Below are 72,089 nucleotides of genomic sequence, written 5' to 3'. Positions count from 1 at the left end.
CTTAAGATGGTCTTGAACTACATCCTCTCCCTCAGTGGGCCCACGGTCTTCTTTCTCAGAGTCCCTGTGTCTGCCTTCCAAGTCTTGGGTGGTGCAGTCAGAGCCTTTGCCAGTGAAGACCAGGCAAATAAGTCATTCAGAACCTCAGCTTTCTCCAAATCCTTATGTTCTTCCATTTAACTACAGATGAATCATTTTTTACACTGGCCCAAAGTTATTATATTTTTTTTTTTTTTTTGGCTAAGGACATCTCTCTTACATTTCTTAACACATCTTGCAAGATCTCATTAGGCACATCTATTTCATGAAATATACTAATGCTTTTAGGAGCATATTAAGATTAGAGCATGTAGTAGTTTACCTTAAAGAAAAAAAAATATTGTTTTTTTCATAAATAAAAATGTGCTGTCATATAAAGTATATTACTTATATGAAAAACTATGTGCAACTACAGCTCTGAATTATTTAACCTTTAACATTTTAAAAGTTAAACATTGGCACTTGTGGTCAAGTATAGCAGAATGTACATAAAAGTCAGAAATTAGCTGAGGGAATCAGCAGAATAAGATAGGGGAACAGTTAAATTTGTAAGGCTGCTTTGCTGTAGATATCATTAGTCAGGCTTTTAAATTCCCTGTTTTTTCTTCCTCATGTTAAGATGTGATCATGGAACTCTCCTACAGTTTTAGTCTGCAGAAAAAAGCAACAGCACACTGGATTTTATTTGCTTCCTGTGGAATCTACCAGGCAATGAGATTGAATGAGAAGAAGACATCCTCCAGAGGAAGAAATTGCTAATTACAGAAGAAAATTTAACTCTGATAATGCTTTAACAAAGGGGAAAAAACAACAAAGTGTAAGGATAAATACCACCTCAAAAGTCTACCCTCCAGAATGTCATCAGAATTGGGCAGGTGGATGAGCAAGAAACTTATCAGAACGCTATTTGCAGAAAAGTATAATTATAAAATGATTTCCTCTGCTCTTAGGATATTATCTGTGTAAATTTTTTCAATCATCTTGAACAGTAGTTCAAAGGATCTCTCCAAAGAAATACAACACAAGTTAAAGAAGTAATGAAAACTAATCTAATTTCAAATCCATGATGAAAGTATCATTATTAGGAATTTCTAAGTAATCATAGAGGGTTAAATGCCTGTTGAACTGCATGAAGCTTTGGTCACTGTTGAACTCCATGAGAGCTTTGCAATTGTCTTTCAGGGCACTGAGGATTTCACTCACTAGTTTGATTCCTTGTTAATAGACTACAGGATATGAACAAAGGGAAATGTTAACAAATTTGTTACGGTGCTCAAGGAAAGCTGAGAATATAAGGCTATAGCCACTTGAGTAAGTCTCCTACTTTAGCAGTTTCTACAGGTTTATTAGACTGGAGAGTGATGCTTCCTTTGAGACTGAATCACTTCAAAAGCACTTTCTAACTAAAAAGATCCCAGTTTCAGTAGTCCAATAATTAAACAAGTTTCAGTCTGGCTGGTTGAATGAGAAATTATTGAGGGACTTTCAAAAAACTATGAAGCATTTTGGTTCATCTAGTTTTCTTTCAGAATTAAACAGTAAAGGACAGAATAATTTTTACAATTGTAAATGACTGGCATATTTATATATATATTAATAGCAACAAGCAATCAGACTACATTTGGCGTGAAAAGTAAACATAAGATGTTCAAGTCATACTTCATAAGATTGTTTAAAGCTCCTCTTTTACTCCACTAATTCTGTTGCGTACTGCTGCTTAGCTCACGGCGGCCTTAACACTGCTAAAACTCAGTAGGATTTGCTTTGAATTATACTCTGTCTGTGAAAAATTGAAGGCACTGCCAAAGATTGACATGTAACAATGAAAGCAGTGTGGTTTTTAGTATTATCTTGGCAACAAGGAAAATATGAGAAATAACACCTTCTTTTTAAACTTGATGATTGTCTTAATGTGACAAAACCTGTCTCCTGTAAGATGAAGTACTAAAACATGGTTATATTGCCAGGCTGAACCTTCCTGAAAAATTCTGTATGTTTAAGTATTTGTCTCACACAGCTTAAGTTCTATTTAGACATGCTGCAAGTGATAATAGCACACTGCAAATGAAATAAATAGGTACCTTATTTGTGGCTGAGAGTCAGTTTCTTTAACACAAGCTATTTGGGAAGATCTAGTCTCCAGATGCTACTTGAGAACTGCATATGTCACCTCTTCACCTAGCGTCCTGTCTATCAACCCCTGGGCAGTGTCTCAGGGACTATAGGTTATGAGAAATATTTCTTAGTGATGATGGTTAGATGACTGGCTCCTGCCCCCTGAGACCTAGGTGTAAAGGTGGGATACAGACAGTCCATTGTCCAAGTTCCTTTCATCAATGGGACAGATTTTTTTCGAAGCCCTCTTCTGGGCAGACAGGAATCTCCTTGCAGCCCGTACACTATGTATTCATGACATCTGTTCAAATCATTTTTCCTTAGCATACATACACGAAACATGGAAGGAAAGCTAACTCACAGCTTGTTAGCACTTACAACTCTGAATTTGTCTGCATTGAGGATGAAGGCTGAGGCCTGAGACAATGACTGGGAGAGCCTGGCTGTCACAGCTTTTTCTAGCAAGCAGATAGAAGAAGCATAAGCAGATTTTCCTCAGGAGCAGCTGCTACCTGCCCTGGATTTTCAGGTCTGTGGCATAAACTAAGGACACCTTAAAATCGCACCTACAGGGCACTGTAACACTGTGTATGTAACTGCTTTTCTTTTGAACAGAGCCAGTCAAGGATCAGAAAAATAAACAGGGTGCTGACACAATATTAGAAATCTGCTAACAGCAATAGTTTTGTTCACATATTTAATTTGAGAAAAATTAATTTTAACCTTTTATATTGATGATTCCTGATGACTCCTAATAAGAATGATTCCTAATAGTAACTATATCTAGGTCAAACTGTATATGACTTGTTATTTTAGATCAGGATTCAATAGAAAAGGTGTTCTCCATGGCGTGTTTAAAAGAAACATTTTAAAATAAAAAGCCTCCCTGCCAGTATAATTGCTTTTAAACAATGTACCACATTATAACACAGGTGTTATTCCCTGACACTGAAAAGCGCAAGGGTTTCAAGATTCAGAGTTGAGCTGCACAGCTCTGCTTCAGGTTTCCACTTCCATACTACATCCAAGTTCTGCCATGTGAAATGTTAGGGTACTGAAAGGACTCAATTTCTGATCTGAGGACATGTGTCACTGAGTGTATCTCCAAGAGATCATAAGTCACATGCCAAAGGCAGGAGGCCCTTTGTCTTACCACCACATACCACCCTTTCATCCTGCCACTCATAGACTCCTTTCACTCCCATTCTCTCAAGACTTAAAGTGGACAGTGAGAGTGGTGGTAGAAGAGTGGAAAATTAACACTCTATATCGAAGGAGAAAAATTAGCATTTTTGAAAAACTGTGAAATAATTTTAAATTAAACAAAAAGAAATAAAAAGTTGTAATAAGCAGTTCACTGTTCAATAATGTCCAATATATCTCATAACACCAAGTCTGAGTCAATGATGGCTATGTCTCACGCTTTTAGAAAGATGTAAATGTTCCTGGTGGTACAAAAGAAAAACTTTTAGGCAAGCTATTGCAAGTATATTACTTAGCATGGGAAAAGATTTCTTCTCTGACCGTGGGAAGTAGCCATTGTATATAATAAAATCATTAAATTAGATTCTCATAGCTTCTGCCATAAAATCATATAAACCTTTTTAAAATTTACCTATCCAATGAGTCAAGTACTTGCTAACAAAAGTGCTACATTCTTTTTTGTGTCACATGAAATGGACAGCATTTTTTAAATTTTATTTTAGCTTAAAATTTTCTTCCCCTGTAAGTCCTATACAAGTAAAAACATAGATTAAATCCACGTGATCTGATGACATAAAAGCTTGATATGAAAGATCATCCTCTTATCCTTTAAAATCTTCAACTACTACCCCATCAAATAAACCTCTGCATTTTAAAGTTTTGTCTGAAGTAGCATCACAGTGTTAGTTGGTTACCATACAGTCAGTCATACAACACATGCATTTAGGTAAAATAGAATACAATTAAGGGCATAAGTTACCATTGTGCTCTAAATGGGGATCAAGCAGCATGTAGCAATCTAGTTACCTTTTAATGCACACCAAATGCTTCTGCTAGTCTACATCTAAGCATTTTTACTGTTTAAAAAGCAGTTAAGGTAATCTAATAGAATTTGCTTTTCATTTGCATCTGTTTTGAGCAGATGATGCAGAAGATAAATGCTGGCTTTTACAGATTTATTTTATAAGAACATTATGGAACTTAGAAGAAAATCACCACATAATCATGAAATCTGTGATATAAACATTTGCAGACCTCAGATAAGTGCATAAAACCTAAATATGCTGGGTTTTTAGAAAATGCAAGGATTTTGATGGTCATCAGTGTAAATCTTTTTTTTTTTTTAAGACCTACAGTTTCCATTAAGCTTAAGGTTTTACATATAAGTTAGAACACCAGACTGTTACTGTGTGATATTTTCACTTTATATTATGTTTAGTGAGAAATTAATTTCATAGCTGATTATTTCTTTGAAAATCTGTCAGATGCTGTATTTGCTCATTGCTTATCTGTTTGCATTAAAGGAACTCAAAGTGCCAAAATATTCACAAAACATAATTTTCAAAAGTAGACTGGGAAAATCATTTACAGTAATTAGGTTTCACTGGATCACTTCTGTACAGGTGGTACAAACACGTTTCCTCACCATACATTCTTTTTATCAGTTATTCTTATATTCACTTGGTTCTAGTATCCACTGTACATCTTCTACACTCTATGAAACAGGCTGTAATGCAATTATTGTAACCTCAGCTGATTGCAGGAAAAAAAAGGCAAAGAAGTAGACTAATATGACTTATTTAAAATCCTTATTTTTGGAATGGCTTTGTTTCTGAAGTCCTGGATTTCTGTTATAAAGGGTAAGACAAGATTTAATGAATTTTACTTGGGGTTTCTCAGAGCTGCCCTTTTGCAAGGAAAGAAGGGTTAAGGCTACAGTGGCTGTACTAATTTAGAAATCATTATTTATCTCACTAGCAAATGTATAGTACCTTATCTCAATAACATTGAAGACAATAGTATAGAGATGTTATAAGATAAGAAGTGTATTACAAATAAGAAAGGGAGGAAGGGAAAGACAAAATTGCACATAGTCTTTTAAGGGATTTAATTTTATATTTTTGTGAGGGAAATAAAAGCTAACAGCATTTTGGTGGGATAATAAAACTCATCAAGAACTCTACTGTGAAAAAATATAGGCATATATATACGTGTATACATTTTTATATATTCACATATGTGAACCAAAAGAATAGTTCATAAGATTTTTGAAATTACCCTTTCATTGAATGCGCACATGATCAGATGCACACGTCTTTCAGACATGCTGAGCTGAAGCTCAGTTTTAAAAGGGTGCATATATAAAAACCAAGACCTTCCAAGGGCCTGGTATTTCAATCATTATCCGTGACAAACACTTTTTGCTGGCATGGAAAAAATCTATTCCTCATTTGCAGAGCTGCCAGACTACAAGTCTCCTGTGTACTTTTAAATGAACTGATGAGTGAAAAATTAAAGAGAACAGCATTTAACTATTTGCATGTGCTATGCTCAGTGTGCAGCAACAGAACTTGAAGATGAAATGGTGCAACACTCTACAAAAGCTTTTGCTTGTGTTCAAAGGTTGCAGGTTATATTGTATCTTTATTCATTAAGTAGTGCACACGTGACACAGAACACTAATGGCATCTGTTATTTGCCCAATGTCAGTTGTGTTAATGCCTTGGAGAAAGATAAAAATTCCACTGAGGATTTGACAGAGCTGTTTGTATGGATCATTAGTCCATACTGACACTAAACAATTCTTCAGAACCTCAGCTGTAGGTGGAGTAACATCAACCTAGTGTTTCCAGTTCAGATGCTGTTTGAAAGCACTTGGTGAATTTTCATTTGATAAAACAATAATTCAAGGTGACTGAACATGTCTGATGAAGACAGATCAAATATTCTGCTTATCTCTCAGGTAATCTTTCTGACAGAAAAGTACAATATTTATACTGAATCAATTTTTTTTTATTTTATGTTAATACAATCTGGAAAATACCATTATTTATTCTTATTCCATGAACTTAATCTTCTGTATTACTCTTGCTTATTACTCTATATTTGTCTGGTTTTCCTTTGTGTTTTTGAGATATGTATGCTTGTGAATGTCTGACTTTGACTTTCTAAATGCCTTCCTTAAAAAGAAAATACAACTATTCAAGTCACCTTTCAGGTGAGATAATCCACAGTACTGACCTCCTTTATTAAACATGAGAGTGCTCTGTCAAATACCAGTCTAGCTCATCAAAGCACATACAAAGCACACGTTCATTCACCTTCTTAAACTTATATCAGTACTATTCTTCTGACAACAATTTACTGTCTTCTAGCTAGTAGCTAAGAGGAAAAGACTGGAGTGTCTACAATTAATCTGGGGCTACAGATGATATGGAGGAGAGGGCTAAAAAAGTCTCTAAATCATCTTCTCTGCAGCAGAAAGGAAATCCACATGGAGCTGAGGAGGTGAGAATTGCTTTTCTAAGCTTTTCCCAGAAATATCTAGAACTTTTTTCTAAAATTGACAGAAGGTTCATAATCTCACATATATTTTTCAATCTTTCCATTTCTAACCTGGAGACTGATTCAATACAATGAAGAAGTTGAAGCATGTTTTTTTTAATTTAATATATAATCTAGTTTTACTATGTGCCTTATTCTTACATGTATTTCCAAGAGTGAACCGCAACCCCTCAAAAAAAAAACAATCCAAACCAAAACCAAAACGCAAACAAAACAAACAAACAAAAGAACAACAAAAAATAACCTGTGAGAAAAACAGATTCAGAGAAACATGAAAAGGCTCCTAATGTCTGGTGATAATAAAAATGACACTAATGCTAAATGCTCAACGCTAAATGCTTTTAAGCTTGAAAGAGCTTTCCTCCTTGAAAAGGACTGCCTTCATAAGTATGGTCAAAGATTCAAGAACACTATCAAGAATCAGCTAATGTGAGAGAAACATAAATGTTTCAATGAAGTTTACCTTTAAAAGTACTGAAATAATATATCCACACCTCTTCCCAACCTTCATATTCAATTAGAAATTCAAATAAACTTAAATATTTAAAAAGGAAAATAGATATAAACCAAACCATATGTTTGGTTAAATAAACCCCTCTCACTTCTAATGAGAAAGAAAAAAATTGAAGTGTTTTATAGTGGGTGTGTCTTCAAATTACAAGGAAATCTCTGCAAAGGAAATAATTCAAAATTGATTAAAAATGTGTTTTTCTGTTTATACAGAGTGACCTGTACTTTCATGGGAAAATGAGTAGAAAAATATTCTCTCAGAGACACAGCTTTTGCTAAATGAATACCTTGGGCTGGACTTCTTGGCTTTTATTTCTCCTTGGCTTGGTCTTTTCCTTCCTGTTCACTCGGTTTCATTAATCTCTCTGGCTACTGAGGCTTTCACAGTGTTTGCATCATCTGAGCCAACTTATCTTTGGCCTTCAAACAGAGACACCACAGTCCTGGAGATGTAGCATGAAACTGGCAGTCAGGAGAAGAGGGCTGTACTTCATCCTTCTTTTATTTCTTAAGACAACTCAATCTATCAGATCCCTTTTTCTTTAGGTGTAGTGAAGGAATGGAGTTGATTTATTATGAGAAAACACATTCTCACTGAAATGTTTAAGAAGTAAAGTTACGAGCAATATTCTTATTGCCAATTCTATTTAATTTATACTTTTCTTTCGGTTTTATTTTTTCCTGTGTTGTCCTTACCCATAATGATTTCAGTCCTTTGTCTTTTCCTTGTTTTGGGAGAATTTATCTTTTGACAATAACATACAACAGCTATAAAATATTCTCAAAGCATTCAAAAGTCAACAGCTGCCACTTAAAAGTGAACAGACGACATGAAGTGCTGTAGTTATTTGCGCAAGTATGAGGTATATTTCATTTGTCATGAAGTACTAAATGCTGGCATCTCTTGACTCTTTAATGCAGAACAGCATACAGTTCATATTCAAATACATCATGCAGCAGGCAGAAGAAGCTAGGTACTCCACTCACACTTGATCTCCTAAGCTATTAGCACTCAGGTGGGCTGTCTGAGCAGAGACTGAATGGCTCTGGAGACTGAATTATCCTTTCCATTTATGAGCTGGTTTACATAACAATCTGCTATTAAAGCTGTTGATCACAGTGGAAAGGAGCTGACTTATCTGACATGGTGCTCCCTAAGACTTCTAGCAGAGCGTAAACTTAGAAAAATCATGCTTGACATTACATAAAGCAACTACTAGTTGAAAGGATAACCATATTGTGTTTTATTAATGATGGGTTGATGGGAAAATAAACATAATTCACTTCATTGTTCTGACCTCAAAATCTAGTCAAAGTATTCAATAGTAATCGACGTTATTTCAAAATAACCTGTGTAATAGAGATAAACCTTTGTTGGTCCAAGCGAGGGATAAATGCCATTAGGAGAATAAAGTTTTCCACCAGTAGTGTGTTTGATCTATGAACTCTAAATTGCAATATCATTATCTAGTGTTATTCTTTTCTACAATAACTTAAATATTTTTAGAAAAATTGCTGCCTGCCAATTTATTATTTTTAAAAAGTAGTTGATGTGTACAAAAGCAATCTTCTAAAGTCTAACAAACATTGGACAAGAAAAATAAGATAAAAGTAATTTTAAAGTGTCCATGATTATTCTTTTTAAAGAAAAAAAAAAGACTTTATTCCTACCTAACCAATAAATAGATCACCAATTTCAGACAATGATTGAATAGATTTATTTGACTATATTCAGCCGCATTCCATGCTGAGATGAACGTTACATGGTGGAATAACCAATGACACCCAGTGGCCATATTGACTCAAGACCTGTTTGTGCTGTTGGATTTTCTCAGCTCAGCTATTTCTGTTGCATAGGCTACTTAATGTTTCTATTGCTTTGGCTTGGGTTTGCTTTTTTCTTTTTGTTTGGAATTTTTGTCCCTACAATACTAAAGACACAATAGTTAAGTTTTCTTTGGAGCCAAATGATGTAGGAGGTTTGACACACTGAACTCCATTCCTCTAGCAAGAGAAATGATGACCAGTGTATCAATGGCAAGAGTCACACATATAGATCTATACAAACCGTACTTATTGAAGAAACTGAGTGTTGAAAAAAGTTGGAACACAAGATGTACTAGATTATCATGACAAGGACAGATAGTGGATATTCATGCCGGTTTTTCAGAGGATGAAAGCTCTTGGATTATTGTATGTTATTATGCTAACCTCAGGGAAAACAAAAACACAACAGAAAAAAAAAATCCCCAAAACAAACAACACAAAGTGGTGCCTATATAAAGTATAAAAAGGGTTTTATTGAGTTATGGTTTATCAGGAGATAGGGGATATCTGATTCCAACAGAAACCAAAGCACAAGCCAAGAGCAGCTGACTCTAATAAAATTGTCTAGAAGATGCAGATTTGGAATGTGTTTTCTGGTTCTAACTTGCATTCTACGAAACCACACATTTATTACTTCTGGCTTCTGCAGTGCATCAGTCACTGAATGACTCTTGGAACAAAGCTAGTACTCATGTCTGATCTTATTATAGAGTTTCTCATTGATCTAGAAATAATGAAGTAATATTTTGAATAAAATATGTCTCATAAAATACTAATTTTCTGAATGATACAATTGTAAATTGGGATTTCCTCTTTTTCAGCCCTTATTTCCTGCTGTGCCTGAAACCACCATCTAGGCATCCTAGGGCAGTGAAGCTACAAGATGAATATGAAAATCATCTAATTTTCCACCTTGGTGCTGAGGAAAAACAATGCTCCTAATGCTTTTAATGATAAATGTAAGCTAAACTCATGGCAAATAGGCCATGTTAAAAAGGCTTCAGTAAGAACTAAACAACTTCATGTTGAATTGTTGGCAAAAGGTTCAGCTTCAGATAGGATGATGAAGTTCCAAGGCATTTTACAAGCAATAAAAAAACTTCATGCCTGAGGAGCAAAAAGATTAAAGTGGCTGCTACAAATGGGAAAGTAAAGATCTCTTTCAACAGGTGGTAGGTGGGAAAAAAGCAAGATAGCGGAACTAGCAATTCCTAAGAAGGAACGAAAAATTGTTCACAGGCAGAGCCTATTACATTAGAAGAGCATTATTAGAAGAGCAACTGGCAAAGAATATAGCTCGTCTTTGCAGCTAATCCCCAATGAACAATGCATGAGTCCTCCTCTAAATACAATAAAAGCAAGTGAAAAAAATGACTGTATGAAAAGGTAACTAGCTAGGAAGGGACCAGTAGTAGTTGTGGGTGTTCCTATTATAAATAATAAATTAATATTAGCCAGTAAAACTTTAAAACTTTATTATAATACTTTTCCTCTCAACTACTTTGTACCTATATCTCAAAGTCTGTTTTCAGAGTGACGCTTATCTTACCAAATTAATCTAGGTAATTTCAATACCATTCTCTGTTTGGCAATTTCTAAGTGTTTCATGCAATTTCTATTGACTGCCAAATTTTACTAGAAATAGAGCATCCAAAATGTCCTGCATCATGTCTGTTGCTGAGCCACCAGCCTAGAGACTACTGTGTTTTATAAAAAAGCCCATTACATTCCAAGTACCTTCCAACATAATTGTTACTTATTGAAAATGGTGAAAAAGGAGAAAGAGTAAGATTTCCACTTCATGCTGAGAAGCTATTCTAGTGAGCTGATTCCTGTGTCCTAATGAATATCTGTAAACACATTACTAATTATGTCTGCTGAAAAAGCTCTGGTGATATTTCTATTGAGAAATATGTTCACAGAACCATTCAAGTTGTGAAGTGGCCTCAGAAAAAAGGTCTCCAGTACAAACCCGCTACCCAAAGCAGGGCCAGCTCTGAGGTCAAACCAGGCTGCTCAGGGCTTGGACAGGTTGGAGCTTGAAATCCTGCAGGAACAGAGATGGTGCAGGCTCTCAGCATGGCCTGCTCCACTGCCTCACTGTCCTCATGGGGAAATAGTATCTCTTTCTACACTAAAACTCTCTCACTTCGGGTTATACCTGCATTCCAAATAGTACCTTTGGCTAACAAAAGAAATATATGCTCCAACTCAAATCATTGAAAGTTTTGTGGCTGGTTCCATAAGAATGTGATATTTCCCTTCTGCTGGCTTTCATTAATTTGATTGCCTGTTCCATACTGAGAGCAGGTCTCCATGGCCATAGTCTTCCTCAGAGGCAAAATTAATCAATTGAGTTTCTGAATTCATATGCCATTGTCTTTGTTTATTCTGCTTTCTTTACAGCCTATTTCTACAAATTAGACATGAAATATTTGTGACAGTAAAGACCAGGGGATTTCAGATCTTCAGATTCATTAAACTATATCTCCTGTGGAATACATTGGGCAAGCTTTCATTTAGAAGGCAAGTGAAATCAAACTGTCAGTTCTGTTCAATAAGAACCACATGAAGAACAGCAACAATAACAACAAAATTAATCTTAACACCAAGAGCAATTGTTTTACCATGGGTACTCATGAGACACTGCACTGAGTGTCTCATGACTAGGGAAATAAAAAAAAATAAAAAAAATAAAGAAAACAAAACAAACAAAAAACCCAAACCAAAATGAAGACTAGAAATAAGTCATACATGAAAGATCCCTTATTTCCCTCCCAAATTGCTTAAGGGATTTGTGAAACTTACTGCTGCTACAGCTGTCACCCACATTTACCTTTTCTTAGGAAGCACAGCTGAGATGCTCATCCCTCTATAAGGCCCTTCCAGTCATGCTGTGTGTTGATTTAATTATGGTTTCACACTGATGTGTCTTGAGAAAATGCTCTGCAAATGGGAATGATGGCGTTCACTCTAGGAGTAGCAGAAAATTTATTGTTTACTTTTTAATAGACTGCAACTGCAATAAAAGTCATAGTTTATTGATTTCACAGAAACTCATATGATCCCACATTTAATATGCATTTTAGTACATATTCTCACAGTTTTATTTTATTCATTTGAAAAAGCATAAAGATGGAAATATCATCACTGAGTTTTCTCTTTTTTTCTTATTCCATTTTCTGATTCCTTTTTCTCATTGTCTAAACTCCCCTTCTCCCCAAACATCTTCTGGCCACCACTTCTGCTAGCATAAGGGAAAAATCTGAGGTTGAAAAGAAAAAGCCATTTTTCATGAGATATTGTGAGGACTAAACAAAAGAAGCAGAAGCTTGCAAGTAAGTTACACAGGCTTCTTTGCAAAGGCTGTACTGTACTCAGGGATTTTAATAAAAGCATTAAGATATGAGAGCAGCATGAACAGAATTGTGCGTCTGTCATCACTCCTAACTATCCTTCAGCAAAATTAAACCTAGGAAGTACATGTTTTGGTTTTAACAGTGAGTCATATGATAGAGATTATTTTCTTATTACATAAAATTGGGAGGCTGTGAAGATATAGCATAAAGTAGAGATAGTAATTTTCTTTGCTTGCTGTAAAGGAATGTCACATTTTTTGATAAAATTTCTTCTCAGAAATACAAATCTCGATGTTATCAAACTTCAGAAAATGCAGCAATAATTAGGATGTGAATTTTAATGCTACCTGGAATATTACTTTTTACTGGGATTTGGGTGTTGTTTTTATTTTTTTGTTTTTTTTTGTTTGTGTCGTGGTTTAAGCACAGCCAGTAATTCAGTACCACGCAGCCATTCACCCACTCACTACCCTCTTTCTTCCCCCACCCTGCTCCCAGAGGGATGGGAAGGAGAATTGAAAGAATGTTAACTCACACAGGTTGAGATAAGAGCACCACAGTAACTAAGGTATAACACAAATCACTGCTGCTACCACCAATAATAATAATGATAAGGGAAATAACAAGGGAAGAGAATACAACCGTTTACCACCCACTGACCAATACCCAGCCTGACCCAAGCAATTACCTAACCCTTCCAGGTAACAACCCCAGTTTATATAGTGGCCATGACGTATGGAATATCTCTTTGGTTAGTTTGGGTCAGGTGTCCTGTCGCTGCTTCTTCCCAGCTTCCCCTCCTCCCTGGCAGAGCATGAGACTCACAAAGTCCTTGGTCAGAGTAAACATTACTGAACAAAAACTAAAAATATTGGTGTTATAACGCTGTTCCCAGGCTGAAAGTCAAACCCACAGCACTGCACCAGCTACTAAGAAGGAGAAAAATGACTGCTACTGCTGATCCCAGGACAGTTTGTTTTTCTGTGGTGGTCACCATTTTTCTCTTCATTGGCAAAATTAGTGTATATAAGATGTGGTATATGCGCTTCAACCTATCCAGAACAATTCTTATATTGCAGACTCTAATATATGACAAAAGCTTACACAATCTTCAGATGTATCACCACCGCTTCTTCTTTTAAATAAGAAAATTCTAAGATTATTTTTCCCTCCAATAGTTTAATCTATTTCTTTTCATCATGTTTTGCATTTTAAAAAGACCTAAAAGATTAGGTCATCTTATAGTAGCTGAGCCTGAAATTCATACCATATTGAATTCTAATATTGTTTTACTGCTAATTCTTTAACTATGATTATAAAAGATATATTGATCTATTTCTCAAATATATTAATTAATTTAATTTTAAAAAAAGTTTTGGATACCAAGCATGAGGATCTGAAGTTTCTCAAGACTTTAACTATGGAAAATCATCTCTTTTAAACCAGACCAGGATCTGATAGCTCAAAAAATTAAGCATACAGATAAGGTATTATTCTGCAAAATGTAGACTATAACCATTCTCAATCAGTAAAACGTAGATAATGATTTTTGTCATGCTACAAGGATGATGTGAAAATTGATCTATTAACCAGGACAAGATAAGGATTTTGTCAATTAAGCATTATGAAGCATTGATATTTTGCCTGCAAATCTTTTCAGTAAGATTCTTATTCATTATCCTGAGATGGAAGACCAGAGTTTTTGAGATAACAAATTTAGGAGAAACCTCTAGTGTTTCATTGGACTTTTTCATCATAATGCCTGCCCTCTTGCCTAGGAAGGACTGCATTATCTTTAAAATGTTAAGGTAAACTTTTCAAAAAGTCGTGCCAAGCAAACTTTAGTCCCAATTTGACCAGTAAATATATTTGTTCCACCATCTGTAAATGTAGAAGATGAAGAATAAACACTTCTGGAAATCCCACTCAGACAAGTATTCTGCCTGATTTAAAAAATAATGAAATCCATTGGTTAATTTTTATTTGGTTTCCCTTCCCCCCAGGCTAAATACAGGCACAAGTATCTGTATGTGCAAACGTGTATATAAGTTTTCATGGCAATGTGTGGACAGATCTGTGGTTGTACCCATGCATATACATACATTTACACTTACATGCTAGGTATGTTCTCTGTCTCTCCTCAGTCCTGCTTTTAGATATTCACTGTGGCAATGATGGAGTAGAAATGGTGCAATAGTTCATCTGAGAGAAATAAGGTCAAGTTTTTGGTCCTTGCTATACATGAGGTAAAATTCTTAAGTTTTGAAACAGACACTAACACTCTTCTTAAGCCCAGCAAATACCATAACCTCTATGTGCCAGAGTGTCTGCAGATCAATGGACATGTGAGAGCTGTGAATCTAAAGCCATCTCAGAGACAGTGACAAACAGGACACACGTTTCCTGTATGTCAACCACATGAAGTAAAGACTAGGACAGGGATTTTTTTCTGGAACTCTTATGCAGCCACGTTAAGTTTAGGATCAAACCTGGGGCTGTGAATACTGAATCAGAGAAACATTTCCATCTTATCTTTAACCAGGAGTCTACCTAGAAGAATCTGCAGATACCTGAGTGCCACTGGACCTGCCTACCTTCATAGGCACTCTGTTGTCCTTAACCAGATTAATACTTCAAGAATACTGATCTGTAAACCACCTTCTCTTCAAGTGCTCATACAAAGCCCCTGTAGTTGTAAGGATCCTGCTCTACTAGGCAGCTCCTGCTTCTTACACATAGTGATGCTGAAATCCTGGAAGCATAACTCTTCATTGCGGATCCTGACGTCATTCTCTGAAAGGGACTTTAGTCAGTCACTGATCCTCACCATTTGCTTCTAGGTATTTTTAAACAACTCTCTGCTCCATAATCTGGCTCCCATGGATGCCAGTTTTGGTCATTATTCTCTCCATTCATTGTAGTCTGTTTATCCATCACCAGCTAGGCAGCAAGTCATTTAAAAGTTAATCAGTGCACTGCTCAGCATTTCAATGGCTGTCTCCTTTTATGTGTCTAGACGTTAGTTGAGGAAACCAACTCAAAGAAATGAGCTATAGTTGCTGTCTGAAACCTCATACCTCATCCCTTCTGAATTTCAGAAAAGGTTCATCAGGAAGTTTTTGTTCCAGACCTTAAATTTATTCTGAGTAAAATACAAAACCGAAAGAGATAATTTTCAGTGCAGTTCACATCAATTCCAGACTCAATAGGGGAGTTGAATTTGTAAATTTTTCATTATCCACAACATAACTGATTGTTCTCATTTCGGATAAAATTTTTTTGAGAAATGCTGTGTGTAGTCCTTTACCATTAGATGACTTATTAAACTGGAACTCTAAACATTCACCTAACCCTAATCAATATGTAGATGGGCACATCATCTGACACTATGAATAAAAGCAAAAGTTTCTATGGCTAACAGGGAGAGTTAAAGAGTAAATAAGTTCTAGAATTTTAGTTTCACATACACATGAAATGTATTCAAGAAAACAGGCATATAAAAGATAAAGAGTGATCTGTTTGCCATGTCCAGCATAAGCAGATAAATCCAGTTGACATTTTTTTGGGTTACATAAAACAAAAGGGAAATTAGATACCATTTGATCTTTGCCTGAAATAGAAAAATGGTATTCGTGATGCACCTCCTCTCCATGTTTCCTAAGCATTCACTAGTTACTGCTTGTTCCATCATGTGTGGTTTTTTCTGCGGCTCTTGCATAATTGGTATGATTACTGCATAGCATGCTCATTTATAACCGCTTCCAGGAAAATTAAGCCCTGGATTTCATTTTCTAAAGAAAAGTTTTATTAACCAAGGTAATTATAGCAGAAAGTATCAAATTCTCTAAAGAAGTAACAGCCTTATTTCTTTAACTTGTCTTCCTGTCTCTCTCTTTTCTTTCTTTCTTTTTTTTCTTTTTTTTTTTTTTTTTTTAAGCATGAATTAGAGTTTCAGCAGGGTGGAAAGAATGCAGTCTGGTGTGAAAAAGCTCTCTATTGAAAAACAATCCTCAGAACACAGGAAAATAATATGCATAAAATCAATGGAAGCATAAACCAACAAAACAAAAATAAGTACTTTAAATGCTAGTTTTGTAGAAGCTTACAAATTTTCTTCTTTAATTAGCTACTCTTACTAATAGAAAAATAACTCAAAATATTATATCAATTGCTTCATTGTCAGTCCCTTAGTTAAGGGAATATTAGTAAGTCAGTGTTACTACACTGTTGCAGTTTTTGCTTAATCAAGAGACTGAAAAGGGAAAACTTAACATTTTTTTACTATACTTAATTAAGAAGGCAATCTAGCTACATCTGGGTTTTTGACTGCATCTCATTATGAGAAAGAATGCTGCTTCATGGCATCCTTGTTGATATTAAATGATAGCCTGAGCTCTTCTGCCATTCTCAGACAACCATTTTCCTTTCCCTATATTACATCACTTACAGAAAATACATGCAAGTAATACAGAAAATAAACATTTATAATTACTATGTCACTATTTTTATTAAATATTTATTTGGTTAAACATTTTATTTTGGTTTCATTTTTCCATTCTGTAGATGTGATTTTCCAATGATAGGGAGGGAAAAAATAAGAGAGAAAAAATGTGACATTTGGCTATGCTTTTATTTTGCAAACTCTGAAGTGGGAAATGTTTGAAAATTTTCCATGGGAACTTCTTCACTTTGGGAAATATTGTTTTCATGGACTAAAAGTATTTTATTTGGACTATATTAACTAAAATATTTTCTTCATTGAATTACTGAATCATAGTAGTTTGTTATAGTGCATACCAAAGTAAAATTGGTGACAATTTTTTCAATAATTTGCAAGGGTTTGGTTGGTTTTTTTTTTGCTTCACAAAATGTGTTCTTTATAAAATCTAAAGTGTTTTACACATAAATACAATTTTGGTGAAAACAATTAATATTAAGAAAGTAAGAAAAAAGTTAAGTAAAATGCCCAGCCTTTTCAGAATGGGGATTCTGTTAGTTATTTGGGGAAATTTTCACAATATTGCTTTTATGCTTTTAAAACATAACACATAACCCTACGCCCCCACACCTCCCGCTTTAATATTAATCTAACATCTCTGGCCAGTTTTAGGAAAAAATACTTTCTTAAACAGCAATGAAACAAACAAAACCCTCTTCATTACAAATATTTCAGTAATGTTTGAAATGCTGTCACAGGATGAAAGTTACAATCCTTTTAATATTTTTTACTATTCCCATGGTGTTCTAAATCTGGGTAAAGTTTAAGGTTCAGACTTTAGTTTTGTATTTATTTTATTACTTTCAAGTTATTTCTAATTCGCTTTTTTTCTTTCTGGAGTGAGTTTATCTCAATTCGTTGTCCTTGGGAAAGAAGACATTCAAACAAAGACATTCAAAGACATTCTCACCAAAGAAAGTTAAAATATTGAAATGTAAAATTTATTTACAAGTACTTGCCTAAGTCTTGCTTGCATAGCATTTAGCTTTATGCTTAGTGGATAAAGTGCAAGACTGGAAAACAAGGACATTTAATCTTGATTTATCTAAAAGCACATGAAGAATAACAGTTCTAGCTGCCTTTCCAGTGCACCTCAAGCAAGACCTGGAAGGACTACCTGGAAGGATGACATGAGAATGAAAATTGCTTAGTCAATTTAGCAATTGACTTTTCCATATGAAATCGCCGATTTCATTTAGAGGAAAAACTAGAGGCTTTAAAGGCGGTGGATTAAGCAATTAAGCTATGCCCAGTAGGAAATGACCTGAGCCCAAGTAGTCTTTTTTCCAAAGTATGATACAGGGATTACATAAAACCAAGCCTACATCATTCCTAACTTAAAATGGGTAACCAAGTAAGCAGACATAGAGAAAAGTTCTTTGCTAAGTTGAGTTGTTTGCCTTGGTGCCAGCGTAAGCATTGGCACAGAGTGAGCAACAGAGACGCAAAACGAAGAAAAGCCTTGCTGTGTAGAGTTTATCAAAAGAGTGATGATTTAAGAAAGCTATGCTACTAACTCATAGAGGCTACACGAGGGCAGCTCTACACTTGGAAATCAAGCCTTTCATGTAAATTCTTCCACCTTCATGTACATTTGCTTAAATATAAATGAAAATGAGAATTAAAATTACTGAACATTTCAGTCTTAATTGTCAGTTCTGAGTCTTTAAGAAATGACATGGACAGCTCAGGAGATTTTCCAGAAAGCCTTAGAAAGTTGTAATTTTCATTATTATACTTCCATGCTGAAATTCAGGTACCACTGAAGCCAGCTATAATTTGGCATTTGCTTCTGTAGGGCCAGATCTCATCCACAGCAAAAGATACTTCTTATTACAGTCTCCCTAGTTTTATTTCTCATTTAGTTCCCTGTGCTTGTATTTCTACAGAAAAATTTAAACTTCTGGATAGAAGGTGAGAGAGAGAAAGATGTTAGGTCTTGCAGATACAATAACTTGAATTTTAAACCAAACACAGCTGTAGAGAAGTAAGAAGATCCCCCATGTGTTGGAAATCCTACCATTTTATTTATCTATACCCATTTACACACACAAAAGATTAAATAAATCTTTGTCAACATCTTGATGAGCTCAAAAGGTGAAGAGCAACATTTTAATTCATAACTTTTTCCTTAGTCCACTTTCTGCCAAATATTTTTACAAGCTGGTGCCTAACTCAATTTGTGAAGACGCCATTTAGCAAATAGGAACACTGAAGTTGATTTTGAAAAATTCTATTGAATTAGTTGCAAATGGTGTCAAATTTCTTTCTGGTATGAAATTCTAGTATACATTAGTCAATTTAAATGTGTTGTAATGAAACACAGTTTTTATTTTTTTCCATATTTAGAAAAAAAAAAAATCAAACACTGCTTGATACAGAAAAGATGTTCAGCAAAGATAGCTTTTTCTACGGCTTTATGGGCAGAGCAGTGAAGACTGCATTGGTATTACTATACTCTTAAAACCTGCAAATCAATGTTTAAAGCATAGAACAAAATACCAGGAAATAAACTGGATACCTGCTCTGTATTTTCCAGTGGAATCTTTTGAAATAGCTCCTTTTTGTTTGTTTTTTTGTTTTTTTTTGGTAAGAACCTAGAGGTTAGAACAGAAATCAAAAACCCAGAAGGTGTGAATTGGGGTAAAAATAAAGCCCATAAACTCCTCTGTTAGATTATGAGTTTCTCAATACAGAACACTGTAATGAATTCCAAATAATGGTAAGTTCCACTGCAGGATTTATAATATAAATTGAGACTTTTCAGATGAGTGATGGCTAAGGTTGATTTTTTTTTTCCACTCACATGATACTCTGTTTTGTCTTTAGCATCATTTGTGAGTGATTTACAATGGGTTCTGAAAGGCAATCTTCAAAACACAGAAGTAGATTGGACAAAACTACGCAGAAAACTCTGTCTTCAGATCTGCTCAGCCAAGACTGTTACAAGGGAAGGAGCTTTCTGGTCACTGCATTGTTCCCTGGACCAGCCTCAAAGGCACCCAGCCTTTCATCGCTTTCAATTTTAACAGTCCCACATTTTTCTTTCTTCTGTTATGTCATCTCGGGATGGCTAGAGAAGAGTAAGTTTATTCCATTCTTTTTATCATTCTTTTTTTTTTTACACAATATTCTAAGCAGCTGGTGAGAAGAGCAAAAGACTTTAAAGAACATTTTTGAGAGTTCTGGAAGTTCTCTTACTCTGGAGACAGAACATAGTCTAGCAACCTAGGCTAGAAAAGAAAAACATTCCACACAATCTTTCAGTTTTGAAAAAATTAAGTGTTCTTCCTGTTATCTCTGACAATGATTGCGTATGTCAGAATCTAGTAATGAAGTACCAGAGAGGTAGTTTCTGTCCAAAGAATCACTTTTGTAGGTGATAACTTGAATTCCAAAGAAATGAGCAATGGATTTTTTATTTTAACTTCTTTTTGGCAAATGTGTATCTTCCCCACTCATATATTTTCCCTTAGTTATAGTGAACACTGAAGTGAGGAAGAAAAGTAGGATGAGTCAAAATATTTCTGACTGCATTTAAGGTTGTTCTGTAATATCAGCTTCTGAAGGAATATTAAGCTGCATTTTTGAACAGGCAAAATGTATTTGCTAAATCATTTCTCTGTAGTTGCAACAACAGTTTGGAGACATATTTTACCCTGGTAGCTAAAGTATGGAACATTAACAAGAAGTTATTTTTGCAGGGTCCTTCAGAGTGTTAATGATCTGATGAATTCAAAGATTTGGCATGAGTTTGACATTCTGGAAAATGATCAGAAAGTTTAGTGCATTATTTCATCTGTGTCTAAAACATCTGCAGAGATCTTTGAAACTCAGAAACAATGCTGTGACCTAGTCTTGCACTTCATTGATATTCCTAGGAGAAAATCCTCTTTCACATGTTTCTGAAAGTATTTTTCAAAGTCTGACTGGAATATATTTTTTTTTTTAAAAAGAGTCATTAGAACTCTAAGATATAGATAATTTTTTTTTCATGTCATTAATGTACCTGAACAATTTTTAGCAAACCATTTCTATTTGCAATTTATTCAATAAGCCTGGAATAGTTTGTGGGAAAGGATTAGACTTACCCTATTTCTTAATGTAAATAAAACACACATAAAAAAGATAAATAAAGCTGTCAGAACAGTTGCCTTCAAAATGAGGAATAAGAATACAGGAGAACAATTCCATTATGCAAAAAAAAATTAATTTCAAAATATAACACTGCTGCAATAAAAATTTAATTATTTAAGATTTTGTTTCTCTATAGAAGCCTTATTTACTGTAAAATAACTGTTTCTAATAACTTGAATTTAATTAACAGCAATTAAATTTCATAATAAAATTATGTATTCTATATGTATCTAATAAATTCTTTTGTTAAAAATTTATGATATCTTTCATTATATTGCCAGTTCTTTAACTCACAAGTATGGGCTCAGAATAACTGGGCTAAAGTCTTTGGAAATTGCTGAAAAATTGCTGAGGGATTTGAGATGTGGTAAAAGGACTAGTTCTAGAAAATATCTAACTTAAAGCAAAATATTGTTGAAGGAAGACAGAGACTCAGTCCCTTGTGTGCAGATAATATTTGGATGATAAAACTCCAATTAGCCTTAATCCACCTCTTTATTTAAAATGAAAGGATGTTTTCAAATATTCATCACGTTTGCTCTGGGAGGTTATTATATGTTAGTCCATAAGGGATGTAAATTTTATTTCAATGTGAACCTGACTTTTTTTATTTATTTTTTTTTTATTTCTGGAACAAAGGTGTGTAAAACAGGCCACAAAATGCACTGTTTATAACAGTTTGAGAACAGGTATTTATTTTATGTGTAAGGACTTTAATAGCCGTGAGATCTAACACGTGAAATAAACGTGTAAAAGTAGTTTTCAGCAGCATAGCTGTTTAATGTCAAAGGAAAAACAATGACTTTTTCTCAAGGTTCAGACTTTAAATTATACAACACAGTGAATTTTGTTTCAGGTTATTATGTCTTTTTAAACTGATGCCAGCAAGATGCATTTCAGTGACTTGCAACTCTCTACAATACAACTTTGAAAAATAACAAGGTTTTACCATGTGTACTTCTTTTTAGCGTTGGCCTAGACATCTTACGCAAGAGAGAGATTCTAGCTCTCACGTTTCTGTTTAATTAACATGACAAGACTAGATTTTTTTTTTCATTCTCCTCTTGTTTCAGAGAGATATTTTAGGGTGTCTTGTTAAATTTTCCAGTCATAAGTGCTTAAATATTCATCACATGAATGGAAATAAACAATCAGCTAAGGTTATGATTTGTCTGATCTATACTGTGAATGTTACTAAGTTGTAGAATTTAGCTGATGCTAGTGATGAATATTATCCTTTTTCATGGCAAAAAAAAAATTGCATGAAGGACTTAAGTTCTCCTGCTCTGAAGTCTATTCTTTCTTTTCTTACTTTTCCAGATGAAAATCCATGGGTTTCTGCTAACTTCAGTGTAAGGTTTTCCTTTCCCATGATTAATGCTGGAATTATTTTGGACTTTTAGTTCATTGTAAGCTTTGATAGGCTTTTTCTGAAGGTAAGAAATAGGGAAATGGAGAATGATGAAGGATGCATTTACTACTCAAATCTTTGGAGCACTATTCACAGCATAATTCACGCTTCAAAGCATTATCAGTTATTTCCTTTTAAAGCTTCATACCCTTTCCTTTACAGGGGCCCAAACACATTGCTTCACACACTCATTTTGGCTTCCAGCACACCTTATTGCTGTGGCAGCTCCTTAATGCTTTTATCCTTTTGGAAATATTTCTTGAGGTGGAGTTTAAAAAGACAACTGCAAACTGCAGGGGGCTCTTCAGGACCTGATGCATAAGCAGGAATTCAAGGTGGACTAAGAGAAAGACTTCTAGTTTGAAATTTTGATTTTGGCTATTTAGACCAAAAAAGTCAGAAACTTCCTTGCAGGCAATAAAAAAAAATCAGCACCATAAAGTTTGCATAAGAGCCATTATATGTTTCTAACCAATATTAAAACTATTCTGGTAATACAAGTAATTTAACAGTCCTAGTTAACTACTATTGTTATTTAATGACTATATGAACAATACCTTTATTTATCTGCTGTTACCTGGCAAATAATCAATAAAATCAGCACTTGGATGAAACTTTCAGAAACTTACGCAGTTGTATATTTCCCTTCTTCCTAGCTTTAATATGTTCCTGCTGGGCTGATGTGGTGGATTGATACGTTTTCCCCAGCTATCTTAAATAAGATTGGTTTGGATGCTTGGTGTCCCCAGGCTGGCCGTCTTTTCCTCTTCTTTCCTTCTTGTCTCTTGGCCAGCTAAAATTAATGTCTTCTCTGCTGTTCTTCTCTGGGATCTCTATTACATTCTGAAGGGTCAGAAGTGGAGCAAGATAAGCAAAATATTAAGAACGATCTCAGTGAAAACACTGTTGTGTCTTTTAAGGGATAGTCAGTTTTCAACATACACATAACAAAGACTTGTACTAGCAGAGTAAAATTACTGTTAGCCCAGAAATACTCTCTTATCTCAAGCTATCTTCTCAATCTCAGGCAAAAAAAATTCCGTATGATAATAATACCCTTAGATATCCAGGACGTACTGGGGAGGGGGAAATTTATATTTGTTACATACAGTAACCGAAAAGAAGCAGATAATTACATAAAAAAGTGAAATCCTTTGCAAAAATAATTATTTTGATTTTACATTTAAAAATTTCAAGTCCTATTCCAAAGCAAGAAAAAGTAAATGTGAACTATGAGTGAGCAAAAATAGAAATGTTTGCTTGTTTTAACTTAGCAACTCAAAAGACTTTCTGTGTTATTTTTTAAAACAAAAAAGTACATAAAAGTTTAGGTCACAAACAAATATGTTTAGCTTCAATATAATCTCCCAGACAACATTTTTAACATATAATCAACCACCATGGAAGTGAGCTTCTAGATGAGGTGTCTTCCTGGCAGAGGAATGCTGAATGTCAGATGAAAATACAGTACTTGATTCTAATTGACAGCTTTATACATCTGTGTTTTTTTTTCTGGGTGTGTATTTTTTTTTTTCCACCAACCATTCAAATTTACCTAAACTGTTTTTAGAGTGCAATAGGCCATTCGGGTTTTAAATAAATCACTTTTTACAAACCTGCCTGTACTGTTAAGTCTTTTGACCTTATATGAAGTATAATGTTATTCTGGCTTATCTCAAGACTAAACTCTAGAAAATGTCTTTTTTTTTCCATGACAAGGGAATTTTACTAGTATTTAGTGAATTCTAGGACTCATCACCAGGCCCTGGCCGTAAATAAATTTATAAACAGACAACATGATCTAAGATTTTAAACACCTGCCAGTCAACGTCTTAACTTGTTAGTACAAATGTCAGAGCACTGAATTCTCTCTGACACTGTTGGTATTTCCTGAAAAGTCTATGCATTTGCAACTGTAACCTGAAAGTTTTGAAAGAAAACATGTAGTCTTTAATAGGCATGAGATTAGAGGTCATTAAATTTTACATTCTGACATCATTGCTCTTTAATTATCAGCTAATACTGAGACTTCTCTGCCTGTTTTAATAGGGTGGAGTGCATTGAAATGGATTGAAAGCAAAGAACAGTTTTGCCTTTAGTCTTTTTTGATCAAACTTAGGCAGTAAATGCAATCTAAAAAGAACAACGATGAGGATATGTAGCAATTTACTATTAATTGCACATAAATCACAAAATATTTTTCAGAGAAAAAAACAAAACTAAAAGTTAAAATATTGTTACTAATACTCCAAGATTCCTATATTGTGTCAGAAAAAGATGAGAAATTTGTCCAACATAGAGTATCTTGTTTTGTTTCGTTTGACAAGTTGCAATTAGATATTGTCTCATATGTGCACCAAAGTATGGAAATGTCAAAACTTGATAAAGTTTTGTGGCATTCTCCACCAGATAATACCTCACCTTATTTAAAAAAATTACATCTCAATAAATTCAATCAATTTAAGCATCAATGTTACACTCTTTTTTAAGTAAATTAAGCAAGGACATATGAAGACCTGCGCTGTAAGCCCTGGAATTCTCTGTAAAACCTCTTGGAAGAGCAAAGGTGCTCACAGTATCCCACTCTCCCAAGCAACTATATTATTGTAGACTTGGAGTCTCCTAACCCTGGTACATTGTTTTAAAATTAGAATACAGATCGGACAAAACAAAAGTACATAGAACAGAAGCCACATTGTCAGTGCGAAAGGGAAGCTCCCAAGCAAGAAGGTCTCCCAAATTCTTTAGGGTCAAGGAACAGTCATCTGATAGCATGAAAAAATCTTGGCAGACAGACTTCTTCCTTTTGGAGAGGCAATTCTATGTCCATAGGTGTCAAATGTAAAAAGCAAAACCAATCAACCAAACAAATTCCTGCCTCATACTCTATGAACTCTGAACCTACTAACTTTATTTTCTTTCTAAAAGTAAAAAAGGGAATAAGCGTTGTCTAAAAGTACATGAGAAGTGGACTGATAATCCATACAAGAGTAGAACTATGTGGGTTTCCATTCCTATTGATTTCAACACTTTATGATTTATACAAAATTGCATACATAAATATGAGGGAATTAAATTGTATCAGAAGAAAAGTATAGATTAAATATGTTAATTTATTTTCTAAAATCATTGTCTAAAATCTATGAGACAATTAGAGAAGTTCAACTTATTCTTAAGTAAAGACTGAGAAGTAACAAGAAATAAGAAATACAACTTAGCTAACAATTATATCAACAGTTAATACATCAAACAAAATTGTCAATCTTTTATAATTTTGATTAAATATGCTTATCAATAATATTATTACTCATTTACAGTACAGATTCTAAATCCTAAAATAATGCCTAAACAGCAACTTACTTGGAAAAATTGATGCATTAAATGCACAGTAAGGGGTATTCATCTGTAATAATGAATAAAAAATATTTTGTTCACCTCTAACAGCTAGAAATACTTTAAATTAATTCATGTAACAGAGAAGTTCTAGAACCTTATGCAACATAGTTTTTCATGCCAAACATACACCCAGGTTTATGTTATAAAACCACCAATCTGAAGGGTTGTAGAAAAACCCTGAAATGATTTGGGGAACTTTGAGATGAAAAGTCATTCAAAGCAGCAATTTAGATCTAGGGTCAAAGAGCCACCAAAGAGACCCATCAGAGGCTAAATTGTGTGGATTAAGACAGCCTGCTCCAGAGTGAACTAGTTCACAGCACTATGGTTATAAATATGCCATTTGAATTTTAGACTGGCAGCTCATACTTTGTCATCTTTCTGTTAGGAGCATAAATCTTGGCATCTTATGTGCATTTGCCCTTCACCTGTGATTTCTTGAAGGATGCTAAATTTTGAACAACTTCTCAACGCTTGTGTTATATACCCCATGTGCCTGATGTCCTCTACTCAGCAATTATAACTCTACATTCACAAAGCAGTATGCAAACAACTTAATGAGTTTGGGGGTTCCAGGTGCAAAAAAAACCACTGATAAACTGAAGAGGGCCTGGTGAAGATCTGCTAATGTGATTAGGGGCTGGAGTACATAATGTGTGAAAAGAGGTTAAGGGAACTGTGCCTGTTATTGTTCACATATTATGTGCTCCAGCCACCAGCCACATTAGCAGATCTTCATTGGACCCTCACAAGTTCTTCATTTGCTCAAATACAAGAGTGTGAAATTGAGCTAGTCCAAAAATAAATAAAATGAAGTAGTTTTTCACACAACATATCATTATGCCATAAAGCTTTCTGACCCACAGTGTTGTGGATATTAAGTCTGTATCACTTCAAAGAATGATTGGAGGAAATTAAAAGAGAAATCTCTAACAAGGGCATTAAATGTAAAGATGCACTTTCTGTCTCAGAAAGAAACCCTAACTTTCTAATTGCTGTAGACTGAAAGAATCTTGCGAAAGTATTCACACAGACTTTTTGAATCCTGTTACTCTTCCCTGGGCATATGCTGTTTGGTATTGTCAGTGTCTAAGCTAGATGGGCCTTTAATCTGATGTGGTTCAGTTATTTTTACATGTGGCATCTTTGGTAACCAGAATAACAGGCAAAGGACAAGAGGGGGTCCAGATCATTTGAGGTGGAAATATAAACAACCCTCATCACTTTGAGTAAAGGCAAAGAGAAGATTCCCACTGAATCAACCAGGCAGCTGAAGAGCCAAGTACATGGGCGAGCTCCGAAAACTGTAGTTATTTGTTGAAACAGCATACACAGTGCTGACTGCTGAAGCACCTCTGCTGGGTCAGCATAGGAAATTTGGTTTTCCATTCTCCCACTGAAGAGATGTGTCACTGTTCTTCATCAGTATTCTTTTGAACCATCTAGGCTGGGGGCTAATGAAAACCAAAGGGCTGATAATCAGTGTTCTTAAAATGCAATAAATTAAAGAATGACAAATTGGACTGAAACCCTTGGAGGTCTTTTGTATAACTCTTGGCTAAGAATTTGATTATGCAGCCATGTTATGAAAGGAAAATAAAATATTTTCCTGACAATGTTAAACTGTTTAAGAGTATCTAGAGACTAAAAGCTAGACGTAGTTTAGGAAATAACAGAACACTGATTAAGTTCAGGTGGACTATTCAGAAGCTTAAACCCAGAACCACCATATTCCATTACCATTTATAATTTGTATATAAATCTTATTTCTGCAGTTTGATTTACATTTAAGAATAATTTAGCAAAAGCATTCAGAAATGTGGTGAATTATAATGCTGCACAGATTCTATCAAGTCTTCATGCTCAGCAGGAGATGAGAAATTTGCAGAAGAATTACTGGCACTAATACAAGATAACTGGGAGAGAGTAAATCTTAATGCTTTGGGAAAAGAGATAATATACATTACAGGGGCATCTGCAAAAGTATCTCCCATTGTTTTTCCAAATCCAAATCAACCCAGTTTACAAGGACATTGCTTTCTCATACATAATGAAAAGAGTAACTAGGGAGTTACTTAAGCTGAATAATATTGTTATGTTGTTATTATGTTACTATTATTACTAAATACTGATAAAAATACAAGCAGTGTGCTGTATAATTATAAGAATAAAATTAAGCAGGCCATTATTTCCTGACTTCACTTTATGTTTTTGTTGTTGTTATTATTACAAACAGCATATTGACATTTATCTAAAAACAAATGTTATTTGTTTCTAGAGGTAAAAATACATTTTTAGAAAAAATAAAACTTTTTCAGAGATAGAATTACTTGCTGCTGGCTGATGAATTTATTGTTTGGTTGTTTTTTTTTAATAATAAATTGCATTTTAATTCTGGTTTTGGTTATGCTTAGATAGAGCAAAGAAAACTAACAGAATTCTTCCAACTCTTCACCATGTTTAATGACTTGAATGACTTTTCTTCTCCATATCCTGTCTTTTTTTTTTTTTCCAGCCGAGGAGTCACTTTATCTATTTTTGTGTATTCAAAACAAGTCCCAGTTCAGATTAATCTTTAGGCAATTGCATAAATTTGTCCACCACCAGCTGAATGTGGTTTTAGAAAGTGTTTCTTTAGAATTGCCTTGCTGATGACCTTACTGAATTTTCTCTAAAGAGCAAAATAACATGCAAGCCTCTGTCTCTAGCATTGGCAATTTTTTAATTACATTTTCCCTTCAAATTCTGCTCAAATTCTCCTCAAATTCTCCCCTTCCAGGAGACAGGGCAATTTCACTTGCATACCACATCTCCAATTCTTCCCATTCTCCTTTTCAGCACCTAACTGGCTTACTGTTGAAGCTGCATTTCCCCAACATTGTCTGCCAACATAGCCAGCACGAATGAGAAGAGTGGGCAAAGAGTCTGAATGTGTAGAGTTGTTTGAATAACTCTTACCATGTTTACTGTAACTACTACATGCCCAGTGGCAGTTCCCCACTCTTTAGCACTGCCCTCCATCCTTCCTTCAATTAACAATACTCTCCACTTGTATGTCATTTTCATTATATGAGATGCCACCTGGGAGACAAAAGGAGAACACTGAGATCTTCAAAACCATAAAAAAAAAAAAAAAAATAAATTTAATAAACCTTAAATAGTAGAATCGGAAACCTACCTGCCATTTGATGAGACTGGAATATGAATCATCAATACTATAACGAAAAAACAGTTACTGTCTGTAATTTTTTACTCTAGGTAATGACATTCAGTATAGTTTTAGGCTTTCTGCTCCTTTTTAGGCACCTGCATATTCAGTTCAGAAAATATTTAGGTACCTGCTTTTAAAAATATTGGCTTAAAGTGATTTCATTCTTCTGACATGCTCTTCACTAACATTGATTTGCTCCTTCAATTTGAAATTTTTGTTTGACATATATTTGACATCCTGACATTGAAAAATAGACAACTTGAAAAGTGGAGTACTTCACTGGTTGGAAAATTTTATGGAAGAGTTTACTAAAGCAGCGATTTTGGAACTGTGAGACCTGATTAGGGCAAAAAGCAAATATGGGATATAACTTTTTGGAAAAAAAACAAAACAAAACAAAACCAAACCAAAAAAAAGCCCACAAAAATAATCAAATACATTTATTTTCAAAAGAAATGCTTATTTTATTCTTTATTTTGCTTTTACTTGTTTTTGAATGAGTTAATTATTTTCCAGCGTGAATGGAAAAGATGGGAGTCCTGCTGATTTGGCAGTTAGACCTCTAGATTTATATCACGGTGCGAATCTATTGGGTGAGTGGTAGGTAGGATCGCTTACCATCTAGATAGCCTGGAACAATTGCTGCATACAGAAAAGCTAAATTGTGTATCACTATGAATATGCTTATTTTATTACCTCTGCAGTGTTAAGTCAATATGTACCTGTGTACTAATGTATTGTGACTTATCTTCATCTGGCTAGTCAACATGTTGTACAAGGGATGGCTATCAATACCATAAATTTAGAGGTAAAGCAAGGTATGGGGGGAAAAAAAAACACAAAAAAAAACCACCAAAAAAAAACCAGAAACAAGCTTGCAGCTCTTAGAGCTGTTGTGTTAAACAAACATGACATTTGAAAAAGGGAAAGAGAGAGCTCCAAGCAATGATATTCAGACCTGGACGTAAATCCCTCTGAAGGACAGGTTTTGGTTCAACTCCTTTGGCACAGAAGATGTTCCTGCTTTGATTCTGAATCCTGTAACAAGACATGGCTTTCCTTAAATTCCCTTTGATGTCAATTACAGTAGTCATGTGGAGTTTTCACAAAATGACTTATCAACTTAATAGCATCATGAGATTTAATTCTTATGACCTGCAATTCTAGCTACTCTTCTAATTATCCTCTTTTCTAAAAGTCAGTTATCAACCACCCCACTTAGGAAATTGAGTGTTCTTAACATACGCATGCCTAAAAATGCCCAAATAATTAGTTACTAAGAAAACACAGCTCAGATATTCAAAAAAGGGAAAAGTGATGAAAATCAAGAGCAGCCAAAGAAATTTTCCAATACCAATGAGAAAGGAAGGTTAGAATAATAGAGTTTATTTTAGATCTGTGTGGTGCATTATCTCATCTACAGTTGATACTGAAGAAAGTATAGTATGTGTAAGAAATTAAACTACTAATAAAATTACAGATCAGCTATTTTTGGAATAGAATTCCATTAATATTATTTAATTCATATGGTAATGGTTAGATATAGTGGGTTTTGTTTTACATTTATGGACTGTATTCAGAATTACATGGCCAGGTTAAAAAAAGAAAAATCTAAATAAAAAGTTAAGGAAAAGATAATATCTCATTCTTTTTCACAGAAAAAAAAAGAGAAAACGAGAGCACACTTCTCAGTAAATGTAAGGATGAAACTGGATTTCTACTGAGTGTTTTTGGTTGCTTTTTTTAAGTATTTATCTGCTATTTATATTTAATACAAAATATATTATTTCTCTACAGCCCAATGTGAAATGTACATTTTTGGCAACAGTTTCTTGCAACCTAAGCAGATACGATTTAATTTATTACTTGCATAGTGTAAGGACATTCAGTAGATCAGATTTACACAGGGCTGTGCCATGCAATGTTTCACTGGTTTCCCCTATCCAGGTTAAAAGTTCCAGACATTTCAGGTTTGTTCCTTTCTTGGTCTCTCTAGAAAAGAATTTGTCTGTTATGGCAGATTTTGCCAAAATTTATCTTGTGTTTTCTCATCTCAAATAAAGGAAACATAAGAAAGCAAGAAATTAGTAAGAAATCATAACATACACATATGTATTTTTTTCAACATTTATTTTATTATTAGTTATTTTATTACAAACTATCTGTCAGAGCTGAGGGTGTCTGTACAAAGCTGAATATTTTACAATAGATATAAAAAATAACAGTTTCTGCCTAGAACACCTACAGCTTAATGTGGTTCCAGCTGATGTAAATGCTATCCATGTGTTTGCACTTACAGTCTAGAGTTTTCCACTCCAGTCATACTTCTAGAGTCAGACCCATATTTTTGAAAACTGGTGCCAGAACCAGCTTGTGCAGATCCCGTTGCAGAAGCTGGGTACATTTACATTTCTTTGTTTTCTATCAAGACACCATTTTGTATCAGCAATTTCTTTTGCTACTAGCAATGCTTTTTTCCTTTTTTTTTTTTTTTTTTTTTTAAGGATCTAAAAGTATTAGTACCCTTGAAACCCACAGCAGGCATTGACTGGTGGAGCCTGATACTTAGATGAAAAGAGGACTTAAATATTTCAGCCCATCAATCATGTAATGTTCCCAAGCCCTGAAAAAAAGATAAAAAAATGAATTAAGGTGTAATTCCCTTCTAAAAAAATATTTCAGCACTAAGAGGTACATTGAAAGCACTGGTACTTTTAAGGAAAACTTGCAAAGAATAAAGACATTTGTCTCCAGCAGTGTTAGAAGTAAAGTATTTTTAACAAGTACATTACTTAAGTGCACCCAAGTTATCCTGGTCAGAGTGATTGACCTTGGGACTATAATGAGAACTTGAGTGACAGGTTAGACACTAGTCTGGGTCTCACTCTAAACCTGAAACCCTTTCAAAATTCCTCTTCTTGTTCTTTTGGTACACGGCTGTTTAATTCCTCCTGCTGATATGTTTAAAACCTTCACTTGCCTTGAAGGTAAATATAGACTCAGGGGACTTGCAATAAGATTAGGAGCAAACAAAAAGATTAAATTGCCTTCTTGTTGAGAAGTTTAAACTCATGCTTGCAAGTTGCAACCTTCCATTCAAGCCTTGTGTCAGGGACTAACACAATCTATTGATTTTTATGAAGAGTCAATAACCCTAAAAAATGTGATTTCATTTCTAGATGCTGATAGGATACAGACAAATCTTTAAAAGAAACTCAGAAGAATGAAAAATTACTGAAATTAGTAAGTTGCATCCCTGTGCGCCATTCTCTGACATCCAAAGAGACAGAGGATTTCTGTGTGTTAAAGTGCAATAGTAAAATAGAGGTACTAGAGACAAAGTTAAGGTAGAATAGTGACATAGAACTGCCTTAAAAATCAAGTAATCAGTGCTGGGGTGCGGAGAAAGAGTGGGTGAAAAATATATGTCATATCTTCAATTCCTAATCATGGCTGCTAAGTGCCAGGTGTAGATTACTAGTTCTTAAAATATTTATAATGGGATTTTTTATTTGTTTGTGAGTCATATAATACCAGGGATGCTGTAGTTACCCAAGTCACTTCTGCAACTAGACTGATCATACACAGCTAGACCAGACTTAATAAGATGGAGCTAACCTCTATTCCTGTTTATTTTCCTTAATGCGTCTACTTTTGCAGCTATACTGGAAGCCTTTTAGCCTCTTGCACTAGTTTCAGGGGGTGGCACCAGACCACAACTAGTCCATCATGTCAGAGTGCAAATACATCCTACAGATGTTTATGTGATGCTCTGCTTACTCTGAGCGTAAAAGATGAACAATTTGCATTAATTAATAATGCTAAAATACTTGCAAATACTGTAGCCATCAACCAAGTAAACTAGCTCACTACCTTTACGTTTTATACAAAAGAATCCATTTCAAGAGTCAGTGAAGTTCTGTGGATCTGGCTCATTATTATTTATTATTCTTCTTTTGATTGTCATCTTTATTTTCAACTTTGCATAATACCATTAGTAAAATGCAACATGCTTGAGTCTTTCAGCATAGTCCATAAGTGTTCATAAGCATGCTTACAAGTCCCTTATGAGAGGTGCTTTTTCATAAATAGTGTTTATATCAAGAAAACTCAAGCCTGATAAGGTAGATGGCTCAGAGCATAAGGTAGCATGTGCATGGATCAGCTGGAAAGGCTTCTTTGCACTGAAGTGGTCCCTGAAGCAAAAGCTTAGGATATTAGGAAATCTAAAAACTGAGGTAGATGGATATCCCCATAGCTCTTAGCTACTAATAAATGTTAGTGCAATGAAAACTCAGTAATTACCTGATTAATACGAAGTTCCATCAAAAGATAAGAAGCTACTACTGATGATGACAAATACATGCACAAATATTTGCAGGGTCAGGGCTGTATCAAACCATGCAGACTCTATTGGAAAGCAGAAATCAGTTTTGCAGACATGAATTAGACTGTGATTTCAGTTGGTGTCATGCCAATCCAATCACTTCAGTTGAAATCACATTGCTGTCTGATACTATCTATGAAGTGTTCAACTAGGGCACAAACTGCTGCACTGAAAATGCCTAAACTACAATCAGCTCAAGCCCAAAAGCTGCCCTGCTGTGTATTGCCTCTCATTTTATTACAGAAAACCTAAATGCATCCCAATATTCTTTAATGGAAAATAGGAATGAAACTACAGAAAATCAGTTATATATATTTTTGCTGCTAAATTGTAAGATCATACGTACTGGAGCTAGTTTCTCTACATACCATGAGATGAAGGAAGAAGGCTCAGCACCAGTAGCTCTAGATCAGCCTCCACCTGGAACTGCTTAGTAAGGTATATGTAAAAATTATCTTGATAGACAACACAATATAACCCCACTCAGACAGCATTACGCTCCTAAGTAATGTTGCTGGCTCAACTCAATACCTTTAACACTATCACTAGATATAGATTTCCACTGTTATATTTGCCAGGCCTCTTAGTTAATTTAAGCTTTAAGCTTTTAGTCAAAGACTGGAAGCATTGATAACACAGGACACACATAAAATAGGAAGTGCATCTTTCTTCAGTTTAATTCATCTTGCTGCTTTATGAATAGTACAACAGAGAAATCCAAGCAGTTATTGCAAATAGACATGAAGAGACATTTTCCACATACTGTTTTGTCTAATGAACTGGCAGGGAGTGTGGTTTCCCTGACTTTTAATTACTGCACCACCTATAGTTAGGACAAATTCACCTGCCTCTTCTGTCTGAGACTTAATTCATCTCAGATGCATCCTTATTAAAAATGATGAGTCACAGTTTGGATTTTTGCTAAACAGTGTAATGTAACGGAAAGGCAATTTTATGGCAACCAGTATCTTTTTCACTTAGAACATCCACGTGCCTTCCTAATGGATCAATGCCTTTTCAAATCAGAGTTTTCTCATCAAATGTAATCTCATGCTTTATTTGAGAAATGCTAAGCATTTCCCTTAGAATACCTTTGATAAATGAGTAGACTGAAGAGGAGATAATGCTTGATACTGTCCTGTATTTAAGATCCCAAGGAAATTTTCCTCATACATTTTGTTATTTTTCATAAAGTTTTATTTTAACTACTAAAAAAACAGGTATTTCATTGTGGCTATGGCCCAAAGTATATTAGGGCTGAAATCTGGCAAGTGTGGGACATTCAACTTTTTAGGTAAAATATTATTCTATTAATGTGACATGCAAAGCTGGTTTACATTATAGTTTTTCAGAAATACTTTCCTTATTATCTTTTCCTGTATTTACTGTTTTATTAACAGTATTCTCATCAAGATGAAAACCACAGGATTTTGTATTCCTTTTTCCATCGATATAAGTCTTACATGATATGAAGCATGTTTTAATAGCAATGTTATAACACATAAAATACAAACATAAAATAAATGTTGAAAAAAGGCATCTGTAAGCATAAGCTATAAGCATAAACTGTGTATTGTTTGATAACTACGGTGCTCCAACAGACACTAGACAAAAAAAATGTATTTCATTCCAAAATAAAATCTTCATAAAATTTTCATTCAGAACATATATTTTTATATATATATGTATATGTCTCCCTTAGCATATATTTAAATTCTAGGACTAAACCCAAACCGGGGTCAGTGCAAATCTTCAGACTTAAATAATGTGTAGACACTTACTGATAAGAAAAGTTAAAGGAAATTTGAAGAAACCCTACAAGCTCAGCTTCTGCCATTCAAAGACAAGATCAGTTATTCTCCAGGATGGAAAGGCCAGTGTGACTGAAGAGCAATTAAAATTATAAACAGGAATATTAAGAGAGCATGAATTGCTTTCTGCAAAACTATTTCAGGTGTGTGGAACACCCTACAGAAACACCTGCATTGCCTCAGAAAAAACGCTAATGATGACTGATATGAATATGTGTGTGGTTTCGGATGAGTAGGAGGCTTGTATGGAGGTAGGAACATTTGTGATAGGTCATGGGTAGGAGGATGGTAAACAAAACCATGGTATAGGGAGTCAAAAGGAGCCCAGGAATTCCCAGATAATGCAGTGTGCTGAAGGAAATCAGGCTTCAGCCTGAGAAGCTGTTCTTGCAGCCATCTCAGTCAACAAGCGTTGTGCTGTGAATCAGTGAAAATATTAATCTTTTCTTTTAGAGCTACATCAAGTAATGCTTCATGAGGAGATCTGACATAAGGAAATTAAAAAAAATCCTTGGTAGCAGGAAGGCTGAGCAATAAGGCTTATCCTGCTTCAATTTTTATGTTTAAAGATTTTTAGTACTGGAGGAAAATAAGACCATTTGAAAAACAGTGCTTAAAAATGCATAGTTTTTCATCTTCTGTGAGATGAGAGTTTTACGTACATAACTATAAAATCTAGAAAGAAGATCACATCTGATGTAAATTACAAGAGGTGCTCAGGCGCTACCTTGTGTTTAATGTGCAACTACATACTTCTGCAGATATGGACCCTCCAGCGTTTGAGCAAAGCAAACAACAGCCCATCTCATCTTGAAAACAAAGAAGTTTCCTGCATTGCCTTCCTATCACTTGGGACCAGTATGATTATCTACTGAGGAGGAAAATCTAATGTAAATGTTGTTTTTAAATAGTCACTAATTCTATGACATCATATTTTATGAATCCAGAGTTTAAAACAATAATATAAACACCTTTGTATTCCTTATTTCAGTTTGGAAAAACATCCATTAAATTCTCTATAAAATAATAATCAGAAGACGAGTGCCAGAATACCTTTCTTGCTCAAGAGAAACACTAGTAAAAGATAAATGGGATTAAAAGATCTAAAATTATGTGCACTGGTTGAGTGATCTTGGGTCTTTATTACATATCCTATACTGAAACATGGAAATGTTTGTTATAAATTGGTAGTTATAAACCACATAGACAGTCTTGATCAGCAAAATTCTTTATAGCTGACAAAAAAGATTAATTCTGAAAACTATGTTGAAAACTGGGCTCTCTGCTACAGTAAATCTAGACTAACACCTACATGAAAACTCTTGAGACTAAGTTACATTTTTAGTATTGTTCTATAATTGTACAGTTTCTGTACTGAGCTTCCATTGTGAATACAAAGAAAACTCTAACTTAAAAATAATGATAAATTACGAAGTTATTAAGTCAATTTTCAAACTGATATTCATATAAACAAATAAAAAAATACATTCAGTAATTCTGGTTAAAGAGGAGAGCATATAATTCACAGTGTTGTAGGTTTTTTTTATTGTATTTGTAAGAAACTTGTTATGATACTGAATTTCACACTTTTATATTCTAAGGAACTGAACAAATTTTGCCTTGCACTGATAGTAAGAAAATCTTAAAAAAAAACCCCTAGCATATCTTTAGGCAGAAAGCAAGTGCCATGTCTTTGCTCACTTTTTACCCCTTTGAATGTGCAGTTCTCCCGGAAATTAAGGCTACACCTTCATGATAAGACAAACAAAATATCTGACAGTGTTGTTTGGCTGGTTGTAAACAGAAAAAGAAGGCAAAGCAAAAAATATCAGACTTTTCTGGGACTTCTGTAAACAGGTCTGGGAAACATTTCACAAAGACAAAAGAATGATGCCTTTTAGATTGATGCAATAGTTTTACAGTTACTATTTATTAAAATTTTGTTTTTTTTTTCTTTATTCTGAGAGGAACACTTTTTTTTTTTTCCTTGAATATCAAGAACCGTAGATTTGTGCCAAAGAGAATTTTTAAGAGATGGCATTTTATCTTTGTACTGAATTGCATCATTTTTTACATCACTGTAATTATATTTAAATGGCATAATGCACAGTTGTTAGCAAAAAAAAAAAAAAAGCCCTGAAAAAACATGTTTTTTGATAACTCACGAATCTTACATGTTATGATTTATTTTACTGTCTCTTTATTTTCCATGGATTTTGTTTTACTTACAGATCTCACGATTTATGGCCCAATATTAGATGAAACCCAGGGGAGGGGAGAAGAACAGAAAGGCTGTATTTCTGGTTTAGAAATATAACTCACTGGCTCAGTATTAGAAATCACACATTACTAGTACTTTATTTTACATTTTTATAGCTCATTGCTCACCGGTATCTCCTTATGGGTTCTTACCACAATAAAAACATGGGTTCCATACCTAATATTTTGCATACTAATAATTTTTGCATATCTAATTAATGCTATACAGATAAGGACTGATATACAAATAATATTACACATCCCTAAATGCTTGTCCAAAGAATGCAAATCTGCTTTTCATAGGAAATACAACTGATATCTTGTTTGCATTTTTCCTCAAAAATATCAGTGCAAATCTGTGTTCTTTTGCCATCTAATGGATTTCGCAACAGAACAACGAAGGACACACGGTATTCAAATGTATAATTGCTGTACATTAGTGTTATATTAGTAAGTTACTTCAGTCACTAGTCTGTCTAATTCTCCCATCTCTGTTTCTCTCTTTGAGACCTTAACTCAGGTCCTGCCACTAAATCTTTTGTTATTGAAGTGAGCAGTCCACTGAGGACAGATTCAGGTAACAGCAATAATCCTGAGGAAGGATCCCTCCAAAGCAAGGAAGAGAGCAGACAGCTTCTGTCAAACTCATCGTCAGAAATGATGAGCCCTCACCAAAGGTGTATTTTTCTTTTCAAAGAAGGAACATATTCACACATTTTGCAGACCTCAGGGAAGACTCCAGTTAAGGCCACCCTGACAAATGTAGACAGCAGTAGCAGAGACTAGCACCAGTCCCACTGGAAATGGCCCTTCTACCTCCTTGAAAGCCCCCCATGATGCTGCCCAGAGAAACCTGTCATACAGCCTGGGGCAAGGGCTGCTCTGCAGAAAACAGCATAGCTGTTTCTCAGTGAACAAAGCCTGTTATAGATGACAAAACAATAAAGTCTTGTCAGACCCCTCCACTACCACAAATCTAAGGTTACTGCATGTTGGAGGTGAGTGAAGGCAGACCACATTAAGGTAGATCAGAGAAAAGAGGCATCATCTGCATCCACACAGGTATATAGTTTTGAAACTCCATATCATCACAGTACAATCTGTGCTCCTCCAAGATGAGCATAACTTGTATGACTATGAGGTCATAATCTGCAACTGAAGCTGCAAGAAAATGGTGCCAGGAATGTATATATACTAATTCAAATAAAAGACAAGGAAAAATGAAATTACAAATAATTCAAAAGATGCTTCATTAAAAAAAAAGAGTCAGCTTTTTAATTAACTAAGGCACTGACTCAGGCTTCAGTGAAAGTAATGGGCTGCCTTGTTCCACTTCCCTCACTCCAGAAGCAGTTAAGTTGTCTAAGCACATAGACTTTCATTGATATTTCAGATCTTCTGAGTGTCAGACATTCGCATAGAACAGACGTGGTAGGACTAGGAGCTCCCTTATTATTCTGCAGGTGGGGGCCAAGTAAGAGACCTGCAGTATCTAATGTGGCTTAGATACTTATGTTAACATTATCAAATTCCCACCACCTTGAGGAGAAGCCTGTGGGATACAATTTGCTGTGCTGTCATTGTCATCTCAGATTGGATGGAGAAGCCAAGTGATTCTGACATTTCCTGGGGAATAAAAAAATAAAAAAACAAACAAATAAACAAACCCCAAACAACTTTAGACAAATTGTGTAACTGACTTTAATAGTTTTCATATTAAATTCCTTCTTACATGCATTTTCAAAGCCAGTACTTTGTAAGAGCAGTGCACACAGTGTTTGGTAGATTTAATTATTTGTTGTATACAGACTGTACAAACTATATAATCGCATAGCATGGGAGTATATGATTTTATTTTATGGATAAATTAGTGTAAAAATAATCTATTTTATAAAGATTTTAAAAGCTAACATTTCTGAAGATGTTTGGGAGAAAGTTGTTCAGGAAATGCAGTGATTTCAAATTGCATTTGATAAAAAGAAGCAGCATTCTAAATCAGATTTAACTAATCCTTAAGCGAGGGGTTTTCAGTGTTTAGAGTGGAAAGGAATCAGAGCTGCAATTAGAGAAAGAAGCCAGAATGAATTCTTCTCATAGCAAAAACTTAGGTTTGGATTTCTGCCATCTCCCTCTCTGACTGATGTCTTTATGTGATATCAGCCTTGGTGAAAAAAGCAAAATAAATAAATTAAAAAAATCCATACAAAACCCCAGAGTAGGGGGCCTCTAGGAGTAGGCTAAAGTTAGGACTTTTGTTTGACATAAACTAAAATTAAAGACTATTTACAATGGAATTTGCAGATTAGTTAGGAATATCCAAGTCCCCTTTGTTCTAACTACATGAAAGAACTATTTTCTTGACTATTGGACTCTTGAGATTACTGCCCTCTGATGTTCTGCTCCTGGACTGGGGATCCAAATATATAGCTCAATACCATGTGTGATGCCTTGTGTCTGAAAAAAAACTTCTTTGGTTATAAATGACTGAGTATGGATGGTTGTTTTCCATTAATTTCTCCTATACACAATTAAATCATATTATTAGAAATTATGTTTTTATATAATTCAAAGGGAAGATGCAAATAAAATCTACAGCAACCTTGTTCCTATACAGGTTCTTCTTAAAAGACTGCATGAAATAATGTCCTGGGTTCAGCAGTAGCAGTCATGTTTCTCCTTCTTGGTAGCTGGTGCAGTGCAGTGTTTTGACTTTCGGCCTGGGAACAGAGCTGATAACAATGATGTTTTGGTTTGGCCAAGGACTTTGTGAGCCTCACACTCTGCCAGGGAGGAGGGGAAGCCAGGAGGAAGCAGAGACAGGACACCTGACCCAAACTGACCAAAGAGGTATTCCATACCACAGCACATCACGCCCAGGATGTAACTGGGAGTGACCCAGAAGGGCTGGGAGACTGCAGGGTTGGAGGAGGTATCGGTCGGTGCTTGGTCGAGCTGGGGGGGGCGAGTTATCAGTTGGCTGGTGGTGAGGTGTTGTATTCTCTTCCCTTGTTATTTCCTTTATCATTATTATCATTGGTGGTAGCAGTAGTGATCTGTGTTATACCTTAGTTACTAAACTGTTCTTATCTCAACCCGTGGGAGTTGCATTCTTTTCGATTCTCCTCTCCGTCCCTCCAGGAGTAGGGGGAGGGAAAGAAGGGGGGGAGTGAGTGAACGAGTTACCTGACTGGGTTTAAACCACGACAAATAATAAACATATAGCTGAAATCTAGTGCATTTTTGTAATCTTTGTATAGAAAGCCAAGGTCACATTAAGGTGGAAAGCAACATAGAAACTGAGATGGAAACAGTTTAAGAGTTTAAATTAATATTATAGACAAAACAAAAAATAAATTGATCTTATCTTTAGTACCTATATTCCAATCTTATGGTGCATTTTTCATTCAGATGTCTCCTGGAGAAATTCTGTGGAAACAACAAGAAATAGGTAAAATTTCCATGGCACTTTAGTAATGAAGAAAAACCCTTGTCTCTCTGGTCTTTCTCTAGGTGATCATCTCTCAACTGATTAGGTTGTCCTACTTCCCTTGAAGTCCATGAATACATGGTTCTAATGAATTTTAATGAATCTTTAAGAATTTTTAATATTATTCAGTAGTTATTAGTAGTAGCATATGTTGTGCATTAATAATAGACATACATCCACTTCCAAGACAGCTAATTGAACAGCATATTCTCTTCTTAAAAGACAGATTAGGAAAAATGTCATACTAATTGTTTTGAAAATAATACTAAAAAAGGTATGTATCAATGGTAATGAAGTTGAGTAAAAGGCAATTATTTACTGAAATGGGCCCTTAATTCAGTAGTCCATTGGTAGAGAATTTTTAAGTCATTTGTACATGAATGAGCATATGGTGGGTCAGAATTTAGTTAGGTTAGTCTGAACAGAAAGCATAAGAAAAAGAGACCTGTAGCTACAGAAGCAACAAGACCTGTTCATCAGAGCATCAGTCTTCCTCAGTTTAAAAGCAGATACAAGCTACTGAAGTTTTAGTGAAAGCATCTGGTCATGATCACTCTAACGTTCAGCAGTAAGTGAAGCAATCAGAAGTCATGTAGTGGAAGTCAGACGCCTTATCCGGTCACAGACAGCGTTAGACAGCGAGCTGACTACAGGAAGTCAAATGTCCTTCAAAACATGACATTCTCTCTCCTTTGGTCACAGAGGACAATTTTAATTAGGAAAGTTGCAACTGGATTAGCCAGTCTCCCATTCCACACAGGGGTTTCTTGTGAGAGAGAATGGTACCAGTTTCTCTTTAGACCCACATAGGTGGGTGGCTCATGTGTTTCTCCAAACAGATCCAGCTCTATTAATCTGACATTAATTAGGGAAGACCCCTTTCTACCTCTGTTTTATAAGAAAGATTACACAGTTTTAGGGACTTTGTTCTTCTATCATGAATGAGCTAAAAATAACTTGATGTGGTGTTTCACATCTAGCTACACCCCTATTATTGTCATCATCCACCTTTTCTGCTTTCAGCAGGCTGGTACGCAAAGGAACTTTTGCTAATGATATACTGGATCACCAATGAGAGCCCTGTCAGCTGTGGGGAAGCCACATTTTGTGTGCTCTGGGGCCCAGGAGTGTGGCTGCTGTCTGAGGCAGATGAACCAGAAGACACAGTGACCCCACCAGCAGCAGGGCAAAGCCCTCACCCTGAAAGTTCAGCCCCATGGCACATGAGCACAGTAAGTTGGACAGGGCTGCTGACGATAACAAGTTGTGTCAGCAGTCCAGTGACTTTCATACAAATTCACAATAGCAAGTCAAGTCCAATGTCCATCCAGGAAGTCATCCAAGTCAAGAACAGCAGAAGGCAGACAGTGGTCTGGAGGCAGCAGCAGCACAGCCTAAGTAGGGAATAGGGTCCCAGCCTGAGATGAAATAGGGCTCCTGGGCCATAGGCAAGGGAGTGAGGTAGGTCCTTGGTGAAGCCAGTCAGGGCCATATAGAATCTTCTTACTGCAGTGTGTAGTGAGAAGCAGTATATCATTATTGTCTCCAGGCCCTGACCCTCATGTCTTTTAACTCAGGCACTGTTTATAGAGAAAAAGAGAAATGTAACAGATATAAATCACTTGGTCTTCAGTGTAGAGAGCCAAGGGCCATTATCATGATCTATTATTTAGATATTATTTAGCAGTTAAGGACCAAGGCTACACTGTTCTTGGCGCTGCAGAATAGAGCTCTTCCACCCACGGTTCATGGTTGTGCGTCATAAAGAATGTAAGGAAACAAGAGCATAAAGGGGAAAATTGATGGGTAAAACCTAGAGTTCTGTGCAGTGAACAGCAGTCTCACACCAGCTCTTGTTTAAACAGTTAATGAGAATTGCTCAGCATTTCTTTGCTGCCTCCCCTGCCTGAGGTTCATAAAGCCAACTGTGGGAGCTCTGAACTGTTGAAAAGAATACAATTAACTCTCATTTTCCTCATTGAACTTGGCAATTTAAGTGGTTTCATTGTTTATAATATGTATGTTTATATATGTGTGTTCATCCCTATGTACTGGTGATGTCTTTAAATGATTGTACTGAGTTGTTTCTTTGGGGGTTTGGTTGGGGATTTTTTGTTGTTATTTTGATTGGTTTTCCCCCCAGTCGATTGTCTTTCTGGCGTCTGGTATGAGAAATTTTGGGATCATACAATGTAATAGCTCTTCCAGAGCAGTCTTTCTGTCCTTGAGTGCTAAGATCTAGTAAGATTCTCATTCCAAGTTAGCCAGGAAGTGGAGGAGAGCAGTGATAATCAATTACCAGGACAAAGTAAATGGTGCCTTCTGACCTCTGTTATAAGAATATAACTCACATCACCTACCTAATTTTTATGTCTGACCCTTTCATGTCTCTACAGAATTCAATTAATTGGATATCACTATTTCAGAGGACTCCTGTATGTCTTACGGTTTTCTTATGACAAGCTCTGTACTCAATTACATTTAAATGACTGTGTTTGTCTTGTTTTGTCTACTTTGTAATGCTTAATTAGGTTGACAGAGAGGTAATGTCAGTCTGCATGAAAGGTATCTGTGTGGAAGATATTGGTACTTAACTATATTCTGTCCCTGATTTTTGAGTGGAAGCCTGCTATTAATTCTCAACTTTCAATATGGGACAGATCGAAATTCATTTACTCTCAAAAAATTTTAGCCTGTTTAAGCACTGGCAGCCACAGCCACTCTGAGATGAATTAATGGTGACACAATATTACTTTTTTGAACACACAGAACTGGTTCTGAAATGGGCAGGGAACAATGAAACCATTACATCGTTAAGCTTTGTATATTATTAGACGTATTATAGGCTACATGCTGAGGAAATAACCAGAAATAATATCTTCCTTTTTTTTTTCACCAAAGAAATGACAGTAGCATTTATCTATACACAAAAGGAGACAAATAAGAGGTGCAGTCTCACATACACACACAGCTGTAAATCTTTCTGGTTGCTTTGTATGTAGATATGAGGTTGGAGTGTAAAGACACATCATAGTGATCATCCTTTAGCCTTAATCTGGAGACTTCCACAGCTAGCAGAGTAAGCCAGTGTAGTTCTAGCTAAGGATAAATTCATCTCAGTTGAAGTTATATCAGTAATGTGCATAATAAAGAACATGAAGACATATGAGATGTATGCTAAAATGAACTTATATGTGATTTTACAGTTTTCAAGTACTGTTGAATGAAAAAATAGTGCTCATATCAATGTTCATGGGTAATAGCAAAGATAGGAGGCATCATGTAGTGAACTGAAAGTTACTACACAAAGTTGGTAGATATATTTTTTACTAGAGGTTAAAGTAGCTATTACTAGCTAATAAAACTAGTTAAAGTACTGCTAGTAAAATATGTTGCTAATTAATAGCACAGAGTGAAACTTCAGACCTTTAAAATGGTGGCATAACCCATTTTGATTCCATTATGGTCAAGATAAATTAATAACTCTTCATGTAAGTATCAATGAAATAAATACATAAGTAAATAAACTCCCTATTATGTTACCAAATGTTTGCTAAAATTCAGCTGAATTAAACAATAATTTATTCCCAACTATTCTGTCTTGAAGGAAGCTTCTTTGTTCAAAAAAAGACCAATTACTGAAGTCACTGACAGCAACCACTCCTATTTCTTCATATTTCTTCATCAGTGAGTATGGAAACATTTTAACTTCTCAGTGGTCTGGCATTTAAACAAAAGTTTAAGCTGTAACCTTTTTACAGTCCTTTAAATGCATTTTTTTTTCACCAGACAGGAGGTTCTGCTATCTGGCTCACAAAAAAAAAAAAAAAAAAAAAAAAAAAGAGGAGAGAAAAAAGAAATTACCTCTTCCTACCTCCAATTTTTTTTTGCTAACACATATGTGGTTGTATGTTGGGGCCAACATATTTTGTAATTTATATTTGTATAGATTTAACAGGCAAGAGGGACTAGCTCATTGGTAAACCCTGTCTCATTTATACAGAAATTTATTGGTCTGAGAGGTCACTCGGCATATAAATTTAAAAGTGCTGCAACATTAATTTCTCTAAAAGGCATAGAAACCTCCTCCTTTGTGTTTATGTACCCAAATGAGGCCACACAGATGGTGTCATGTTGTGGTTATGTCTCCCGTTATTCCAGCCTTGCAGAGGCCGTCTTGTGCTAAATGGCGAATGCATTTGTCTAACCGTGAAGGATTAAACAGATGACATGGAGCTGGGAGCTTACAGAAGGTGCTTCATTAGGCTAAACTGTTCACATTCTCACCCATACCATAGGTAGCTCTGCCAAAAGGTTAGAAGCACAAAGATTTAGGTGCTCCTTCAGGATGTGAACTTATTACCTGTCTCAGGAGAGAAATGCAGTAAGAATATAATACTTCCTAGGACAGTACCAGGTCAGCCAGCATGGCCTTGAGTGTTAACGGTGAAATCTTAACCTCAGTGAGTGCAGAAGGAATGCTTTCAATAATAAACTCAGATAGTGGGTTCAGGAAAGCAGATGATGCTGATTTCCTCATCTCCAAGATCTTTTCCACTTGCATGTAACTGCATACAGCAGATTATACTGTCAGTTTGCAGCTTCCTTCCTTCCTCTGATGCTGATCTCTGGTACTTGGAAAGGAGAAAGGTAAATACTGGTTTTCAAGAGGGTGGCTTGCCTCTTTCATAAAGCCCATCGCTCTCTTCTCCAGCATCTTTCATCATATGATCTGACACCTGCCTATAAACAGACCTGGATACTCCCATGTGTCAGACAGGGCATCAAGACAGAAACTTAAGAGAAGAAAAGAAAAAAACACTGAGGAAAAGGAAGGATGAATGCTACAGACATAGAAGAATCTATTCAGTCAGTCCATTAATTTCTTGCCAAATTTCATCAAGGAAGACATTAACTACTTCAGATCACAGATGAAATGTCTGAATTACTATTGCTTCCTTTACAGAATCAAGGCATAATGCTAGTCTTTGTGTGTAGGAGAGGACCACATACATTGCCCTCCCAGATCCAACTAATGGATCCCACCTAGTCCTGTATAGTTTCTCTCATAGTTCCCAGATATTCAGAAGCAAAACTCCTCTGACACTGGAAAATTTTAAATAACATTCATAAGATCTTTTTTTCCTTGAAAGAATAATTTATTTGCACTAACTGAACCATCCAAAACAGGTGAACAGGAGCAGCATTATCATCACTCCTTTTCAGCTCTGCACAAACTTAGTAGAGAAATAATAAGGTATGTATATGATAAGAAAAATTACTTGTTCATGACAAGTGAAGGTCTGGACTTCTAAAGTTCCTGGATAACAGTTTGGGCATAGCCAGCTGTTACTGTATACTTTATTATGCCTTGCTTTCAGTTTGCCTGAGTTTAAGAATTATTGTAGCCAGACCTACTGAACACCACAAATTATTCTGCTTCATCCAGAAAACCTTTATTATGTACAAGTAATTTCACAAAGTCATTTTGTTACTCAATGGACTCAGCTTCACATCAGTGCACAGATAAGACCAGTGTTTGCCTGAAGTCTGAAGAGGCTGGCAAGCAACAGACATATGAGGTACAGGCGAAGCGTACCCAGACGCCCTCACCAAGACCTGTGATATAAACAAAGCCAAACAACATGATTCTTAACCTTCACAACCCTAAATCTAGTGATCAGTAATCAGTTAACACTAGTCAGCCATATGAAAATTAAAATTCTCTGCAATCCCTCAACACATACAACTATGCTGTTAATTGTCTCATCTTTGACAACAGCTAATATTTCATTCTCCAAAGGAAAAAAAAAGAAACATAATTTTTCAACAAATTTATGTAGGCTCCTTTGCATCTAAAGATGGAGAAATAAATCATTACTGAGCTTTAGAGAATGATGTTTAATTGTAATTTCTAGCTTTAAGCAAAGTGTTATTTGGTATGTTGAGTGCTATACAGCTGCCACAGTATTCCTTAATGCCCTTGAAGGTATGGGATGAAATAGATTTTTAAAAGCAATGAGACTATCCCAACAATCTTTCCTTTCTTCCCTCCCCTTTCTGCCCCAGGTATACTCATTCAAACAAAGATCATACAGATTTGCTTTAAATAAATATTCTTTTAATTATATAAAATCAGATTTTGAAATCCCTAATGCTAAAGAGCACCTTCTCATCAATGTTCAGTTTTCAGTTGGAATTCTACTCCTATGCTAATAGATGTCATTTTAAGTTTATTTTTTTGTAACTTTGACTTCCACCAACTGTATATTGTCATGTCTTTAGCATCAGACTTGAAAATTCTCCACCAGCAGATATCTCACCTTTCTGTCTCCTTTTCTATGAATGGAAAAAGGTAATCTGAATGCAAATAGTGTTGTGAGCATCCTTTGAATTCTTACTGGATTTTAAAGTTACTCAAAACTGAGCATTAGACCTGGACATAATGTTGCATAGAGAGGCAAGATCATTTCCCTTCTTACACACAAAAATATACTATTTTAATCCCAAACTTGACCAAAACTTTATGAAACAACAGTACAAAAAAAAAAATTCCCAAAATCCTTTATTTTACTGTCACTTCTAAAATACAGATGAATTGCATCTGTAATTTGACATAGGGAATTACAGACCAATCAGTCTCACCTCTGTGCCTGGCAAAATCTTGGAGCAGATTCTCCTGGAAGGCATGCTAAGGCACATGAAAATCAACAAGGTGCTTGGTGACAGCCAGCATGGCTTCACTAAGGGGAAATCCTGCCTGACCAATTTGGTGGCCGTCTATGATGGGGCTATGGAACTGATGGACAGGGGTAGAGCAGTTGATGTCACCTACCTGGACTTGTACAAAGCGTTTGACACTGTCCCACATGACATCCTTGTCTCTAAATTGGAGAGACATCAATTTGATAGGTGGAACACTCGGTGGATAAAGAACTGGCTGGATGGCCACACACAAAGAGTTGTGGTCAATGGCTCAATGTCCGGATGGAGACCAGTAACGAGTGGTGCCCCAGTGCTGGGACCAGTCTTGTTCAACATCTTTGTCGTTGACATGGACAGTGGGATTGACTGCACCCTCAGCAAGTTTGCCGATGACACCAAGCTGTGTGGTTCGCTTGATACCCTGGAGGGAAGGAATGCCATCCAGAGGGACCTTGACATGCTTGTGAGGTGGGCTGATGTCAACCTGATGAAGTTTAACCATGCCAAGTGCAAGGTCCTACAGCTGGGTCAGAGCAATCCCAGGCACAGCTACAGGTTGGGCAGAGAAGAGATTCAGAGCAGCCCTGTGGAGAAGGACTTGGGGGTGCTGGTCGATGAGAAAATGAACATGAGCCGGCTTCAGTGTGCGCTCACAGCCCAGAAAGCCAACCGTGTCCTAGGCTGCATCAAAAGAAGCGTGACCAGCAGGTCGAAGGAGGTGATCCTGCCCCTCTCCTCTGCTCTCGTGAGACCTCACTTGGAGTATTGTGTGCAGTTCTGGTGTCCTCAACATAAAAAGGACATGGAACTGTTGGAACAAGTCCAGAGGAGGGCCACGAGGATGATCAGGGGACTGGAGCACCTCTTGAAGATAGGCTGAGAAAGTTGGGGCTGTTCAGCCTGGAGAAGAGAAGGCTACTTGGAGACCTCATAGCAGCAGCCTTCCAGTACCTGAAGGGGGCCTATAGGGATGCTGGGGAGGGACTCTTCATTAGGGACTATAGTGATAGGACAAGGGGTAATGGGTTCAAACTTAAACAGGGGAAGTTTAGACTGGATTTAAGGATGAAGTTCTTTACTGTGAGGGTGGTGAGGATCTGGATTGGGTTGCCCAGGGAGGTTGTGAATGCTCCATCCTTGGCAGTGTTCAAGGTTGGACAAAGCCTTGGGTGACATGGTTTAGTGTGAGGTGCCCCCGCCCATGGTAGGAAGGTTGGAACTATATGATCTTAAGGTCCTTTCCAACCCAATCTATTCTATGATTCTATTCTTTGCTTCTACATCTTTGTTTCAGAAGTACCTTTGAAAAACCAAAAATAATTACAAAATCACTTACTGACTAATATCTTACTTTTATTGTTATTTCCCTACTAGGAACAATAGTGAATGTGTAACCATTAATATTATTTTTATAATACTCTACATATCAAATTTTGTGTTATTTTATTCTAAAGATTGCAATGTATCATCCACCACAGGGAATGCATGTACACACACTGAAATACAGACATTAATATAGGAATTACATACTGTACAATTCTTCATTTTTATTTTAAAATGTCATTGCAGAATTTGTAAATTCAAAAAAAAAAAGAAAAACAACATAAAATGTGATCTGATTATTTTAAAGACTATCTCTGGTAGACACTTCAGGAAATTTTAAGTCCATTATCTGTCCAGGTCAGAGAATAGTGAGTGGTTATCTTTAATTCCAATACCTCCTTAATTCTTGCTAGATTGTCTGAGAAATTATATAAACACAGATTTTCCTTCTGATATCGTTCGGTTTTTTGAAAGTCAAAGTTCTTCAGAGAAAATATCTCCCATAGCTATATATCTATGGGCATTTTCAATTTTTTTCACATATTTTACATATACAAAAAATAGAATTAATGTATCCGAAGAGTGAGAATTATCCTCCCTAATTTAGTATTCTAAACATTAGCTAGCTCATGTAAATTGAATGTTAAGCGCATAGCACCCAAAAGACAGGCATACACACAGTTTATTCATTCACACTCCAGTTGGTTAATTCACATCATCTGTTTCTATTACCTTTACCTCCTAGATGTTTCATCTCTCAAGACGCCCAAAGAAGTTGACTACATTCCTAGTTCTGAGGTAGCTAACATTTCAGTGTACACATCCCCATGCCACTTTACTAGGATATAAGGGTGAATGAAACACAGGCATCAACAGGTGTGTTCTGTGAACAGCTGTTTCTGCTGAGAGGGTCACCACTTGCCAGCTGTTCCCCAGCTGTTGGACACACACTCTTGACATTTTGCTGATAATGCTCCTTTTGCACAGTTCAGGTGAAACAAGTTGGGTTGCTCAGATTAACTATTAAAAATTTCTAAACTTATTATGAGGGATCCCCAGGGTTGAGAAAAACAAGTTAGTTTAATTTAGGCATTTTAAAAAGATTCTGAATAACTCAGCACATTTTGACTGGAAAGAGGTGCATAAGCAGCACAGCTAGGTGATCACTCACGGCTATATTCCCATTTGGTTGCCAATGGGACAGAATAAAGACTGAGGTAACATCATTGGTACTAAAGCAACATTGGTAAAAGCACCTCACACCTGTGAACTCCTCATCTCCCTAGTCTTACAGAAGCCAGACATTTATTGGAGCTCTCAGGCACAGAGCTGACATGCACAGCAGTTCAGTGTTTATTTACTACTAACCAGGTCAAGAATTTAGTCCTTCCTTTATTACCTTCTTGCTCTAAATCCATGGCCTTTATAAACCTCATCAGAATTAAGGAAGTCTAGTATCTGGTTTGTATCTCTCATTTGGATTCTCTGGTGTCTCTTATCTTTCAAGTGACAGTGAAGGTATTGCCAATCCCTCTCTCTCACATGGACCTTCAGGTGTCAGATTAGACACTGCCCTCCAGAGGTACACCAGAGAAATGCCAGAGGAAAACTGACATCAGTACGGTCTTCCTTTCCTCTCCCGAAGACATCTTCTATGATGCGTATCTCTGAGACATCTGAGACTGTCACATCTTGTTGCGGATTTGATCAAAAAAGCTTTGGGGCGTGATAATCTTTACAGTTAAAAAAAAACAAAAAACACCAAACCCCAAAAAACACCAAACCCCAAAAAACACCAAACCCCAAAAAACACCAAACCCCAAAAAAGCAAAACAAAACAAAAAAAAAAGTCAAAAAAAAAAAAAAAAAACAACCAACCAACCAACAAAAAAACCCAAACACACACACACACAAAACCAAAACCCATAGTCTGACCAGAGAGAAATCCCAGAAGGAAAATCAGAATTAACTGCAAGGCAATTTAGCACAGGAGAGGCTTGCTGTCAGCAAAGTGCACACAAAGTTGTCTGTACCTTTTTTTTGGCTTTCAAGCTAGGGATCTATTCCTGATGCTGATTTGATTCTCAGCATAGATATAGGCCTTGGAGATGTTCCTGATAACACTGGTAAGAATTAAGATCTCCATAAACATCACCACAGTGCACAGGTCTGTTGTGTGAAGGAGCCATGTCTGGATGTCTTTCCTGTCTCCTTCCTCTCCAGTGGCCACCAGCGTGTCCCCCAGCAACACCCGCTCTAGATTTACTTCCAATGGGCAGAACATGAGTTATTTAAGCTAAACTGTAACATGGGTACAAGAAACTATGAGGCAATAGATAAAGAGCTTTTGCATAAAAATGATATGGAAAAAATGTGTGTCAATTTTCAGATGATGACGATGAACTGACGAAAGGGACTGTTGGACCCAGGAACCTATGATCAATCAGGTTCCCAGTCACATTTCCACATAAACTCAAGGGGACTTGAACTGTTTAGTTATGTTTCTGCATAGCTAATTGCACTTTTGACTCCTTTGAAGAAAGAAAGCAGAGCAATATACTGATAATGTTGGGGCTCCTTTTCTGGGGACTTACAGACTAATCACTTCACTAGTAACAGTTTCTTCTCTCTGGTATAATATATATCTCTTCCATTGCCTGGGCCAATAAGTTAGATGGGAAAGACATAACTGATTTACTTATCTGAAACAAGCTATTCCTTTTTACGTTTTGGAATATTTGAAAACATTCAGTTGTTCTTTAAAGTGGCTGGAAAGAATGGCAGAATCCATGAACGTTTTCTTTTTTTCTCCTCTCCCCCCAAAAAAAAAATATCTGAAACGTGTGTTTTCACCAGGTCTGGTCAACTCACTAGAGGCTCGTAAGAAGATTCTTGTGAATGTGTCTGGTGCCGCTCTACTATGCACAGGCAGCAGCAAAGCAAGAGAGGTCTCAGTTTCATCCACCCATCCATGCGGCGCTTGGGTAAAAGTGCACAGGATAAAGTATTTGCTGTGTATAGGTGCTAGAGAAAGGAGGAGACCGTACAAGCATAGCTAAATAATGTGTCCGTGAAACTAAAGCTCTTCAGTATGCAGCTTAGCCGAGCCTTCAAATACTCTGCATGGGAAATGTGGGTGTTGCAAAACTTTCTTATACATAAACTGGCAGAATCTTGCCCACTGCAGGGAGCGTAAGTGTATTCAAATTATCCTATATAAAAAATACATTTTTTGACAACTTTCATTCGTATAATATTTACAAATTCTAATATAATTTTACCACATTTTATCGGCAGAAAAGTAGAAAACTCTGTAATATCTTTTTGGTCTTTAAATCCTCAAACTCCTGTATATCACCATATTTATGGAGCACAATACACATTTCTAAGCAGTATTTGCTTATTTAAGACCAGCTGCTTCCTGACCCAAAATGCCATTTAAACAAGTAATCCTAGCTGCCTGACAGCCTTACTACTTGCCCTTTCAGTAAACTTTTTTTCTTCTTTCTGGTATGTGAGCACTTGCACTCTCACCTGCAGTTCAGATCAGCTCCTGGTACCTCCAAAGGCTACTGCTTTTCTGTGAGGGATGTGATTGCAAAAAATCCCTAGTTTTTATTAGCAGTAGTGGTCCTATTCACACCCCCAATCAACCCTGAAATTGATATTCTTCATCTGATCTGCATAGGTCATCTGGCAGGTCACTGCCTGTGTTACATTATACCAGTGTTTTTCCACTAACCCAGTTAACAAGGTTAACTAGAAACGTGACAGACAGAAAAGAAGCTGGACACATGGCACGTATTATTTGGTTTAGAAACTGGTGGAGGTTCCTCTGTGGCAAGAATTTATGAATAAATGATTTGTGACTCAGTCAAAAGAATTTTAGCTTCTTGTGGGTTTTTTCTGAATGTCAGAACTCATGAGAAACCCAATCGTACTTCTCTACCCTCTCACATACAGCAAACTCATCTTGAAATAAACTGTTTGCCTGAAAGCAAAAGAAAAAAAAAAAGAGCAGAAAGCTATTCTGCTTCCTGGCAAGACTTGAGAGAAGAGTTTTATAAATTTAACTGCCAGTATACCATCTGCCTCTGCTACTCCTTTGAGCCTAGTTCTTCTAATTGTGTCTTTAACAGATGACATAAAATCTATATTCCTCTTGGGCACAGTAAAATAATAACAATTAAAACATGAAGAATAATAATTAATGAGGCACACATGGTGCAGTAAGTCTGCAGTCTGAATAGGCTCCTTATTCTGCAGGAAGTCTGTGCGTATTTAGTCTTGAGAGATAACTTTGACACGTGCTCCACTGGATGCCTAGAGCTGTGGCCACCAGTCTTGGGAAAGCAACTTTGCTCTTTAAGCAATACAATGCAGCAAACTCCACATTCTGCATCACTTCATTGCTGCTTAGTTTCAACCGATAATAAGCAATTTTAGACAGTGGACCACCAACCAGAGGGCTGAGCAAGCTGTGTTTTAGACGTGAAAATTGTTTGAGGATAGCTACTCTTTTTTACACCTGTTATAGCCGTACCTCAAAAGCCAAACTGAAAAATCAGTTTGTTGCAGTTCCGAGCTGTGTTCCAGTTAATTTTTTGCAGCTCTGCTACTTTAAAGCAACATGTAACTTCACAGATCTGGGAAAAATCTGCTGGGAAAAAAACTGGTGTCACTTTTGCCAGCTGTAACTTTCTGAGAGAACCTAGGTTATGAACCCAGATAATATCCAGGTGATCTCTGAGTCTTTATGATAACTGGTATGCCATATAAATAAGAGCAAGCCTTAAGCTTCTTTAACACATACCAGCAGGCTGGTCCAGTTCAGTTAAAACATGGGCTTTTGCTCAGAGTTATGAACCTGCTCCTCCAGTTCATCCAGCATGCCCTCTTTGGGCTGTGAGTACAGCCAAGGATTCAGCTGTGTCCAGCATTCAGGCCTGCAGTAGCTAAACGTGAGTGTTAAGCTCCAGCTTTGTCCTAATGCTATGGCAGAGGACTCTCATGCAGAGCTTTTCTGAAGACTTTTCTGATACTTCAGAAGCTTTTGTTCCTTTTCAAAGCATCCAGGAAGAACTTTTTTTTTGGGGGGAAGGTTAAAATGTGCATGCAAACTGCCGGAATTGTAAGAATATTCATAATTTGTGATTAACTTCATGCAGTAACCTATGTGCTCATAAATTCAGTCCATTTTTAGTGTTTTCTACTTTGGCCACAGCTGCTCAGTGAAGATGTTGGCTGTTTTTTTCTCCCTGGTGGAATAGTGCTTGTGCCCCAAAAGGCATTTTGATATTTTAGCACTGAACACTGCTTTCAGCAAAATTACCCTCCCCCAATACAGAATTTTCTTCTCTCTGTTGTGTGAAATTTAAAGCATGACTGAAACGCTTAGTTTTCTGCAAAACTGAAGATAACTAACTTTCCAAACTTTCCTGATCTCTGGTTCCTGTTCAGTTCTGGAGAAAGGTTCACAAATGAAAAGAATTAAAAAGTATTTGTGTGTATAGCTGCATGTCTATGTAATCATCTCTTCTGACTAATTGAGATGTAAGCAGTCATGAAGTTAGAAACAACTATTAAAAAAATCTTATATTGATGGAGGAAATAAAACTCCAAAAGTACCTCCAGATTACCTGCACCCAGCCACTTCAGCCGGCTTTAAAACAGTGACTATTTCAGGTCTCGTGGTCAAACACTTTTTTCTCACGTTTTTTATTTTTCATGTTGACTGTAATCTAATAGTAAAGCCCAGATAGATGACTATTATCTGCCTTCCAAGCTTACTCAGCAAATTTTGTCTGTTGCCTGAAACTAATGATTTCTGAGTTCAAAACACTGAAAAAATACATTTTGTGTAAGAATACTTTGGTTTTGTATTTAATAGAACTTACTAAATAAGTTGTAACAAAATGCAACTGACATTGTTCCTTTTACTTGTTATCTTAAGTTGTTGGACAACTTATAATCAGTGAAGTGGATTAATTAAGCCTCATAATTTTTATTGTAAATTTCTGACTCAATAATCAAGTGGAACTTGTCATACGAATAAACGTGAGTGTAGGAACATATAATTTGCTTATCGATTTCTTCACAATGCAAATTTCTGTTGCCACTTTCATAAAGCACTGAGAGCTATATGCTAAAACATATTTCCTTTAGATCCAGGATTTGACACTGAATTCTGATCTTACATAGTTCTGATCTTAATTTCTTTTAGCTGCATAAAAATGATTCAGTCTGTATCTTCATTTCTCTTTAATATGCAAAGCAACTTTGCATTTAGCAGAAATATTAACAAACTTTGTTGTTAAACAACCATAATGTAATAACTATTAATTTAACTTTTTTTTTCTGAAGCCTTACTTGTATGGATGTCTTGACATAAGCTGTAAGCAAGCTTCTGCTGAATGCTGTAATAAAACATCTGTCTTCAAGATAACTTTCTATTTGCAGTTTCCAATGTCTGTATTTTATTTAAGGAAGAAAGCATAGGCCTGCTTGCAGGCAACTTAATAACTAAATTTCCCACAAAACCTATGTAGAAATAGTCTTAGAAAGGCTTTGGAGATCATGGAAACATTACTAGCATGGCACCTGTGTTGGAGTGTCTAAAAGCTCACTTGATGGAGTTACAATAAAATGCAGTACATCTGACACATCAACGTCTATCTTGATCTCTCAGATAAATGATTTAGTTGGTGATACTCCCCATATCATCCAAAGCATGAGAGAAGTGGCTCCCACGTGGCAGCAGTAAAGAGTAACTGTCTGGTAAAAACTAAAACAGCCCAAAAGGTTTATTCTGAGAGCCATTACCTGTGACTAGCCCAGGCAGGTGATAAGAATCTATAAAAGGCCAGGCGTCCAATGGACTAGTCAGGGGAATCAATTTTATCATGTGCTCCAAGCCTGTGTATTGACTGGAGTAAGCAAGTCTTACTGAAGAGAATCAGCTTACAGAAACAAAAGGAAATATAGATCCCCAGTCATGTGCTGAGGGAAGTAAAGAAAGCATGGTAAGAGCACAGGGCCTATTAATTCTAAGGCAAGTCAAGGAGTCACTGTAATGGGAAAAATAAGAGGCTCTCTCTGGTCTTGGGAATTAAAGATAGTCTGGAAGGAGGTGGTGAGAATATTAGATGAAACTGTCAGAAAACAGCTCTGGAACAGAACTGTAAAACCTTGGCCATACAGTTTATCTAAATAAGGGGACTATCTGTGGCAGGATGTTCTCTCATGGCTTGTAAGACTGGAGCCCTCACCGGCAGCTATTATGTGTCTTGCTGTAACCCAGGCAGTGCAAAGGTCAGAGAGAATCTTTGTAAAGCTAAATTAATCTTGACCATTTAAAGACTATTTTGGCTAAAGTGATGCTGTTAAACAACAGATGCTATCAAAATAAAGAAATATTTAAGTTTTGGGTTTTTTCTGGAGGTTTTTTTTTTCTGTTTTGTGGATTTTTTTCCCTATGTGTACTACTTTGAATTTTTGTTTGTTTATGTTACAGCTACCAGATCTGTAACCTAACCGATGTGCTGTAATAATGAAAAGACCCTTGCAAATGGCTGTGTAGTAGTATACCTGTATTTGAGCCATTTTACTGCAGATTGTATTCTTCCTGAAACTGATCTAATGTCTCACACTTGTAAGAAACTACCTGAACCTTCACTTTCATTCTTTTTCCAAGTGTTTCATTAACCAACACAGAATGAATATACATATGGATTGCAGAAGTCCTTTAGGCTATTGGACCTATTATTTTCATAATCTTCTTTTTAAAGGTCAAAACATCCTGCAGTGAAACAAAGGTGAATGCATGGGGGAAATAAAAGATTCTTAATATTCCTCAAAGTGTTGTACTTTTTTTTGTCTGGGGAGAAGTAATTTTGGAAACTAGTGTCATAAGCAGATTTTACACTGAACCTCTAATGCCATTTAGGCAAGGTGCTACGCATCTGCCTTGTTTACTAGTCTCTCCCTGGTAACAGCTGGCTGTAGAAGGACCCTTGTCCTTTCTAGTAACACTGAGGAAATCTCCCTCTGCCTAGAGCCTGCCATGATGGCAGCATCCTCTGTCAGGATGTGACCTGTGGAGGGGCAGAGCTTCACAGCCCAACTTGGATAGCTGCCCACGACAGGCTTTTGCTCAATGGCCTGATGTCTCCCCAGCTGACTTTTATGAGAAGAGGAAAAGACTCAGCAGGAGAAAACAGACAAATGAGAGAATGAGAGGTCAAATATTTACAGCAGAGCTGTAAGACAAGAGGTCTGAAATCCCAGGGCAAATGGTTAACAGGGTGGCAGGGAAAACAAAGTAAGGGGTGAAGTATAAACACACAATAATTCACTGTAGATTGCCATGCAACACAGTATCAAATAGCATAATTTACAATGCTAATAATTCATGGGTAGTACAAGTTACAGTTTCTTTCACTTTAGAGTTTTGCATCCAGTTACAGAAATAGGCTTTTAAACTTTCAGGACGCCAGATTCCAGGTCACCATACAGGCTCTTGCCAAGTATTTTGTATAGGAAATTTTGTAAAAGAAAGTGGATCAGAGATTTATAAATGTTTTCTTCCAAAAGGAAAAAGCATTAATTAAGATTTGTAATACCTATAAACATTTCTAGGCAATTCTAGGTGAAATTAATCTTCTGGTTTAGTTCACATAAATTAACAGGTAGATAAACAACACAGGAGAACAAGATGTTTTTGTTGCCATACAAAATCTAATTTTTTAAGGGTTTAAAAAAGAATAAAGCTGCAAATTATCTCTCTCAGAAAAGAAAAACCCTTATGGCTTCATACTTGAAAGGAACAAGTCCTCTGTTACTTTTCAATCGAAAGAAACAAAGCAACTTCGTATCCCACAAACCAAAGACTGGACTCCAGGGGAGAGAAGTGGGGGGAGGAATCATATTTCTATGATTCTAAAAGAATTATAATTCTATGATTATATGATTATATGAAAATAAGGATTAGAATGTTTATGTCCCTGAAGATGTAAAAATATATCTATAAAAGAAAATAAATCTAATCTTTATGGTGATGATTTCATCCTCTGATATTTAATAGAATAGAATCATAGAATAGTTAGGGTTGGATAGGACCTTAAGATCATCTAGTTCCAACCCCCCTGCCATGGGCAGGGACACCTCACACTAAACCATGTCACCCAAGGCTCCTTCAAACCTGGCCTTGAACACTGCCAGGGATGGAGCATTCACGATTTCCCTGGGCAACCCATCCCAGTGCCTCACCACCCTTAGAGTAAAGAACTTCCTCCTTATACCAATCTAAACTTCCCCTGTTTAAGTTTTTACCCATTACCCCTTGTCCTATCACTACTTACACCTAGCAATAAAGCTTCGTGATCACCATTATCCAAAGGGAGATGTAGGAAAAGGTACCTCCAGACTTAGAAAGCTTGTTACTAAGTAGGACTCAGCTGGATGACGATCCTTTACAAATCCAGCCCCATGGGCACCAACTGCTGAACAACTTTGGCTTACCTGCAGAAATTACTTGAATTCAGGTCCATGGCTTTACTGAAGAAACTGTTCTACCTCAGACAGAAGTGGGAAAACAAAAATAAGCTATCACGGGAAAACAAAAAATATTTATTTAAAAGGGGTCTGAGTCCTTCTTTAAAGCACTTGGGTGCTTCAGCAGGAATACGGAGAGTTTGAATGAAAATGGCGCTCAGGACTGGTGGGACCTTCTGTCAGGCTAAGTGTGAATCTTCCTTAGACAGATGCTACCCAGGAAATTCTCTCTTCTCCTTTTCACATCAGAAGTGTCAAGGCGATTTGTGTTACCCCTATGGAAGTGAAGATAAACTTTCGTTAACGCCACAGGATGAATTGTGTCAAACACATTCCGACTCATCTGTATTCTGTCCTCCTTCTTGGAGCTGAAAGAAAAAACAAAGTGCAATCCTTAGCAATTTTGCTTCATTAATAACACTTGGAGAAATTTAAACTGACCTCTTAGATAAATAATGATTTTCATAAAAGACAGCAAGATGCCTTCTTTTTAAAGCCTTGTCAGGGCTTGAACAGTTTTTGGATGACTCTGATATTCTATGTATTAAAAAAAAAAAAAAAAGAAAGAAATCTGATAGCTGATTTCTTTGAGAAGTGACATTTTCTCTGAAATTCCTATTTTGGGAAAAAAAAATATTTTGCATGCAACAATGCAATTGATTTAATTAAGCTAAAATCCACTCAGCTGTCTTTTGGGAAAAAAATATGTTATCTAGTGCTGTTTTTTCCAACATTTTTCAAATACATAGTTTCCTAAAATGGAATGGAATATTATGAAAGAACCAAGACATGGCAAAATGGGATCAGAATACAGGTTATTTAAAAATGATCATGTGTAGGATTTGGAAGCTTTCATAGTGCTTCACTAAAAATACCTGCTATGTACGAACAGTCCATTGTTTCAGGTAAAACATTAGACTCTCACAGAGGAAAAATTTAAAGTTTGTTGTTTAAAGAGATAAGTGTGGAAACACATGCAACTTCTCCTGCCAAAACCAACTCAGCAGTTTGCCGCTTTCCAATCCCATCATCAATCTCTGCTTTTTACTGACTGAAATTATTTTGTAGAATTTATTATTTAGCGAGTTAGCTTTAAAGTCAGTATTATGTTCTGTCTTTGCAGTACTGTTGCTATGTCTGTACTAGTAAATAAACTACAGCAAGAGCTCAGACTTGAGTCTTCTGACTTGATGATCTATTGACAGAAGAGTCTGGGTAGGGTCTCAGATGAAACAAATATTACTTTCTCAGATGACTTCTGCGCAAGGTTCAGGAATGAACACATACAGGGAGCAATTCCCCATAATTATTTTGCCCGCCACCACTTTCTTTTGGAGGCTAACAGAGTTTAATTGTATAGATACAGACCATTTCACACCAGCTGGCCTTCTTGGAGAGACTAGGTTTCAGACTGTTTATAGTTTATTGGTTAGACTAGCAAACATATTAGACTACATCAGTGAAAATATTAATACTGCCATGTGAGTTAAAATGTTCCTGACTGAAGATAAAAAAGGACACACGAGAATGCCTTTTTTCAAAACCCACTTTCTTTTCAGTGTTTTGGTGGTAGACTGAATCTTGTCAGAACTCTACAAAAAGTCTTGCTGAAATAAAGACATCTGTTGTTTGCCTTAAGAAGAAAAAATCTTTTTAAAAAGCAAGGTAATCTGAAAAGCCATTAAAAAAGATGTATCAGTGGTTCAAACAAGAAACATTTTAACAAACCGGATTTTTAAATACAGCAGGAGTATTAACTAAAGTCTTCCAAAAGTGGAAGTTTTCCTTTGACATCTGTTGTTTACAGGGTTAGATCCTAACAAGAAGCTCAAGAGAAAATCCACAATAGATGTGGGGATGGATGCCTTGAAAGTATCTTAATCCTTATCCCTGTATCCCACCAAAAGTGCCCCACAGTGTCACCAGGATCAGGGCAACTTGTGCAGGTCTCTGCAGAAACTCACAAGCTTTAGCTGTGCTCCACGCTGTGGTCCAGACAGATGTACAACTCTTAATCACAGAGTCATAGAATAGTTTGGCTTGGAATGGACCATAAAAGTTATCAACTCCCCCCACAATGAGCAGGAACGTCAACTAATTACCTTGCTCAGAGCCCTATCCAGCCTGACCCTGAATTTTTCCAGGGATGGAGCATCTTAATTCCCTGTTTTAGGAGATGGATTGAAGAGAGCAGTACAGGCACACAAATTTATTCCTCTTATTCATAGATAAGGATCTTCTATAACTGGATAAAGACCCAGTTTATGCTGCTCAGCACTCTCTTTTTCTTTAAATAGAAATAACGAGTAAGTAACAAAGCAGAAAAGTCCTGCCCAATTCTATAACCATTAAGTATCAACAACATTAGCTTTTGTCTTCTCACTTGTGACTTCTGATACTTACCCTTGTATATCTGTACCAAGGAAACAACTAATTTTCAGAAAGAATCATGTGAAGATTAAGAACAATGGTTGGGTTTTGAGTGAGACTGCTTTTCATCGATAAAATTTTGCAGTCTAAAAGTCTCATACATTGTTTTCTGCAATTAATTATAAGGGCAGTTAAGCACTCATCTTTGTATTTTTCTACATGTTTATATATTTATACATAAACGCACACACATCTAAAGAGCTTCTCATGCACATACTTTCTATAAAATATATATACACATAAACATACCATATACATATAACATGGATATATAAAAAATACATATACAATGCACAATTACTGCATGCATATGCATATATAATGCACAACATTGCATTATAGCAATGCACAATTATATATGCATTAATTGTCATGTAATTAAATGTCTAAGTGATACTGGTGCTCTCATGTTCAAGAAAACATATATCTTCAGGAAGTACTTCTAAAAGGATGTTTTCCACTGAAAAGATCAAAAATGCAGCTGCTATGATTTTAAAATTATAAGCCAATTAATTAAAAGTAGGAACTGTATATTACTTGTCCACAAAATTTATCAGCATTTCATATCTTACATGGCATAATCTAGCTACACACTTTTAAGCTTATTTGCATATTTATAATTGTATAAATATTGGAGAGAAAAAATGAAAAATTAAAATATTCTCCCATTTATTAAATACATATATGTTAATTTTATGAAGCTTACAAGTTGCGTGGATGACAGCAAAATTTAGCTTTTGAAGATAAAATAATTTATTTTAAAAGAAAAAGTTACATGAAAAAGTATGGTTTTCATTAAGTATTAAGGTTGTAACTGCAGGTAATAATTTTGTTTTTTTTTTACATTTGATTTTTTTTTTAATTTGAATTTCACAGAATCATAATTTCTTAAACAGGTAATGTAGAGAGACAGAAGTGAAAAGTGCTAACTCTAGAAACAAACTAAATAAGCCAAACTAAATAAGCCAAACTAAATAAATTCCTCTCACACCCAAGGGATTATTAAATAACACATGGGAGACCTAAAATAAATAAGTGAAAATAAATAATCTAATAATGTCTTCGTTAAATTGCTAACAATATTTACCATTCAAAAGAATAATGTGTCAGGTTTAAACAGATTGATTAATGATTGACACTGTAACATTTTAAACCTGACTGATTGGTCTACCAGTGCTTTACAGCTTTTGTTGTGCTTCACTCCTCTGTTGAGGTGGGGAGAAAGGTAATTAAGCAAGTTTCTTAGAGAGCCAGAACACAGCTCAAAAGAGTTTATTAAGCTGGATTAAATATTTTCCTTTCCATATATACATGTGCATCTATGAAAGGAATATCACATTAATGAAAAGTAGTCTGCAATTGAAAAACATTTAGCTCTGTTAACAAGCTGCATGTATGATACATTTTTGTTTGGATCCCTTGCAAAATATTATGTTAGTTCAGTGAACTAAAGCAAAAATCAAGTGAGAAATATTTCAGCCAGTATCAATATGATCTGGATTCATTTTTTATGGAAAGAAAACCAGATGTGATTATTAAACATTTTTGTTGTTAACTAGAATGAAAAAATAACTTTTATTGCATTCTTTTCAACAGCATTGACTGCAGAAGAAATTCAGTTCCTGAATCCTCTGTAGTCTACTTTCTTTTGAAGAGAGATTCACTCTTGAAGTTCCGAATCTTCACTGTGAGTTGTTCTTTTAGCTTAAATTCTAAGCCATCAATTTCATATTTGAGGCTTTTCACATATTTTAAAACGTAGCTTTCACTCTTGCATTTAGAAATCTTGTTTAAATAAAGCTTGAAATGTGATGCCTTTCCTAAAGTAGCATCCACACTTTAATACTGGAAATTGAGATTAAAATTGGAGTTTAAACTTTGCAGACTTTGAAATATCTTATTGCAAATTCTAGAAAAAATACGTAAGTTCTGGAATTAATTTTGCAAAACGAATATGACATGACAGGCAGCGATATAATTGTGCTTCATCTGTAATCATCCTAGAATGAACAAAGAACATTTATTAGAAAGTCAAACTCCAACGTACAAAATACATCAGGAAAGCATGTATTTTAATAATGTTTTCCCAATTTTTATTTATATTTCATTTTGACTTTGAGTATTTTTAGCATTATTGAGATTGTTATAGAATTACATAGTTGTATGTGTGTGTAAAAAGTGTATTGTATCATACATATATATATAACATAGTACATTTTATTAAATGAGTTCATGTTAATTATATGCTATACTCTACTTGTAGACAGTCATAAATATGCATGTGTATTGATTATATACATCAGAAACTGAAATCAGATCTGTGGATTTTGTACTAATTTTTGTCATTATTGGATGTATTTTAGGTATTTGTGTATTGTAAGAGCACTATTTTTCATATGCCTGGGTGCTTTCAAAACAGTTCAGAAGAACTATGTCTAACCTATCCACGTAAAAATATTTTTTTTTATTCAGGCAGTATGCACAAAAGAACAGACTTGAGGAAAAAAGAACAAAAAATCAGCAAAGACACAAGCACCTGGGAAATCCTGACCAATGAGCTTTAGAAAGTACATGAAAATAAGCAGAGCAACAACTTTGTTTCTCTTTTTCTGAAATGCTGAAAAAACCTATCAGCTTTCTGATACTCCTGAATCAGAGTGTTCAGATCTTGAAAATATCCTTCCACCCTCCCATCAGGGGGCTGATACTACTGTATTTGCATCTCAGAGAAGGGTAATAAAGTATTTAGTGCAGAACTGCTGGAAGGTGTTCAGTTTGTAGACAGCCACAACCAAGAAGTTTCAGAAAAGTGCCAATCAAGAAACCAGTGAATTACAATAAGAAATCTTTCTACAACATATTCATATGTTATGTCTTATTCATCTCAAGCTTTACTTATAGTAAGCTTTTAAAGATCTGTGGGAGCTATAAGGTACAGAGTTAAGTATATCAAACAGTTACGCAGTAGAATGTTTTTGAAATCTTTAAGGTTCCTGGCTCCACTCTAAGTCTATCTCCATTTTTGGCCCATATTTCTTACCAACAGCATCCAGTCACACCTCCACCATAATAAGGCCACAGTTATTCTTTGTACAATTTAGGAGTTGCCTTAGAGCTGGCCTGAATAAAAAGGAGGGAAAATGAGGGAAGTGAAAAGCAGTGGTTGAAATAGACTGCTCACTGCTCTTAATCTTTATTTTATAGTATATACATTAACACCTATTCTTCAGTGTATATATATTCCTGCTATCAGATCGCTCAAGAAATGTGTGTGGTTAAGCCGACTGTAAAATAAATAATATAAGAAATAATAATAAAAAAGGACTGAAATGGAGGCCATGGTTAAATGTTATAATTAATCCAGATTTACTGGACATCAAAATAGCTGAAGCCACATGAGAAAAGTAGCCAACTGGGTTAAATCTGTTAAAAAAAAAATGTGCGATAGCAGCTTTGAGTAGACAGATTTTCTTGCATTAGCATGCCGAGCCTGATAGCACATTCTACATACAGCCAGTGTGTACCTTTTTCCTCTCCCTTGCTTGCTCCTCTTCTGTTTTCTAAGTCCAGAATCTGCAAGCAGATGCTGGCCCACACCATGTCCTTCTTTGCCAGAACCGCTTCTGAGGGTTAGGTCTTCTTTCACCCACAACCACATTCTCTAAGCCAAAACCACTACTTGGAATGATTTTTTCATCCTGGTATTCGATCAAACTAATCGTATGACTTTTAAAAGACACTTAAGAAATAACTTCTTTTATTTTTGCTCCAGACTGTCTGTCTCTACGCCATCCTGACACCAAAGATATTTTATTCACTCCGACCAAATGGCAATCAGAATTACACCTCAGATGTGAGCCAATCCTGACAGAGAGTTAGGATGCTAAGTGCTTCGAGGCTGATTGCACTATGCAATTTGTTTGCCATGCTCCCCACTGGACCCCTACAGAAGCAGTGAACCTGTTAGAAAGAAAGGGAAGCAGTTCAGAAATAAACTGAAGAGAACAATAGTCTCTTCACTTTCTTGCTGAAGTCTCTGCCACTATGTGTGAAGTCAGGCTGCTCTGTGTACTGTATTTAATATCTAAGACAGAGATAGCAAACTAGAGGAGGCTTGTGATAGAATGGGTGACTGCAAAGCAGCGTAAAAGGACACAGTCTTGTTAGTGGAAATATGAACAAATGCCAATTTAATAAGGTATAAATTGCCATCATCTAGGAAGTGGTCTGCAAACACAGTCCTCACTACAGAAGGAGCAGAAGTTATTATAAGCAAATATGATGCTCACAGCTGAATTTAGGAAGTGCTACATCTGTAATTAGTTAGTGCTCTGAAAAGCTGAGCTGTGCTCAAAGTTTTGTTTTGCATTTTACATGCAAAGAGTTCTGCTCTTCCCTTTCATTTGTCTGACATATTTACCTCAATATTTCTAGAGGAACCGATCTGTTAGCAGGGCTGTGAAAATGAAAGACTGCCAGGAAAGGAGTCTGGAAAGCCAGGGAAGGATGGAGGCAGACAGCAAAACGCTAAGATACGAACAGAAGATAGAGCCAATATGAGAGGTTATTTCAAATTAAAAAGGACACACATTCACAAAGGGCACACAGGAATTTTGCACAAAGATATTTGCAGAAGCATCAAACATGAGTTTCCTTTGCTGGGTGACATGGGAGAAAAAAAAATGAGAAAAATGCAGTAGGCACTTGTTAGGTTCCAACTTAGTTTTTGCTACCACAAGGCTTCAATGGTCACCCAGCACCTGGCCCTTGACAGCAACCCACAGTTAACACAATGCAGTCAGGCCCAAGTGGAGCCCACCTATAGTTTTATTGGTGTGCTCTAGGTCCCTGCAGATAGAGTATACCACTTCCTAAGAATCCTGATGGATAAAGAAATAGATTTGAGATCCCTGAGTTCGGACAAAGCACAATCGAGGCACCATAATGGTAACCTAAACCAGTATCGTTTTATTAATTGCAATCCTGAGGGTAATTATCTAACATAAGAGAGAAAAGAGAGAGATGGGAAGGGAAAAAGAGGTTAAAAGTAGAAATAGTCACCACCCTGAATCCTGGGGCATCCTGTGGATCTGTTGATGGTCCTCAGCAGTCGATGGTGGGTGCACACGAGGGTTCTTCAGTGACGGTCTTTTACAGTTGCAATTTTGCTGTCATTCCACATGAGCCATTTCATGCCAATCACCTCTGCAAGGAGTGATTGTGAGGGGCATTTGTGGTTGGCATAGAGGTGTGGTTGATTGTTCTTGATGAATCTCCAAATAAGGCATTGTTCCAGGCGGACTCCCTAGCCCCATAATACATGGTGTCTGCAGCCACATCAGTCCTTGTTTGGTCAGCCGTTTTGAGCAGAAGGTAAAACTTGAAATGGTGGCAGGTTTTCTGAGGTATCACAAAAAATGGCAGAGCCAAGTCCCACAACACTGTTATTTGTATTCATCTTTTTCTCACTCTCAAAATTCAGCTACATGTTCTTCCATGGTCTAGCAGATACTGTGGATGTCACCATAGAAATTATGCCATTTACAGATTTTGCTGAGATTTGTGCTCTATAAGCACCTATTTCACTTCAGAAACTGTCAATGGAGCAATATGCAGACCTTCTTTTACTTTCATCTATATGAAAGATGCTGGACAGTAAGAGAGAGAGAGAGAAAGATGCCATAAGCTTAAGGCAGGACTAACCTTATTGCTATAGCAACACCTCAGTGATACCTGACGGAAGGTGAAGGTAATTTTATTTTATAAAATCACTAAACCAAAATTGATTTAATGTACTCAGTTACACTGTCATATTCATATTCTCACAAGCACCAAGAAGACATCTGCTCATGCTGCATACACCAAGACCTTTTACCCCCAGGAAGTCTGCCCAGGTTTCCTTGTGACTGATGTTTTCTGGGTCTTGCTTAGGTATGCAACCCCATGCAGGTTTTAGGTCTGCCTTTTGTATCCTTGTATGGGCTGACCACGAATGTGTTGTTTGTATTCTCATCTGTCCCTGTCAAGGAGTCATTAGATTTACTCACTGTCATTTGTCTACTTACAAAAGTGAATTTTGGCTCTTACCTGTTGTCTGTCTTCCTTCCATCACCTTTTAACAGCTCAAATCTGTCTAATATTGGCTAATGCCATTCCTTGTTTTAGGTTTTCCCTCTTCTTAGGCTTGTAATTTCAGAGCTGTTTGTCAAGAGAAGCAGCACATGCATGTACCAGAGTCTTCTTGACCTCCTATTCAAAATACCACTGGGACCTGTGTTGCTCACAGCCCTCTTCCTGCCCTCCCTTCTTTCTGCTGCTTCCCTACCCAGAAATTTCCATTCTTTCTTCATTTAGACTGGTCATAAGGTTTCTATGAAAACTTTATACATTAAGTTGTATTGTTTCAAGAACCCTTTCATACCTTAAGGGCAAATCTACAGATTTGGTACAGGGCTACTACAGAAGTAGCATAGAAAACAGATACTGACTCAAGGTGTAGAAGGTTTTTTTGGGTACTAGGAGAAGTCTTGCTGCAGTTACTTGCAGACCAGTACTGACTATTTCACTCTGCTTTTTCAGTAGTTAAAGTGGTTGAAACACTGAATGAAGATGAATTAAATCTTATGAGCTTTTTTAGCATGCCCTGAGTTATTTGTTTCTTTTGTTATAATTAAGAATAAAGGAGCTACAGCCTAAAATTATCTTGGGTATGTGATCCCCACCCTTTTGGCACAGTACTGATTACTTGGTAAATTACTTTTAAACCCAACTATGTGTGGAATGACATGGACAATAATAGAGAAAAAAATTGAAAACTAGAAACATTATATTTACGAATTGTCTTAACTTAGAAACAGACTTCAGATTTATTTTAAATCTCTTTGAAGTTTCCCTTCATACAAAATCTTCCATGAGAAGTAATTAAACAACTATGACACGGAACTAACATTTAGTGCAATTTCATAATTTACCAAATTGGCAGTGAAAAAAACCTACTAACTTAGCAAGAAGTTGCTATAGAGTCGTACAGTTTGTGTTTCACTGACAGAGTTGTACATGCAGTATAATTTATACATGTTATTCAAAAATCTATGTAATGAGCTAGAGGTTATCTGGCAAAGCTTCTGATGAGCTTGTTTTATGTTGCAAGCTGCCAGAGTAGCAACTATTAAAAGCATTAATTGATATGTTACATCTTAGGACTTAGAAAACAATGCTTTATTTTCAAATGTTCCTGTAATCTTACTTTCTTTGGTATTGATCATCAATCTCCATGCTTCATATAAAAATAACTCTGTAGTACACATACTTCTGATTAAACTACTCATATTTTGATCTCTCCCTTATATCTCTTATACCCATCTTTTTCTTATACATAGCTTTAGACATAGCTTCCTTTTTTACAGAAAGCTCCATTAAAAATGTAATACAGAGACTGATGGTGAAGGCTGTGAATAAGCTTTAAAGCCTAAACACCTCATCACTTAAACAATGTGGTCAGCCTTTGAAGCTTTATTAGGCCTGCCTGAGACACAAAGTCTGATCATTTTCACAGTTTTCCCACTTGGCAGTCATTGACTGTTAACACACCATTGAAACAGTTACTTAAGAAATTTGTGTTAAACTTATGTTTTATTGGTTTAACGCTTTTCCACATAATAGGAATGAGAGTATGATTATAGATTAAAGGAGCACAACTATTTTTTTACTGAATATTTTTGTCTCCATTTGATGAGTTCTTCCCACAATAATAAATTGGAGCAATGTCACCTGATTTTTTAAAGTATTTAAATGACAGGCCAGAAGAAGTATTTGAATAAAAAAATATTGATTTGTGTTCTATTAGGAAGTAACTAACAGGTATTTAAAATTTAATATCTCAGGCACGTAAGGGACACCTGTTAACCATATATTAGAATTGCTGACACAGATATAAAATATTTGCAAAAACAGTACCTTAAAGCTTCTTGGACAAATTTATTCTCCTCAGCATTGAAAGAACTGTGGTTTAAATGAGGAAAATAAGTTTAATAATAAAGACAATATAAGAAGAAAAGGAAACTAAATAATAAGCACAAAAATATGCAATAGCTGAAATTTTTCAACCCCTTTGACTTTCATCATTACAGCCTAAAAAATTAAAGCAGAAAATCTCCATTGGTGTCAGTATTCATAACTGCACTGGATCTGGCAGATTTATGCCAGATGGCTTTAGGCTCTGGATCCCTACGCTATAGATCTCTTTACTCTCTTTGCCTCCATCCTCACACCCCACTCCTCACGACACTTCCTGTTGCACATTCCTGCTCACAATGAAAAGTAATGGAAAACTTCCACTGTACATGATGAACCAAATTCCCCAGGCATCAGCATGTAAATATTTTTTGCTCGTTAAAGGAACTGAAGACAGGATCAGGACAATGAGGATATACCCCTTTCATATTCTGAGAAAATTCTTTCAAGCATCTGTGCTCTCCACCCGCATCATTTTCCTGAAATGACTAAACCTCATTTTTCTGTGAACACTGACAACCTTATAGGGTATCTATTCCCTATCATTAACACAATGCACAATCAAGATCAGAAACTAGATGATGTGTATGAAAAAATACAGTGTTGGAAGGCAAGCAATTTTTTTTTTTTTTTTAATGCTTTACTCATGGCAGTATGCTGCTGAGTCTTCTGAATGGCAAGATAATTTCTTCCCTTTCTTTGGAGATAAGCAGGGGTATTCAGTGTTGCTTAAGAAAACGCAAAACTTTTGGAATACAGATAGCCTTAAGTTCATCTTATATAATCAACATGTTAAATATGATTAATCCTATTATTGTCATATCATTTCTGTTTTGAAAGGCAAATCAATATTCGGTATTGAACACATTGTACTGCTCAACAGTACTCAGAAATCTTCTAGGCCAAACGTTGTGTGAGGGTAACAGCCTATCAAGTTCCCATGGATACTCATAACGCATGAAGGCCTGAAGGTCAATGAGTCATGAGAAAAAAGTTACCAACCTGAAGATTATGGATGCTGCTTCTGTGAGCAAGTTCCCAAGAACAGTCGTGGTGCATGAGTGGCTGGAGGTCATGAGGGCATGAGAATTCGGGAGGTTCTGAACATAGAAGTCCACCCCTAGAGTTTACCAACTTCACTCTAACTAGTGCTCACATAACCACATATTACAACTAGATAAGCTCTTCAGAAATTTTAGGATGCCAGAAAAGGCTCGACATATCACTGCTGTCTAGAAATGACATCTCTTGAAAAATAAGAGATCTAATGTAATATATAGCTATCATGTTAACAGACTTTTCTAAAATGGACAACATAATTTTCCAATGTATGTAAAATATTTATCAGAACAAATACACCCAATACAAATTTCAGGATGCAAGCCCTGAAGGCATCACAGAATTGCCCAAGCATTTCTTATTTTTGCAAGGAAAAGTAAACACCTAACAACAAAACTCTTGTAAAGCTGACACTTTTTTACCCCATAATAATTTGTTTCAGCATTTGCTCATATAGCAAGTAGTATAGCTGAAATACCTGAAAATATTACTAAGAGTTAAAGACTAATTTGAAAAATTCAGAGAAGAACTCAGGTCAAAGAGTTGAAGTTGCCACAAGATAGATAGATAGATAGATAGATAGATAGATAGATAGATAGATAGATAGATAGATAGATAGATAGATAGATAGATAGATAGATAGATAGATAGATAGATAGATAGATAGATAGATAGATAGATAGATAGATAGATAGATAGATAGATAGATAGATAGATTCATATATTTAGTTTCAGTTTCAGGACAAAAAGATATGACATGGTATTTCACAGAAAACTAACTAAAATGTAGACAATATGTACATATGAGTAAATAAGCAAGCAAAAATTGTTTCTGAGAATGTGTCAATGTGCTGCAAAATGTACAACTAACTTGGATGCCATATAAAATGGAAGAATTAGAAATATCAGAACTTAATTTGAAGGCAAAAGGTTTTGAGGGATTATGAAAATGGTGTCAAGGAATAATGCATTCCTTTCACAACAGAGGCCATTTGTATATTTAAATAGAGGTCATATGGATGGGGCCTGTTTACCCATTAAGAAAATCTAACATCACAGCATTAGTTGAATCTTGTATTTGGCTTTAGTTTGGTGAGTTGTGGTGGCCAGAAAATAAGCAAGGAACATAACATTTTCCTCATTATGATATTTTTTAACAAAACACAAACTTTTTTGGTTATTTTCCCTCAAGACTTTTTGTAAAACAGAGAAACACAGAAGATATATTTATTCTAAATTTTTTTGGAAATGAAATTGAGTTGCATGGTTATTCCAAGAATTTTTTTCACAATTATATTTTGAAATGGGAACTGACATTTTCTCATGCTTTGCAAAGACAGAAAAAGCTGTGAGCAGTTAAAAGGATGAAAATTAAAAACAGCACAGAGGAAACACATAACAGTGCAAAAGATCCATTATTTAACTTTGGATCTATTTTTTTTTTTTTTAATTGTAAAAATATATGTTTAGTTTTCTTGTCTCTCACAGTTTTTTGGATGCCTGGATTTTTTGATTTTATGTGTCATGCAACATAAAAAAATAATGTGGACTCCTGGTTTCAGGACTTTAGTCCAATCAAGTTTACAAATTAGAAGCAAACTGTTCCTGCTACAGTTATTGAGCACCAGGAATAAATATCTTGTGAGATACAGTAATGAAGTAGGGAGGGAGAAAACTGCAGGACTGAACTAGGCTCAACAGAAGAAAAAAAAGCTGATTTTTCATTAACTAAAATCCAAACTCCTTAATCTCCACTCCTTCTTAAGAAATCCATCAAAGTCACTATCTTTGCAAGAGTCAGATGCAGAAGACTGGCTTCTCTGTCTGCAACAACACTTACATGCCAGGCATGCCACAAAATTTCCTGGAGCACAAGACCTGGTTCTCAGATCGTATGTATGTCACGGCATGTGATGTGGATGTCTTTTTTTCTTTTCTAAGAAAACCAGAGCATGTAGTAATAAGAGTCCATTGCTTATGAAGGTTTTATTCAGTAAGAACATAGCTGGACT

General features: G+C 35.9%; 1 long non-coding RNA gene across 1 annotated transcript; it reads right to left on the bottom strand.

Moving 5' to 3' along the window:
• Positions 1-37,373: 37,373 nt before the first annotated feature.
• On the bottom strand, positions 37,374-53,528 carry LOC134155970 (uncharacterized). Its single transcript, XR_009961786.1, has 3 exons — positions 52,558-53,528; positions 40,882-40,934; positions 37,374-39,134 (listed from the first exon to the last, which is right to left on the bottom strand). It is a non-coding gene; the product is annotated as an uncharacterized LOC134155970 (long non-coding RNA).
• Positions 53,529-72,089: the final 18,561 nt, after the last annotated feature.

The sequence above is a fragment of the Pezoporus occidentalis genome, unplaced genomic scaffold, assembly GCF_034315485.1.
Source record: "Pezoporus occidentalis ecotype Australia unplaced genomic scaffold, CSIRO_AGI_Poc_V1 ctg81, whole genome shotgun sequence".
NCBI classification, from domain to species: Eukaryota; Metazoa; Chordata; class Aves; order Psittaciformes; family Psittacidae; genus Pezoporus; species Pezoporus occidentalis.
Note: the sequence above shows the minus strand (reverse complement) of the source record. Positions and strands in the feature narration are given on the sequence as shown.